This window comes from Gavia stellata, chromosome Z (genome assembly GCF_030936135.1).
Source record: "Gavia stellata isolate bGavSte3 chromosome Z, bGavSte3.hap2, whole genome shotgun sequence".
Classification (NCBI taxonomy): domain Eukaryota; kingdom Metazoa; phylum Chordata; class Aves; order Gaviiformes; family Gaviidae; genus Gavia; species Gavia stellata.
In genome coordinates, this window is record NC_082637.1 from 34,004,202 (window position 1) to 34,076,290 (window position 72,089).

Here is a 72,089-nt window from a genome sequence, read left to right on the forward strand (position 1 = left end):
GGAGAAGTGGCAATGGGTTTAAACTAAAAGAGGGTAGGTTTAGACTGGACATAAGGAAGACATTTTTTATGATAAGGGTGGTGAGACACCGGAACAGGTTGCCCAGCAAAGTTGTGGATGCCCCATCTCTGGAAGTGTTCAAGGTCAGGTTGGCTGGGGCTTTGGGCAACCTAATCTAGTGAAAGATGTCCCTGCCCATGACAGGAGGATTGTCTGATCTTTAAAGGTCCCTTCCAACCCAAACCATTCTAAGATTCTAAATAACCATCAATTTCATATGGTCTTGTCCATCCCAGATCTAGATCTTTCTGCTGTTTTAGAATGCAATCAGCCTGTGTGGAAAACCAGCTTAAGTGACTTCTGTGACTCAGGAAGATTCAACTATATTGCTGTTAGCTAATAGCTAATACTTACTGCTATTTGACTACAGCATTTAAATAGAATTTCACATCTGTCATTTCCTTTGTTTACGCATACCTATATTCAGATCTTCCTTCTATGTTGGTTAAAAAACATAATGAATACTTTGAGAAAGATCAATAAACTACAGAATTTCCAGAAACAATTAATTTTAAATGTGGTACTCATGTGGGCCTTCAATCTTTCTGAAAATTTTAATCTGAATCTCTTATCACTTGTTTTATAGATGCCATCTTCTTTTTTCCTCAAGTTCTATCAATCTATAACCTGTTTCTGTACAAAGGGTTTTAAGTGTAATTAATGTCAATGTCTGTCTTAAACGAATTAATTCCAGCTACCTTTCTCTCCTCTCTGTTTTCCCTCTTATTCCCATCCCAGGTGATTTTGTCACACAGTTTTAGTCTTGCCCATATTTATTTTATTTTTCTTCACTCTTTATGTACATCAAGTGCCCAGAAAAGTGGACATTGTACAAATTATTGTGTAGTGGCACAGTTATTTTAGTTCTTCTCTTACAACACGAGAAAGATTTTTAGGTGTTGATGTACCACTTTCATCTAGATTATATATTGCAGAATGTGTATGTTGTGTTCTCAGAATTAGGTAAATGAGGCTGTATGAAATGTTAAGTCAGGAAATATCCATTTGGAGGCTCAGATGAGGTCTACAGCAAAATTGGCTTGTCCTTCTTTGCAACGCTGGATATTTTTTTCTGTCATAGATCAGTTTTAGTGAAAATAAGTACACCACAAATCTGAAGTGCAAGTTGATCCAACCATGAACATGGAGTTTGAAATGCAGAAATAGTACTTGCTGGCATAATTCCATCATTTCCAGTAAAAACTTATAAAAAGTCACAAGAAATTTCCATGCCAGGAATTTCCTATAACCTGAACAACAATTAGCATATAACAAAAAAAAAAAAACCCAAACAAAAACCAAACAGAAAATGTCAGAATCTTTTCTTTTATTTAACCCATTTTAACAGAAAATACATGCTGTATTTGTCTCCATTGAGAGTTAGGTATTTTGGATCATAGGGCACCTAAGCCTTGTCCAAAGCACCTAAGCCAGTCCTAGAGCACCACATAATCTTGAAATTCTGATTCTTTAGTTGTCCAGATCAGGAGATCCTCTAGAAGACACCATGGCTTCCCTGAACATGTGGGTGGGTTTTCTAACAAAACAACAAAAAAGAGCACCCAGAGGGATGAAATTCATATCCACAGAAGAAAATTAAGAAGCGTGGCAGGAACTTATTCTTTCTCACAGTATAGATGTCACAATTGCTCACATATATCTTAGATGAATTTTAATATTTGGACATAAAACATCTGCTTTTTTATTAGTCCTATTTTGCAAATACAGAAAAAAATAATATGGAATCAGAACAAACAATTCTTATTAACACAGTGAACTCTCTCACAATAACGTTGGCACTTTGAAGCAAAAATTTATTCAACAAAAGAAAAAAATATCCTGAAGTCTAAACTTAAAAATGGTAATTCATGCACTGATTTTGAACAGGACAGACAGACAATATTTTCCTGTATTTTAAAGCTGAAATTCAAGTTTCAAAGAAGACATCCTCACTTTGGTAAGGATGAAATCTCAGCCTGAAGAAAATTACAGTACCAAATCTTAACTTTTAATTCCAATAGCATTTCAGGTTTTTTTTTCTTTCTTTTTGTATCAGTATAGCTACACTGTGGGAAACCTTATGCTCAGTTTAAAGGAAAAAGTCAAGGAATTTAACTGTTTCAAAGTGGAAAAACTTTGACATTTACATAGCAAAGATGAAGATTTTAGAAGATACATTGAACTTTCTGCTTAGTGTCAAAAATATGCCTACTTTGTAAGTTTCCTACATATCTATGATACATTTCAGGTATAATAAAATAGTATTTAGATATCAATGGATAAGTATTGACATTTCCATTTTACTAAAAACAGGTTTTAAAAAAAAATAGTTTTAAAAAATATTTGTTTACATATACCTCATATTTATAATTTGTAAAAACCTGCTTGAATCTAATGCAAATGTGTTTATAACAATGTTCATTTAATCCTATCTGTGACTCAAGTTTCCACCCTTTTCTTTTACAGGATCTTTTGAGACTATGTTGGTGCATGTTTTAAGGAAGAGATTTAACATGCGGGTATGTATACTGTGATTCATTTATTTATATGCAGCTGACAATGTTCTTGTTAGAAGTGGTTTCACAATCTATTCAGGCAATGGATATTCACAATTAGTCAGCATGAACTACAAGATAAAACTGCATGTTATACGATTGGTAAATAAAGTTGTTCAAGTCTTTCTAGCTATAGTTCCCACTAGCAAATGCTAAATATGTAGTTAGAAAATAAATTCTGCATCACATGAAATGACTGAACAATTGCACATAGAATGATGACTAGTGATGTCGAAATGGCAGGCCACAAAAAGATAACATTTTTTTGAAAAGGCTCTCATATGGATCATTTGGAAAGAAAAACAAACCAGTAACTCCCATACAGTTCTTAAAAGAAAAACAGTAAAGGAAACAAACTTTTTTTTATGCATGAATGTTCTTCCTTACCAAGCTTGAGTTCAGAGTGAACACATGCTAACTTTCTAAAATAGAAATGCAGTGTCTAAATGTTTCTTAACTAGTGATAATGGTAATCTATTATATCAGGTTTCTGTCTTCAGTATGGAAAATAATGTATAATGTTACAGCTTACCATCATGGGAAATTCAATAAAGTAAAGTAAGCTTGCTATATGATACATCATACAGTGACCAAAGGACATAATCTATGATGTTTACTGAATAGAAGGACTAGTGATAACAAGTGATTTTGCTGCTTGTTTGACTGAATGTTAAGAAATCAAAATGCATACATTGCTGTGAATTGAAGCAAATGTGAACACTATTATTAGGAGAATCAACTACATACTTTTTGATACTGTTAATGAAGCAGGGGCTCATTCTTCCACTATTAAGATTAGATGCAGACAAAGGATTTCTATATTTAAAGTTACTGTATTTCCCTGCCTACCTGAGACAAAAGTGAAGTAGATCCTCTCCGTAGTGTGACGCTTCACAGTTTTGCTTTTGATCCATTTCCACCTGCTGCTAGATATATCTCACAGCTACTGGACAGGAACACTTAATATCACAAACAGCAAATTCGATTTCAAGAACATTGTGGCAGCAACAGTGGTAAGCAGAACAGAAAATGAGAATAGGAAATGCAATTGTTAAGCATTTTCTTTCCTTCAAGAGAAAATTTGCTATTTTCTTTACTGTATTATCCACAGGTCTGCCCCATTACTCATAATATAAATACTATGGCTGATATTTGTAACTTGGGCCTATAAAACCTAGGAAAATTTTAAAGGACATGGTTATAATTAATCTAGTGTCATAAATGAGCCCTAAGTATGAGCCAAAACACTAAGCTGCAGCTTCTGCAACTTACAACCCAGAAAAGAGATCATCTGCATACTAAGGAACACCAGCACACCACAGAAGAGAATGTGGATTCTATAGCTACGATGCTCCAAAGAAGTCAGAGTTTCTTCTAAGAAAACAGGGCTGTGATATGTCTTATTGCTGTCATTAATTGGAAGGGCACAATAAGCACAAGGAAAGATGGTCTACATGATGGAGACAGCAGAAAATTTATGTACAACACCTAACGATGAAAACGCAAAAATGCAGTTAATACTTTTTTAACCATTAGACTGAGCCATGGTACTGTACTTTGATGACTTTTTTAATGTCATTCAGTAGAAGACAAGATCCACAGGGGCATCTGTTCATGGCAGTGAGAGAGAAAAGACTAGTGTAATTTTCTTATTCTAGGTTCATCGTAAGGGTTTGGAGGCAGGACAGGGAAAGAATGCAGACAGCACTCTTTAGTATTGAAGAGAAGAAACAGCTAAGTGTCAAGATTTTGCACTCAGGACAAAAAAAGAATATGGTTCATTTATTAGGAACTCAGAAATAGATTAGGAAAAAAGGCATGAGAAACAATGTTAAGCTGCCAGCTCATAATTTTTAGGAGATAAGGCAGAATGGTGAAAAAAGTTAGAGAGAAATGCAAAACAACTTATCATAAGGCCGATCTTTTATACACTCCCAAGATGAAAGATTGGATGTCCTGGAAGAGACTACAAAGGGCTTCTATAATGGAAGGCAAAGCAGGAAATAAGACATCAGAGGTGGAAATGATCAGCACAGAAATGATCACTCAAGATTCAGGGAAGAGAGACATGAGAGATAAGACCTGAACAGCAAGGAGACACACTACACCATTAAATTGAAAAGAGATGAGAGGGGAAGTAGCATCTCCCAGAAGGAAAAGCTCATTGAGTATGCACTGTTGTAATAGGTAAACACACAAATTGATAACTTTTTGGGACCTAGGACAAGTGCAGAGGAGAAGGAAAGAAGGAAGAGGTAAGAATAAAAAAAAATGCAGACAAAATCAGAGAATCATTGAGATGGGTCAAGACTGAGTCATTTCCAGAGAGATTCAGAGAAGCAGCATAACTTTCAGTGTGTTGAGTAACTTCCTGGAGGACCCTTTCATATCTTCTATTGATGTAAAAGAACATTGAAAAATTAACCTGCTGACTTAAATGTTTGTGCAGGCAACTTAATTACCCCATTTACTAACAACAAAGTGAAAAGTTTGATTGTGGAAGGTAAAAACCAGACCTGTGAAAAACAATTTGCATTTTTATTTATTTGTATTCAATGTGAAACATCAAAGAAACTCTCCCAACAGATGGTTTAGTTTCTTTACTATTAGCATGCTACAGGGGGAGTTAATGTCATATGTAAATTTAAGGATAACAAGGCTACATTAATACCATAATACCATTAATACCTGATACCATAATAGTAGACCCCACAACTGTAAAAGATCCCCCAGGTCACTGAATCTAATTCCCTGCTACTATAAGGTCTTATATTACATGTTAGCTGTTAATTAATTAGTACACGTAATGTACTATGAAATCAAAATTACCAGGTTGTTCACACAGTTTTTATGAATGCATCCCTTATCTTACAGTACTGTAAAATAATTAACAATTTCGGTTGTAAGGATCCATGACAGGACCTACACTTAAGAAATTATTTCTGCTCTAATCTTCTATGTGAGTACATTTTTAGGCAAATTGTCTATATAATTTATTTAATTTTTTAGAGAAATTTTGACAGAAAGTCTGCAAGTCAACCCCTTCACCCAATCAGCCAAGAGGAATAGGGGCAGGAAATAATTTAGAGACATGGTCATTACTTGTTTTGTTGGCGTTAAATCAGTCAGGTGGCTGAGCTGGTGTCTCAAAACATCTTATATTCATAAACTGTAAGTTCTTATGTTCACAAACTGTAAGTATAAATTATTAAGAAGTACTAAATCTTACCATTTAAATAACACAAATACAAATATCATCTTTTTGTAAACTCATCACCAAGTTTAGAACAAGCAGAGAAAGGAATGTCAGATTTTCATACTTGCTGGATGACCTCAACTATAATGAAACTAGCAGAAGGACCTCAACTACAACAAAATTAGTGGAAGTAATAAGAGCAAGGTTTTTAAAGAATGCCTTTTAGTTGTGAAAGTAGATGGATACTTTCTCAACAGTCATTAGCCTAAAAGCTAAAAAGTGCATTTTTATTATTCTAAACTGAACTAAGACAAGAAACTGGAACAACTAAACCATATATTTTGAAAGGTTCTGAAATAGTTTTAAAATAACAGTAGTTGATTTTTATTTGATCTTCTCCATCTTATGAAGCCAAGTGAAATTGCAGTCTCAATTAAGTGAAGCAGTGAACACATGTGTATTCAGAAAACTTCAGTAAATGCACAAAGCACTGTAGTTTAGGTGACATTAAGGCCAAGGAGACTACTCATATATTTGAAGTTTTAAATACACTTACATTTTTTTGCTAGGTTAGGGATAAATATGAAAGAGATTTCAGTAGGCATAAAGATATTTTAACTTTAGTTTATTAAGCAGTGATTAAAATTTGTAGAAGGGCAGGAAATAGGAAATAATCCCTGCATCAAATTTATTAAAATGTGGACAATGAAAAATGAAAAATAGGCAGTAGCTAGTCTTTGATTTCAAAGGAGCACACTTTAAGAAATTAGGGAAGTAACTTAACAAAAATTTGAATGAGGCAGAACCTCAGATTGCTTTAAATCAAAATCCCAAATCCAAATTATATTGGATGTCAGACTTCTGTGTCTGAAAAAGGTGCATCAGATTCATCACCAGTCTGATGAAACCAGATTATGGTTTTTTTTTTTTTCGATAATGCATAAATACTTAGAAAGGCATTTTCACCAATTTTTATTAATCATGAAAAAAACTTTCTGTCATCACCTGCCTATTCTTTGCCCCATGACTTGAGTCTACTTAATGAAAACTTGTTCCCTGTTGAGTCAGGTGAATCCAAATCCTCATTTGTTTTATAGCCATTTTTCACTATCCTATTTTATCTTTCTCCTTAGAGATTTACGTTCTTCCTTATGATCCTATTAGGTCTTAACTTTTGCCATTCACTGAATTTCTCAAACAAAACTGAGCTTTAGCATTTATCAAATCTTGATCCCAGAGATTCAACACCATGTTCATCATAAAAAGTTGTGAGTTTGAATGTTGCATACATTCTCATAAAAGATAAATTTTAATGTCCTCTTAAACAGTCCCATTAAAAGTTAGTATTATTCTGTTGAGCTATCATAATTTAATTATTCTGAAAATTTTTAATAATAGTTACTGAGATGTATGAGTTTTATAAAGCATTATTTATTCTCTGTGGTTTTATAACTACAGAATACAAAGGATTGATCATCAGTGGTGTGTTTTCTTTGGTAACTGCAGTCATTCATTGCTTTTAGGTAGACTTCAACTTTTAGAAGTTAATGTCCTGTTAAGTTCCACTTACCATTGTACTTTACAGTATTAGGTATTAAATACTACTTTCAAATAAATGACATTTTACTCAGAAAAAACTGCTAATTAAATAACATTCTTTTACTGTAAGATGGAGTTTACAGTCTTATAAAACTGTGGTATTTGGAGGCTATAACATTTTCTTATAGAGCTACTTGACATTTGCAAAAAGAGGAAGAAAGGTTAATGGAAAAAATTTTTAAAGGGAAGCCTAATGATAGTGAAATATATTTTGGCCAGGAATTCTTATTATAAAACATTATCACTTTTACAGCTTTGTCTTTACTGAAAAAAAAAAAAAAAATCTCCAAGCAAAACATTAAAGTATCTAACAACTTGTCTTGTAAGAGGTGAATTGCCCCTAGATTAAAGAGCTTTGCAAGTTGAGCAGACAGGCATAATGCCAAGAAGTGAACTGTTAAAATTCAGACTCTCATATGTGAATTTGACTCTCTTTCCCAAACCTTATAACACAGCTACAGAGACTGTCCTCAAAGAAACTTGGCTCTGTTATATAAGAACCCCATTAAATATATCTCTTTCAGTTGTACCACAAGACTATGTGTGTTTTCACCTATGGAGAACTTTTTTCTTTCCTTATCTTTTCAGCATCAAACACTGCGACAATTTTAACTGGTTTGAAGACTCAAGAGTAAGGAAGAAAGTGTTGAATAAACTAAGGAGAAGTATAATTTTGTCAACATCTTTTAAAAAATAAAAAACTATGTATCATAAAGTATTAAATATTTTAAATATTCAGTCTTCTTACTAACTTCTAAAAAAACATTCTGAAAAAGAACATTTAAATTGCATGGTCCTTAAAAATATATTAGTTATATAGAATTGAAGGTTAGGAATGAATGTATTATATTAGATAAAGTTTTCATATTATCTCTTTCCTTTATCAATTTATCTACTAAGTCTTTTCGAAGAAACTTTGAATATACTGACATCCACAACATTAAATCAATGGCTTTGTGACAGAGCTATAAATACTTGTGTAGCGAGAGGGGAAAGGGAGAGACTATTTGCAGAAACCAAGGATTTTAGCACATCTGCAATCACCTGCAACGTCAGCATTCATACAGTAAAATGGATGATGATAGAAAACATACACCTGAGGGGAATACATTATTTGAAACTAGCATAAGCAGCGTAAATGCTTCATTACCATGGAAATGGTGCACAGTACATGACAGCAGAGAAAGTCAGTTGAGACAGGTAATTTTCATTTTTATTGATAATATGGTCACAGGTGTGCTTTAATCATTTCACCACTTCAGGTTTCTCATCAACTGTCACTAATAATTTCATATGACAACCACCGTTCCCTTGTGACATTACAAATACAACCTAGAGTTACAATGCCTGCTGACTGGCAAGCCACTCTCTCTATTGTCAGGGCACAACTCCAGAAAGTCTGTTTATTTAGTAAAATAGAGGTCACTCAACCTCTCCACAACGTCCTCTGGCATTTGTGTTTTATGCAAGGTGTGGCTGATGTAATTAATGTAGGCAAAAGTTTTGACAGTGTTCTCCCAAAGAAACAGTGCCTTCTGGGTGAAGATGAGATGGCAAGGAGGTAGTACAGAATTCAGAAAGACCACGAAGGATATAGGATCAAAAAAGCTCAGATCATTTAGGGACATACCATTAAACTGAAAACCAGGACAGTTCTAATCTATAAAGCTTCCTGGCTCCCAGACTCTGTGTTCTTTAAATTTCAGAAAATCTTGATTAAATCTGTTGTATTGCATACTCCGGTTTAGCCCTAACAACACTGCAGTGTCTGAGGTCTTGTTGGAGCCAAGAATGTATGATTCAGAAAGAAGTATTCAACAATGGTAAATAAATACTGTATTGTGAGAACACAAGCAAAAAATATTGGAACTGCAAAAGCAATGCATACTCAGTTTCATATACTGTTTAGATAAAGAATCATACATATGTACGTATAATGCTTTTATCAGAAACTTCACATCTCCCTTCTTCACCCTGTGTAGTTAAGATGAGTCCTAGAATGAGGACTTCTACAGAATGCAAGTAGTGTGAAAAAGTGTTAAGTATTGTCTTTTTTTTTCCCCGAAATTTGTGCGACCATTAAGATACATATGGATTATTTGAAAACAAATGCTATGGGAAAAGATAAAATATTAATTTTGTCTGAGTCTACTGATAAGATCTCTCAAACAAATTATTCCACCATAACATACATATTAAAATGTGTTAAATTGCTCATTTTAAGGTATGTTTCCTATAGAAAATTTTTGACTTCCACAACTAACTTAATCAGGACTGCACAAACACTAATATTATCATTAGTAATAATATTACAATATTCATCTATAAAATGTTTTTTTGCATTAGTATGAGTATATTTTTTCCACTAAGAATGGAAGGAAATTTTTTTAAAGCAATTTTATAAGAAGAAAGAGAAGGGAAGGGACTAATTTGTGGAATTTATCCAACTTTACGCAGTCTATATTGACTAGTAATTCTTCATTAAATGACCATCCAGAAAACATGATCAAAATTATACTCCCTTCAGCAGTTCTTGCCTTGTTGCAAGTCTTTAGAGGCTAAGAACCTGGCTTAACATAGAGAAAAGTATTTTAGTCTTGCAAGAGATCGTCATACTAAAATTTACTGATGACTTTATAATACTGTTTTAGCATGTGAATTACAAGGAAAATTGCAAAAGAGCTCTTAGAAGCCTCCAATGAATTTCTAATATGAAATGGAGGTCTTCTATGTGAGTGACAATTAGAATAAAATAACTAATATTCTATTATACAGTAACAAATGTAATAACCAGGAATAAAATGTAGCTTCTATTGGTAAAAAGTGCTTTGACATTTATTAATAATACTTGTGCTCGCCTCTGCTTTCCTTCATTCCCTTTATTGTTTTGTTTCATTTGTTTTGCAACTGCTTTTTGTTGTAAATGTATGTCATCTTCATACTAGCATAGTATGAATCTGATAATTAAAGGTAACTGCCATTGTAGTAATTTAAGAAATCCAGAAGGAAAACGACCAGCTTTCCTAGTAGTTACAACTCTTCCTCAGTAATCAGTATAATGACATCATAGATACTATGCTAGTATAATCTTTCCTTTCTTAAAATATTTTCCTTTCAGATGACAGTTATAAAAATGAGACCAGCAGGATTTAAACAGTTCCATTTCAGAATATTCAAATATTTTCAATGTGCTGAAAATTATTTCCCATGAGACAATGATGAACAGAAGGAATCTATTCTCTTCTGCTTCCTATTTGCTTAGCACAGGTGTCAACCAAAGTAAAAACACAGTGAACAGAAGGGATAAAATCTTGGCTTCACTGAAGTAAATGGCAAATCTCCCATTGACTTTAATGGGTCAGGGTTTTTCTAAAACTGTTTTAAAAATCACTGTTGCCAGAGTGTGAGACACTGCTGAAGAGTCTACTTTCTCCTCTAGTGTGAGATGAAGGCAGATTGGATGTACATGGTAGTCAGAGCAGAACATTGAACAGTGCCGCTTCATGGCAAAGTTAATATGCTGTAGAGTGCAGAGCTCTTCCAACCAAAAACAATGCATAATTTGCTTCTTTCATTTGACATTGTCTCATAAATAAAAGATAAGAGGATGATGAATTATAGTTTGTAAACACTAGAGCCAAATAATGATCGTTGATTGCTAATAAACTACAATGAAAACAGATTCATACAAACCAGAAGTTCTACTGCAGCAATAAATATCTAGGAGGGCACTGTAAATTAATAACAATTGTTATGCTGGTTCTTTGAATATTAATTTCTATTTGCATAGCTGTTGGATAGAAACCAATGGAAAAATATTTCTTCAACAGGTTGAAACAAATCAGACTGTCAACAACTCACTTTTCTGCCATATTTCAAGTTCAAAACATTTCCACTTTGCCATAATAAATCACTCTGCTTGATAAAAGCAGAAGACTAAAAGTTAAAATTAAATATACTGTCATAAAAATTTAAAAATAGATCCTTTTATCCATTTAAAATAGGTATTACATCAACACTGAGAAACACTGTCTTTTTCCTTTATATTCATTGCTTTCAGAAAGCTATTTCACCATTTTAGCAAGGTAATTATATTGATACTGGTATTAGAAGTTCCATAGAAAGGTATCATTTCTGGGAGTTATGAAGGGTGGACCCTCTGTAGTGAATCCCATTGTCAAAGGTGTTGAAGCACGCTTTGCACACACATAATTACTACAGCTGATCCAAATGCTACAGTAGTTACAGTATTAGAATAAATGGGAACATGGCAGTGCATCACCTAAGAATTCTCTGTCAGTACAAAGATAAGTACAATTGTTGTGCACAGCTTTGTCTAAACCTTTTAAGACAGTCTTCAAGATTCTGCTATATAAGTAGAAAAAGATCAGCTTTCAGACTCCTTTTTTAATTCCCAACACAATAGTTGCACATTTTGTGACTAACTGAAGTTATGTGATTTTGCCAATATCTTTGAGGCACAAACAGAGCTAAGAAGATAGGACACAATACACATGTAAAAATTTTCCTCTTCCGTACTTGAAGAAAAGAGATCCATCTGATGAAATTCAAAGCTAGAGGGTTGCTACCTTTCTATTAAATTTTTTAAAAATTGCAAATCCCTGATTACCTTCCCTTTCTCAACTCCAGCATTTCATCTTTTCCAGGACCTACCAGTCCAGTGCAGTTTAGAATGGGTGACCAAAAACCCCAGAGGCATATATTCCCTTCTCCTTATATTTGGAATTTTCTGTGTTCCCTGGAGTCTACCCCTGTAGGATGGCCAGGATGAATAAAGTTAAATCACAGACTACCAAGAATACATGTGATTCAGCTTAAATGCTAGTAATTTTCCATTTGTGTAGATTAGCCTAAAAAATTAATAAGACCTGTTACAATCAAGCCTATTAGGACCATATGCTTTTCCAAAATCTTCAATGTTACACAGCAATAAAATAAACAACTCCCCAGTCACTCCCCACCAAGAGGCCCCCAAAGGAATGGAGGTTCATTTAACATTTATAATCAATGCAACCGTCATAGCAAAAAAATACCTTGTATTCCCCAGCTTATTTGCAGACCAACAGAACCTGCAATGTAAGAAAAAAAAAAAGTCTGCACAATTAGTCATTGAATACATATATATACACACATACACACGTATACAAACAGAATTTTCTTTTAGAACTAGTATGTGTACTTTCTGGTAATGTAAACATAGGTATAAAAGCAACTGAGCAGTTAAGTATTTCCCTCTTCATGTCCTAAAAAACATTCACAAAGTATAGCAAGAAACATGTTGACATTAAACATAAATTATCAGATTCAGCTAATTACCCAGTCTTTTTAGGCTGGCAGTGAAGTCTCTCTTTCTGAGAGCTGGTGAGTATTTAGCAGTCAAACTGTTTTCATTTTCATTTTGTAATATGTTTGAAAATATTACTGTATAATACAAATTTCTTGAGTTGCCCCTATGTTAAATGGAAAAAAAAGAATGCCCTTCCTCCAAAAAGAGTAACAACAAAGTGTCATGTTTGTGAAGTCTATATTTTTTCCTGGCCTAGACAAGTCATAATCACAGACGAAAACCTCTCTGCACCAGGTCCTAGGGGAGTACAGAAGGAAAAAAGAGGTGAAGATCTTAAAAAACAAGGAAAGACTACTTTTCCTACCCCAAAGAGCTCATGTTCCATTTGCATCATTCATAAAGTGGGCTAATTTAATATTTTTTTTCAGATCAAACCATGTGTGAGTTCAACTGATGTGTAAGAAATCAAACTTTCCAGATTTCAAGTAAATATGACAATCATAAGATTTCTAAACATAACATTCAAAACTATGCCTTCATATCAGTCCCTTTAAGAGGTCTACAGTATTTGATTTCCACTTTCTAATTTCAACAACGACAGCATTTGTATTAAAAAACCAATAAAAAGAACATTTCTGAACCCGAAATAATAGCACCACAAATAAAAGCCTCTCTTTACTGATGGAATTTGAGTTGCCTACAGCAAGACTCATTATGACCTCAAATTAGTGATCACATATATCCTATACAGCAGACTGATTATCATCATCTAAAACAACAAGATATTCAGTCCCTGATTTATTTCCCATTACACAGCGATACAGAGAATGGCTAAAGGCTTTTCAAGATATCCAGTGAAATATAAAATCCAGCAAAGAACTAAAACTGCTGTAAAAAAATATATGACATTTACTGATAAAAAATATAGGTGCTAAGGTCTCTTTTAGTGAAGTAAATTCAACGTATGTGATCCAACATTTGTACTTCTACCTCCCTGTGCAAGACCAAGGGAAATGTCACCTAAAACATATTGTTGCTGCAGAATATATTACAGATAACACACACACACAAAGGCACATCCGTGAGTTAGATCATAGAAAAGAGAACTATTCTCTAGAACCTTTATTGCAACGTACAGATCAGTAAATTCTTAATACTTAATAAATAACATTACATTGGGGGAAAAAAAATCTAGCCATTGTGCCATTTCAAGGGTATTTTAATTTAACAGTACAGTTAGCATCTTTACCGGACTCGTCAGTTTTAAGCAAGAAAACCAAAGAGCAAAGAGACAATGTAAGGACCTTAATGGTGTCACAGTGACAGGATTCTGGAAAAAGACATGGTCTGCAAATTTAATTATGACTTTCCAATAGACTATGTCTATTGTGTTATTTAAATCTCTTATTCTTCACCTAGGCAATAAAAAGACACTTGGTATATGAGGCAGGTCAAAAGAGTACCAGCAATACAGACAGAAAGAACTGCAAAGGTCTATATTCCTCACAAGTCCTTTGTCCATGGATCACATTGGGTTGTTTTGACTCTCAGTTACAGAATTATTTCCCTCTCCTTTAGAGAGCAGGACAGAAAACAAAGTGTTGACAATACAATAAGAAAGGAAAAACTCCATATAGGTGACCTTTAGAGGTCTACACAGAGGATGCCTGTCTTCAGTGTTGCCTTGTAGCATGATTTTAGGAATACTTGTACCTCAATCCTATAAATTTTTAGCTGATACATACTATTTTCATGTGCACACACATACCCACACACATGGCATCCAAGGCAACTGTGATTTGCTGCTCAGAGTCAGTATCTAAATGCATGTAAAATGTATGCCAGACAGAGCCAGAAAGATTTTCAATGAGCTTAGTAACACAGTACAATACATATCCAATAGGGACACAATGAACCATGAATCTTATAATGTGTACTTTTGTTAGTTATGAAAGTAATTTTCTCATGCAGTCCTGATCGGAAACATACAGGCAAAGAAAATGAAAGCTTCTGGAAAGAAAAAGCCTCATGTAAGTGACGCTTCATTGAACAGTTGGTGGGAAATCACAGTTCCACAACATCTGCTTCAACCCTACAAATATAATTAAGTACATAAATAACTTGCTATGCACATATCAATGTAATCAATAAGCAACAGACCTGAATCACAACTGCCACTAAGATTTGTAATGAAAGATAAGAATAAAGAGATAATTGCAATCAGAAAACATGCTGAGTAGAAATAAATTACAGTGGATTTTAAACACTGTTAAACAAATGTTCAGTGGAAGTTTACTGTAGCATATGAAAAGCCCCCAAAACATGAGGCCAAACTTCATTTTCCTCTCCTTATCCCTTATCACTGCTTTTCTAAAGTGTGAAACTCAATTCCTTTTCCCTTGCTGACCTGGTTTATAGCTTGAAACAAACATAGACTTAAACCTGCCATCAGCTTCAGATAAAGTCTCTGAAAGAGAGAACAAACTCTAAAGACTCATGGGTTTTTTATGCCATGCTACCATATAATCACTTGTAATTCTGTCCTAGAGTATGTGTTTTCTTGCAACTTCTCAAATTTCTTTTTCTTGCATGCAACTTCCCTATTCATTCTTTTGCTCTATTTTTGCTTTTGAAAGAGCTTTCTGCACTCCATAAGTACACCCCTATTGCTTGTTTCTTTTTGTCTTCTTTCCACCCAAAGTCACAAAATCAGTATTGATTCCCTTTAGGTTTTGATACCCCTTCTTCTATCTCTTCTCCCCATACTCCTCTCAGATTTACACTTCTAGCCTCTAGCTGAAAAGGTTAATACATGCTCCTACGCTTCCCCAAAGTCACCTTTCCCTTCCTTTCCTCTTCTACTTCTCTTTCAATTCTGTGATGGAGTGTGGACTCGTGGTATTCTTAAAGGCTATTCTGTAGCAGAAATACATCGTGTGTGAAAAAAGGAAAATGGGCAAGATCCTCAAATTTCAGGACATGCAATACTATTCCTAACTGATTACCAGTTTTTGCTTGTCTTCCTCCTGTTCTCTACTCTGATTTAATCTTTGGTGAGTAAATCAATTGCCACTTTTCCTCCTGTCAGTCTCTCATCTTACTGTTGATTTTCTTCTCTCTGTGGTCTTCTATCTCCTTCTTGCTCTAGACAGTGCTATGTTTCTTCTGTATTAAAGCTAATTTTTCTCTGTTCTGCCAAATTATAATCCACAACTTTAGTTTCCTGTATCTCAGAAATTACAAGGTTGTCACTGGTGTTATTTAATCCACTGTTCTTCTTAATGGTCATGACTATCTTTTCTTGAATTCCTTCTGTACCCTGTCCTTCACTAGGATAGCAATTGAGGGTAACAGAGGAAAGGCAAAGATGGAAATAAACTTTTGCTAGTAGTCATCCTTTATTAACAACTTGGGAAGTGTGCATCCTTCCACTTCCTCCCCAACACAGCCCAAATTCAGGTTTCCTCAGTTTCCTGTTCTTGCGTAACAGCAATACAGGAAGGTTATTTTAAGTATATGGCCTATTTGGAATTGCGTATCTCTCAATACCAAGATGATGATACACACAGGTAGTTCTTTGCCTAGTTAAGTTCCTTTCCCAAACTATAGGGCTCATGGAAATAGTAAACCTTCATTTCAACAAAGTAGTTGTGCTCTTCAGAAGTTACCTCAGATGTCAACGGCATGTTCTGTATGCACCCTAAATTCTTAAAGCAGCTCAGGGAATTCTGATTCCAAGAGAAAAAGGATAGGCTCCTCTAATGATTTATGCTTGAAAAGACAGTGACTTGTGACATAAACAATTGGGGTGAAATTCTTCCCTTGATGACTTACTGCTCAGGGATGCTAATGACTTCAGTATAAAACATGGCTAAACATCCTAGGGTACAATTTGCTTCCTACTGTTTTTGTGTTTACTGAGACTGAAGATTACTCTAGGGAAGATACTGTATGTGCAGCAGAGAAACTAATTATGTCTGAAAAAGATGTTGATGGATCAAGAATAAATAAGCAAAGAATTGCACGCATATTCAAATAAAGAGTTTAAGCTAACGTAAATATATACATACGTAGTTCAACAGTGTAAAAAACTATAGCATGTGTGCTAGAATCAACCCATATGCTATCATCACTAATATGGCATCTGCTAGAAACTTTAATGGTCCCAGCAGCTTGCAACATGTTTGTAGTTCCTGAACACCAAATCTCAGATGTAGGAAAGAGACAAGCTGTGCCACTGAGTGAAGAAACGTGAGGCAGAGGTAATGAAGAGAAGGAAACACTTTTAGCAAATTGAATATGTCACCACAGTCTTGATATGAGGGTATGGCCCCTAAATATCACTTGGTGCAAACTATGTGACATCATGGGCATAAAAATTACAAACATATTTCGATTTTCTTTTTCCTCATAGGAAAAAGTTTGTATTGTAAATTGGTAAAAAAGTCTTCACTTATGAATGAAGTAAATACCCTCACTGATTTCTGTCAACAAAAAATATCAGTTTTTATAAATTGCACCCATATAACTTCTCTAAGCATATGCATAAATGAAAATCTATTACACATATTTAACAGCTATAGATGGATTCTCTGCCAGCTAAAACATTTAGTAATAGGAAAACTCAAACACGCTAGACAGTTCCTCATTAAAAAAACAAAGAAAAATGAAACCAACCCCCACAACCCACCCCACTCTCCAAACAACAAAAAACCCCCCCACAAATTATAATGAAAGGCTTTCTCAGTCCAGTGAGGAGCAACTGTATTCCAAAGCTCATAATCTGTTCTGACTCACCACAACTATATTTATATTAAAAAAACTACAGATGACCTCACTATCAAAAACAAGAGAAGAGAGAGGGAGAGATAGAACAAAATGTAAAATGTGAATGCCACTATTATTTACGTTATTACATCATCTGAGACAAATACAGACTCTTACTCAGTATACTTTATGAAAGTAAATGTGATTTTCTTGAAATTTTGTATTAGTCTAAAAAGTCAACAAGTGTACTGGCAAATTCTTGTTTCTGTGGGTCAAAAATTAAAAAAAAATCCACAAGTTCTGTGTTCAGACTCTGCTGGTTAGCTTTAAATACCTTGAGTTGGCAAATTACGATTTTTAATTTTTTTTAACAATAATGCAAGGTAATATGCATAAATACATTGCACAAATATATATTATACATATATAATATGCACCAAACATATATTATACATACATAATATGCACAAGTATATAACACAATGTCATGTGGGATGTCATGTGGGATTTTAGTTTTCTTCTAGTTTTGTTTTACCTTAGTTAACCTTCAGTGAGTGGGAAATTATAATAAATCACAACTTTTGCTCAAGTAGTCCAGAATTTTCATTCCAACCTCTGCCAAGCATCATCCCTCAAATAAATTGCTAAAGAAATAGTTTGCAATCAGTCAGTCATAAAGTAACAATTTCCAATGTTATATAAGGAAAGACACTTTTTCTCCAGAAGTCCCAAAGCACATTCCAGAGAGATGCAGCATTAGCAACAGCATCAAAGGAGAGATTTTGCTGTGTGGAATTGAGAGATCATACATTAAGGAAGCAGAATGAGAGGCAAATACATAATAACTAACCATGGGGATTCAAAATTGTCATGAGGTAATACATAATTATGAGATAAGTATGAGATATTACACTTAGGCCCCTTTTCTTCAATCAGGACAATCTGGCCTACCAAGGGAACTCTCTTCAGGAACCCTACATAATCTCTTTATGCTAGTGTTATTTTGTGCCATACACATGCCCTAAATGGTAGTTCTTAGCATATATATGGGCCATTATTAGTTTGAGATGAAGAGTCTTTTCAGACAAGGGGGTCAGTGTAACCCTGCTCTACCAGACTGCTGTGCACAATGTATGCCCTTCTGTTTTGGCACTGCGGTACTGTTATAAATATCCTTCTGCTGATGACGTTTCTAGTAATGAAAAGTCAAATCACTGAGGAATCAAGTTCTTTACATCAATTTTCCCACCCCATATATCAGTAAACACAAAACCTTAGTATGTTGTGTTGGATGCAGGTGCCCAGGTACTGGCAGAGATTCCCCTGCAGCCGGCAGAGGGAAGCCCATACAGGACCAGGTTTTCTGGTGTGTGAGGGACAAATCCTGGAGCAGGGGAAAAGTGTGAGGAGGAAGAAGTGGCAGAGAGGAACTGTTATGAACTGACTGCAACATCCATTGCCCATGCCCCTGCGCCACTCAGCAGGGAGTAGGTAGAGGAGTCAGGAATTAAATTGAGCCTGGGAAAGAGTGAGTGAGCAGGAAGGTGTTTTTAGCTTTGTTTCTCACCATCTCACTCTTTTTTTAATTGACTATAAGTTAAATTAACTTTCCCCAAGTTTAGTCTGTGCTGCCCTTGAAGGTAATTGGTAAGTGACCTCCCTGTCCTTGTTCTGACCCATGAGCTTTTCCATCTTAATTCCTCCCCATGCCCTGTTGAGAAGGGGGAGTGAGAGAGCAGCTGGGGGTGGTCTGAGAGTTAGCCAAGGTCAACCCATCACATACATGTTCAACGCACATGCATGTGGGCACATTATGTGGATTTCATCAATACATCTTCCATAAGAAACAACATGTGTCAGGACTGGGAGAGCTTGTAAGTGTGAGCTGCCCACCAAATCTCAACCAGTTTTTTGTAAAATCTCATAGAAGATCACATTTCATGCTTAAAATGGCTCTCTCAGAAAGTGAAAAAAAGATGGCTCCATGTTGCAGCTTTCAATAAGACCATATCTACAGAAAAACAGGCCAATACCATCCTGGCCTGTATCAGAAATAGTGTGGCCAGCAGGACCAGGGAAGTGATCGTGCCCCTGTACTCAGCACTGGTGAGGCCGCACCTCAAATACTGTGTTCAGTTTTGGGCCCCTCACTACAAGAAAGATATTGAGGTGCTGGAGCGTGTCCAGAGAAGGGCGACGAAGCTGGTGAGGGGTCTGGAGCACAAGTCTTATGAGGAGCGGCTGAGGGAGCTGGGGTTGTTCAGTCTGGAGAAGAGGAGGCTGAGGGGAGACCTCATTGCTCTCTACAATTACCTGAAAGGGGGTTGCAGAGAGGTGGGTGTTGGTCTCTTCTCCCAAGTGACGACTGTCAGGACTAGAGGAAATGGCCTCAAGTTGTGCCAGGGGAGGTTTAGACTGGATATTAGGAAAAATTTCTTTACTGAGAGAGTGGTGAGACACTGGAATAGACTGCCCAGGGAAGTGGTTGAGTCACCCTCCCTGGAGGTATTCAAGTAACCTGTGGACGAGGCATTGCGGGACATGGCTTAGTGGGCAAGGTGGTGTTTGTTGGTTGATGGTTGGCCTTGATGATCTTACAGGTCTTTTCCAACCTTAGTGATTCTGTGATTCTGTGATTCTCTGATTAGACAAGAGCATGCAATTCAAACTGTAATGAATAAACCATTACCTACTGAAGAACAGTTATTGAAGAACATCTGTACATACAACTTGCTTTGTGATCCAAAAAAGGAATTGTCTCTTGCTCCCACACTCCCAAATCATACACCTTGAAATATGCATATGTGTGTTGAAGGATACGATGCTGGAGAATTTCTAAGGTGACCACTTTTGCTTAAGTCATGAAATGCTGCATTGAAAAATATGGAAGTGCTTTAAAAACAAACAAAAAAACAAATAAACAAACAAGCAAACCCCAAATCACTGAAAGATAAAAACCAATACAAACCATCTGTTATGGCTATGGAATAAAATTAACAAATAAAACTAAGCCAGAAATACCAGAAAATATTGTAGAACAATAGCAATAATAAAAGCAGACTGAACCCCAAATATTTACTCTGAAAAAAAGGGAAAGCAGTAAGTTCAATATGTGTAAGTACTAGTATAAATACTGCTTACTAAGTTGCTAGGCAATGGCTGTCAAGCTCAGAATCTTCCAATCAAATAATATCACATTCAGAAGAGAAAAGCATATTGAAGAGAAATGAAACCATGAATTCAATGTTGCTTTACAGCCGCACCTCAAATACTGTGTTCAGTTTTGGGCCCATCACTACAAGAAAGACATTGAGGTGCTGGAGCGTGTCCAGAGAAGGGCGACGAAGCTGGTGAGGGGTCTGGAGCACAAGTCTTATGAGGAGCGGCTGAGGGAGCTGGGGTTGTTTAGCCTGGAGAAGAGGAGGCTGAGGGGAGACCTTATCGCTCTCTACAACTACCTGAAAGGAGGTTGCAGAGAGGTGGGTGTTGGTCTCTTCTCCCAAGTGACTAGTGACAGGACTAGAGGAAATGGCCTCAAGTTGCGCCAGGGGAGGTTCAGGCTAGATATTAGGAAAAAGTTCTTTACTGAGAGAGTAGTGAAACATTGGAATAGGCTGCCCAGGGAGGTGGTAGAGTCCCCTCCCTGGAGGTAGTCAAGGAGCGTGTGGATGTGGCATTGTGGGATGTGGCTTGATGGGCATGGTGCTGTGTGGTGTTGGGTGTGTTTGTTTTTGGTGTGATATGGTTTGTTTTTTGTGGTTTGTTTTTTTGTGATTTTTTTTTTTTTTTTTTTTTTTAAGGTTGGACTTGATGATCTTACAGGTCTTTTCCAACCTTAGTGATTCTGTGATTCTGTGATTCTGAGAATGAGCAAAACAAAAGGCTAACTGAAAATGAGTCTTCCTTACTAGTTAAAAATCTTCAGTCATATTCATTTCCCTCTCCCTCAGGCCAACTCTGACTGTCAAATATTATATATTTATTTTTATAAAATCACTGAAGCATCCTGAAATTGTCAGCACCAATACAGCACAGGAGTGTCTGGATTTTCAAAGTGATTAAGGCAATTTGTTGATTTATACAATGGCATTTTTATCTACAGGATCCATGGATACCTGGTGAACTACAGACTAGTTTTCATGTAAGCAACACATTGTACTGGGTGGGGAGCAATGTATATCTCTCTCTCTCTCAAGTTCACCTGCTAGAGAAAGAAAAGGACGCAGTCTCATGCTTAATTCTTTTGAAAGTGTTTTAAAAATATTTCATTGTTAAACAAACAGATGTCTGATTAGGGACAATATGGGTATTTTATTCAGGAAACTTATGAATGGACAAGATTAACTGTTCATCACTTGGCAGCAAGGTACGATTAACTTAGTGAAAACTAAGTGTATTAACCAGAAAGACCTTTGCAATAATTTTAGTATTTCATTTCGCTGTAAACACTTTTGAAATCTTTACTGCCAAAGGACTTCCAAAACTTAAGGTTGGTTGGGGTCTTGTGTAAAGAAGATAGCTTTGGTTTTCTTTTTGCTGGAAAGCTTGAAGAATAATTAAGAACACAACAGACATACAATGTGTTTTTATGTTGCTTTTTTAATAAAAAATAGTAATGATTTTAGTTTTACTATAGACATAGCTACTTTACTTTCTTCACGTTTTCACCATCCTGTTGCTGAAATGAGTGTGAACACCCTGTGTAATTACAATGAATTATTAAGTCCCTAACTGGTTATGGGCTTTCTACTTAGGGAACAGGAAGAAGTACTTACATTAAAAAAAAAATTAAAAAAATTCTATAGAACACAGTACTGTTTACTAATGAAATCTACATTGCAAAACAAAACCATAAAAAAGGAAAACCAAGAAAAAACTAACACTGAATCATCCTTTATTTGTACTTCATTTGTAATAAAATGCCAGCAGTAATATCAAACTTTATAGTGGGAATGTTTTAATCCTCTAACAAAGCTGCTTATACATGCAAGGAGTGTTACAGATTTACTGTACTAGATACAGTTTCAAATACATTTGCTTTTAGGTAATCTATTCAACAAATCAGTATTGGTTTCTGACTACAGCATAGATAACCTTATGCTGTGCTTTCAACATGAAAAATACAGGTTTTACTGGTTGTTTTTCTCCCCTAATGATCCTAATCATTAATTCAAAATAAAATTCTTTGTTGCATGGGTGCTGCAGAAGTATATGGGAAATTTAATGGGAAATTTGAAGTGAAATTTAAAGCAATGCATGTTTTCTAATGTAAATTAATTGGAGGAAATAAGAAAAAAATCCAGTCACACTAAAGCAAAAATCAAAATAAATAAGGAATAATGAATTAGTGCCTACCCTATACCCATATTAGATTACATCCCTATCAATTTACAGTAAAAAGAAAACCTCTACAATTACTCCTCTAGACAATGATTTTGCTAAATATAAAAATGATCAATGCATAATAACATTGCTGAAGGAATTTGGTTGTTCAAGGCACAACTTCAACTGTATTAAATGTTCATTGAAGAGAATCAAGTGCAAATTTTAGGTCTACCTGCCTACAAATTAAAATGAGTGGATTCGGAGGACAGTTTGTTTCAAAGCATAGTGAATTTTAGAACAAAAGCTGGAGTTTTGAAAAACACATAGGTCAATATGGTGATGTACAAATGTTTGAATATATGATTATCATTTTATCAGTGTTATACTTTTTTAGAGTAATTTTACTAAGTATTTTGTAGAACTGCTATACTGCACTTAGAAATATGAAATGATAAATTACTATAGATCTAATTGTATTCTCATAATATAGCTTCTTTTAAAAATGGAAATCTAATGATCAGTTCTCTGTATTGTGAAATCTTACAGCATGAAATTACAATTCATTTGTTGCAGAGAGGGTTGGATGTGCATTCATATTAAAAACAACAGCATAATTAGACAGATTTTACTCAGTTGCTTATTCAGTCTGCGATAACGTAAATTGTGAATCATCATTATGCCTTAGGATTCTGTAGCAAATAGTAGTGCATATATGTCCATAAAATGAGAATTATATTCTAGGACCTGTTTAAGTTACAAACATTTTTTTAAACAGAGTTAAGTTCTGAGACAAATAGCGTAACCTTCAGTGCATGCCAAACATCTACAGTAACACTCATTTGGTTATGATCATGCAAGCCACAGCTGGGCCCCAAAATTTTTAATTGAAGGTATCAATGATTTTAAGTTTACTGTAGACATAGCTGATTATTGTTTTTAAATGTACAAAGCCCTTTGGACTTCCAGAACGTTAAAATCTCTGGAGAGGGGCAGGGCAGGAATATTAAGTCACTAGGGATACTGGTTTGACACTGTTGTTCCTTGCTACTTCCATTAATTGCTTGGTTACTAGCACTGTGAACAGGGAATGTAAAACCCCAGAAACTTATTCCTTATTCCCAACATCCTTTTACTATGTACATCATTCAGAACCAGACAAATACAGAAGTGGAATGGGTAAGTATAAGTTTAAAACAGCGACTTCCATGTGAGAGAAGCAGAAAATTAATTGAGGGAAAACAGGTTCAAAGGAAGCTTATTCACAGAACCTCAGTCACACTTTGGAAGTGTGTTTTCCAGTGCTAGTGATGATATCTCCAGTATAATCCTGGATTCACTAAAGCTCTTTCGGCATTTAATGTGAAAATTTATGTTACAGGTAACACTAAATATTTTTACCATGTTCTGGTTATGCAAATTCTCAGTGTCCTAGTGGACAGCAAGCTGAACATGAATCCACAGTGCACTCTTGCATCCGTGATGGGAAACTGTCATGGATTGCATCAGCAAGATTACAGACAGCATATTGAGGGACGTGATAATGCTGCTTTATTAAGTACTTCACAGAACAGTGGCTGAGGCTGGTTGGCACCTCTGGAGATTGTCTAGTGCAACTCCTTGCTCAGAATAGGGTTAATTAAAACAAGTCGCTCAGGGTGTGTTCCAGGCAGGTTTCAATATCTATAAGGATGGAGACCCCACAGCCTCTCTGGGCAAACTCTGCCAGTTTTTGACCACCTTCACAGGAAAAAGATTTTTCTTATGTTCAGACGGAATTTCAAATCTTTCCGGTTTTGCCCATTGCCTCTTGTCCTTTCCACTGGGAATCACTGTGAAGAGTCTGGCTCTATCTCATTTACACACTCCCACTCAGGTATTTATGCACACGGATAAGATCTCCCCTGAGATTTCTCTTGTCCAGACTGAACAGTCCCAGCTCTCTCAGCCTCTCTTCGTATGACGGATGCTCCCATCCCTTAATGACTTACTACTCCACAGGTGGAATATTCTGCACAGTTTTGGTCCTACAGTTTAAGAAAGACTTTGAAATATCTAAGAGAGTCCAGCAGCTAGTGAGGTGCTTCAGGGATTGCAAAATGTGACATCTGAAGACAGAGGGTTTGTTCAGCCTGGAGAAGAGATGATCTGAATCTGAAAATGTGCTCAAACAAACCAGGCTGAAGGACATTAAAGCCAGCCTGTATGGCAGGGACATGATTTTTCTTGGTCTTGTTTAACTACCTAAATTTGGATACTTTCTGATTTTTGAACAAAAAAGTTCTGCCATAATCAAAATCACTTCAATTTCAGCAAAAAATTGTTTGGCAAGCTTATTCCCCACTTAATCTTATATTTCATTTTTGTTATGCTGTTAAACTGGCCAGATCTATTACAAAAAAGTTTGTTTAACTTTGCTATTGAGAACTTCATCTTGTGACTTGTGTAGTTTTCAAAGTACAGTTATTGCTCTAGTTATTGTATCAGGCATTTTTCCACACAAAACAACGTGAAGATTTGCAACCTCAAGTAGTAGGCTGTTGTTAAGAATAAACTTCAGAAAAGAAAGTAGGAAAAAGATTGGGCACTTTGGTCTGGAACACCAATGAAGTGAGTATATCTATTGGTTTACACAGATTTTCTTTTTTTATTCATTATTGTATGATGGATATAGGATGCAATTAAGTCAGCAAGCAACAGTTGACATCTATTTTACACTTTTCAGTACCATTCAGAAACACTAACTTGGGTCTTGAAATCAGCAAGATGGCATCTAAATATTGTCACACAAATTAGTAAGTCCTTCTTTATTGTCCATCTTTTGTAAAGTTTGCACAGCTGGTGTAGTAAAAGTTGTTCTACACAGCACATTTGGAAAATACGATGATTTTATAGATGGACTTTAAGGCCATTAATTTTTGGAAGGAAGAATGAGTTTTTGAGAAGCTGAATTCTTCAGATGAAGTTCAGGTATCTTTTGTTATGAATGGAATAGAATAGAATAGAATAGAATAGAATAGAATAGAATAGAATAGAATAGAATAGAAAAGAAAGGGACTATTTCCGTTGGAGGGGACCTACAGCAATCATCTAGACCAACTGCCTGACCAATTCAGGGCTGATCAAAAGTTAAAGCATGTTATTAAGGGCATTGTCCAAATGCTTCTTAAACACTGACAGGTATAGGACATACTTGAAGTTTGTAGGAGATAACTTCTTGTCACAAGCACTCAGTGAGCCAACTAGGAAAGATGCCCTCCTAGACTTGCTATTTTTTATGAAGTAAACATATTAATTAATTTACAGTTTTTACAGACAGATTTACACTTTTGAAAGTTTACCCTTCTGAGGAGGTTCAGTAAATCTAATGAAGTGTCAAGATGTGACAAAACTGATATAATTGCAGAAAATTCTCAGATTCCAAACTGGGCAGAGGTTTAAAGGACAATTATCTGTATTTTCATACGCAGGCACCTGCTAAATGGGCGTTCCATTTCTAAAGTTATCATTCATTAGGAAAGAAAATTCATAAGCCAAATCAGGAATTCTAAAAAATAAATTCAGATTTAAATTCAGTTTTTCAGGAATAGGCAGAATAAATAAAATATTTGTAAACAAATCTGCCCTATCTATTTCATTCATCCTGAGTCAATATTTTCTTTTAGTGTCTCTTTCCAGCTTATTGGTTTACAGTGCCTTCCTGGACTGAACGAATACCAGAACATCCATTTTGTGTCTGTAGGAAACTCTGCTTATCATCAGCTCAACAGAATGACTGTTCATTCACTGTTCCTCTCAGAGGACACTGTTATTGCTGTTATGGATTCCTCCTTTACTGGATATTAACACATTTTGTTTGCCCTATGCTATTTTCCAGGACCTTTCTTCCCTCCCTCACACAACATACACAACACTCTATGGAAGGCATAATCTTCTGTAGATGCATGTGGGGCTCCTCAGAAAACTCAGACTAGAAAATGCAACGTACAGGTGGAAGCAGGTACTGGTGACCCAGGAAGAACACAGAGACACTGTCCAAGCATGTAGGGATGCGCTTAGTAAAGCCAAAGCCTGCCTAGAGTGGCATTTGGTAAGGGATGTGAAGGGAAAAATGGTTTCTACAGGTATATCAGAAGCAGAAGGAAGACAAAGCAAAATGCGGGCCCTCTGCTGAACAAGATAAGGGACTTGATGACAAGTGACACTGAAAAGACTGAAACATTCAATGCCTTCCTTGCCTTGATGTCTAAGGGTAAGACTCAGGTACTTGAGACAAGAGGAATAAAGACCTACACTTGGTGGAGAAGCAAGGACAAGGTTAGGGATTATTTAAACAAACTGGACATGCCCAAGTTCATGGGACCTGATGGGTTGCACCCACCAGTGCCGAGGAATTAGTTCATGTCATCACCAGACCACCCTGAATTTATCTTGAGAGTCTGTGTTAACTGGGGGCTGTCTCTGAAGACTGGAAGAATGTGAACATCACTCCTCTGTTCAAGAACAGAAAGGAGAAGGATCTGGGGAACTACAGGCCAGTCAGCATTTCCTTGATCCCTGAGAAGGTGGTAGAGGAGATCTTTCTGGAAACCATTTCCAAACATGAGGGACACAAAGGCATTTAGGAATACTCAGCATGGATATATGAAGGGGAAATCATGCTTGACCAACTTCATAGTCTTCTATGATGAGGTGACTAGAATGGTGAACATGCAGAGAGAAGTAAATGTTGCTTATCCCGAATTTAACAAAGCATTCCTCACTGTCTCCCCTAACATCCTCATAGGCAAACATATAAAGTATGGACTAGATAAATGGACAGTGAGGTAGACTGAAAACTGGTTGAACTACCAGGCTACAAGGACCGCGATCAGTTGCACAAAGCCCACCTGCAGGTCACATACTCCTGCTGTATCCCAGGCTCAATAGTGTGTAACTGGGTCCAACACTGTTGAAAATGTTCATTAATGACCTCGACAATGGACAGAGTGCATCTTCAGCAGGTTTGCAGAGGATACCAAAGTCGAACAATAGGCTGATACACCAGATAAGTGTGCTGCCAATTAGAGGAACCTAGACAGATTGGAGCAATGGCCAACGGAAACGTCTTGATGTTCAACAAAGGGAAATGCCAAACCCTACCCTGGGAGGAATATCTGCATGCAGCAGCAGCCAGCTGGAGGCCAGCTGTCTGGAAGGCAGCTCAACAGAAAAGACCCTGGTCGTCCTGGTGGACAGTAAGTTGACTGTGACCCAGCAATGCACCCTTGCAACATAGAAGCTGAATAGCTTCCTGGGCTGCATTAGGAAGAGAATTTTTGGCAGGTCAAGGGAGGTGATCCTTCCTCTCTGCTCAGTACAAGTGAGACACATCTGGGTGCTGTGTCCTATGCTAGGCTCCCCAGTACAAGAGAGACAGGGGCATACTAGAGCAAGTTCAGTAAAGAGCCACAAAGATGATGAAGGGACTCGAGCACTTGTCATATGAGGAAAGGCTGGGAGATCTGGGATTGTTTAGCCTAGAGAAGGAATGTCCCATGGGGCAACTTACCCATGTGTATAAACACTTGATGGGGGGAGTCAAGAATATGGACCTAGATACTTTTAGTGGTGCCCAGTGACAGAACAAGAGACAACAGGCCCAAACAGAAAGAGAGGAAATTCAGTTAAATATAAGAGAAAACTTTTTTACTGTGATGGTATGTCATGCCCTGGAATATCACATGCCTCTGAACATTAGGAAACACTTTTTTACAGTGAGGGTGACCAAGTATGAGCAACCTATTGTAGCTGACCCCATGTGAGCAGGCGGTTGGACTAGATAATCTTCAGAGGTGCCAACCAGCCTCAGACACTCTTTGGTTCTTATTCTAGGTGTCTTCATACATTCCAGAACAAATAACCAGAACAAGACAAATCTGCAGCCTTCCTCCGTGACACTCACTTGATTCCCTTTTACTAAACTGTGTAATGACCATATATGCTCAGAAATCTGCAGTAAATAAAAAAATATACCCTGAATTACAGGTTATATTTACTAGAAGAAGATGGATAAACCCAGAAATTCTGCAAGGTAGACATTTAATATTTTACATGTTGTTCATGTCAAAGCTGAAAAGTACTTCAACTCTAATTCCACTTTTAAAATGTTGCAAAATTGATTGTATAGAAATGTTAAGCATAGAGAAAAGGCATTTAAAATGTGAAGGAAATAGCAAAAAAACCCCCATCTACCACCAATAAAAACAAGCTATTGCTGTTTGTATGTTTCATCTTCCACCAGCTCCAAGCAAGCAAGGATTCTTTTACAGTCTCCTTTCCAATTATTAAGAATGCAAACAAACAAGGATTCAAACTGCTCTGTTCAGCTGCAGCTATGTATTTCCTGCTACTCTTCCCACAGTGCTCTATTCTGTTTTTCACTGTTGTAGAATTGCAGTATTATCTCCTCCCCTTTGATCTAATAGCTACTTTGAGTGTTCTGAGTGACTGACAATGCATGCAATGACCTTCAGATAGAAAAAATACTTTTTTTAAACAAGATTTAATTCAATGCAATTTGTCACGCTTGACTCAATTTCATTTAGTTTATATACATTTGCTAATCCTTTGCAGTGTTAATGACATTACCTGTCTTAGTGCATTCTTTGACAATAGGAGCTGTTGTATGCTTTGTGAATCCACTTTGAGAGAGTCCACATGGGATGAATGACATCTTTCTCACAGAAAGTGAGAAAAGGAGAAAGAAAATGTATGCGCATATCTTCTAGAGTTTCTGTCTTTGAAAAAAATACTGTCAATTTAGTGGAGACCCTAAATTAAATCATGCCCATACAATGACACTCAGTATTTTCAATCTCTCAGTTTTAACTATCTTAAGCTACTAAAAAGAAATTAAGAAAATTTAAAAAGTCTTATTCCAGTTGTGATGTTCTTTGCCTTAACTACTGTTCTAACCAGAGGTAAAAATGAAACTAGAAACATATTCTTATGTATGCAACTAACTGTAATCATAAGTTTCAATTTCACATGCTTTAACTTGAAGACACTGTAGTTAAAAATTATTTTCATATATCGCACTCTATGGAAATAAAGGCTTTGCAAATGCATATTAAAAAAATCTTGTAATTTCTTCACAAATCCAGCACAGCTGCTGAGTCTGTTTGATATCTTTGCTAAAACAGTTTTCCAATAAATAAGAAACCAAAGCTATTCAGTAAGCAAAAAGAAAAGCATATATATTTAAAGAACAAAGCTATTTACTCATTAGCCAGAAAAATAAAATCTTCTAACAGAATGTGCTTTTCAATAACATAACATCATCAAAGTAAAAGAAAAAATATATGTAAACTTGTATGTGTTAGCTTCACACAGAAACAAAACCTATGCAGTCTAAAACACTGTAAGTCTGTGATTTTATTAACTACAACTGTATCCAACAATCAGTTCACTGTAGTGTAAACTCAAAGGTGAGCTCTCCCAGAGCCCAGGATCTCTTTCTTCTTGAAAGACAGTCAGTCCATACCAGGATTTACTTCCCAACTACTGCTGGTTTTGCATAGCAGACTACCCAACAGCAAAGATTTCATCAAGGAATGAGAAATCAACTGCAATGCCATGTGAAGTAACACATGTGATACAAGAGTTATGATATAAGACTTGTGGTTGTTATGTATTACTAATAATTGCACATATGCTGTCTAGGATAAATTCATTCATATTCCACACCTTTTATCCCAGATTTGCTGGATTACTTGGCTTTTCAATTAATTTTGCAGCAGCAACAGCTTATGAGACAAATTAAATAGCTTAAAATAAAAAAATTAATCACTTAAACCTTATTTTAATTAATGTTTTTGCTTGATTTTAAAGTTGCCTACAAATGCAAAAAAAAAAAAAAGAAAAAAAATCAGGTCCTCTCTGCCTCCTCTATTCCAAATATGCACATATCTGAAGCCCATGAGAAAAGAATGAAAACTTTGTTTTATGCAAAAAGAGGCACCTAGGCAAATACCTAGGGAGAGAGAACCCATGTCTGCCATAAAATTGCTGTGCAGCTATAAAATACTTACTTCCAATATGCCTCAGTTTTGGCTTTCAAGGAAGGTAGAAAATGACAGGTTAAGTGTCTTCCCTCTTTCATGCCGAGTAAAGAACACTGAAATTTTTTGTTGCAAGAATTAAGATAGGTGTCTGAGAAGATTAGACAGAAAAAAGCATCAAATGGATTATATTTAGATTGCCTTGGCATGCCCAAGAAGACACTCATGGTAGGGAACAACAGCAGGAAAAAAGTAATCAAATCCATTTTCTACCATAGCCGCACAGGCTGGAACTATATAAAAAGTGGCTTCAAATATTAAAAGAATTATACTAATTCTTAATCATGGAAGCTGAGAATAACATTCATATACCCCTTTTGAATCTAAAACCTCAATATAAGATATGAACATCCCTCAAATCTTGTAACTTCTGTGCACACAGAACTCTCAACAATGACTAATCCCACAAAGCTTTTTCCTGCCAAAAGGGATGATAAGCAAACATACAAGGAATCATTTATTAATGAGAAATGCTGCTGTAGTCTCTGAATCCCTTTATACTCCTTGAGCTGAACTAGGATGAACGTTTTTGCCATCAGTTCATTTTTTTTTGCTAAATGTCAGGAAACCAGGCCCTGGGAGATGTTCAGACTGTCTGACCAGAGTGGTACGTCAGCACTGCCCATCCACATCTCCCTGTGAGGGAGGATGCAACAAGTGCATGGTGCCTTCATCACCCTGGGAGACTATTTTAGTCTGCCTCTACATTAGGTGGCTGCCTGCACTCAGCGCTGATAACAAAGCACTATCACTTTTCAAAGTGACAGGGTACAGTGACATATCAACACTGGAACTTAAATGAAAAGCCGCTTCTAATTTAACTGCTAATCTGCTGAAGCTGTGTTCAAACCTGGCACTGTTGTTTTCAATTAAAACTTTCTTGTAGCTAGGAAAAAAGTTTGGTGTATGCCTTTGCCTTTTTGGGTAGCACTCAAGTCAGAAAGGAGCTGAAAGCCTAGGAAACAGAGTGGAGGATTTTTCACACTGCTAAGTGTCAGATATTTGTTTGTCAGACAGAAATTGCACAGGATACACCTTCTGGAAGCTGTTTTGGAGGAGACTGATAGAAGGTTTGCTATCAAAGTGGGAATATACAATGATTAACATGCTTATATTGGCAAAAAAACCAGTATTCAGTGTTAATTTAAAGCTTGCGTCTACAGTTATTAACATCAGAATGGAAAAAGATTAGTACAAATCCTAGTGCATTTAGCACTTTGAGCAACAAGATCAACCATTTCAGTAGATTTTTAAGGCCATACTGGCAAGTAATCAGTCTCTGCTTCTAAGTATTTTCTTTTACTTTCACTGATGTCTCAACAAACTAACCTACAGTTAATTTAGGTTTTTAGATTATTATTTGCAAAAGAAGAGCACACTGTACTTCAGAGGGTAAAAAGCTGGTATTGCTGTTTAAGAGAACATTTGAAGCAATATCCACATGAAGCTGTTCAAAATTTTGGAAGTAACATTGCCCTTACGGCAGACAGCAACTTTTCTGGCAATTTGTCTCTTGGACACCTATTAAGTACAAAGAGTGATTATATTTTTCTTTTGTTTTTCAAAGCAGATTCTACTTTCCTTGTTTCCCTTCAACACATTTTTCTTCAGAAAGCTGTTTCAGTGGATTGGCTACATATCAAAACACTGTCTTCTATGTAATCGCATGAGTCAGCCTGCCATTACTTGATTGATCAAGACTTGGACCTATGAAAAATAAAACATATAGCCTATATCCCAACAAGACTATGTGGACAAATATAAACTTAAAATTAACAATGGCTAGGACCAGAAGTTTGGTTTGGGTTTATTTGTTTATTTTAGTTCAGGTGACCATAATGCAGATAAAAATGCAAATATTTTCACATTTATAGTTATGCATTGTTATGTAGCATCAATGTTTCCTAATGAACAAAATAATTTCTACAATGTTTACAAACTAAAGGCAAATGAAAAGAAACTAAAGAAGTATATTTGTGATTAATAGCTAACGTAATGCAAAAAATGTCTTGATCTCTTAAAACAGCTGAATAGCTATAATAGCATACACAGCACACAGTATATTTTTTCCTCTGAAAACATTCTTACTTACGTCTAATTTCAAAATACAGAAGTAAAATTTATGCAGTTAGTAATTCATGAATTATTTAGAGCTCTGTTTCTAATACTCTACGCTAATCCCAATATTATACTTCCCTTAAAATTCTGTTTGAATATGCAAATTCATCAGTCTTAGCAACAAGATACAATAAAGTTTCATTAATTAATTACTTTGCCCCAACTTTTCAGGCAGAAGTTGTATAGAATTGAGTAGAGACTGCTACTTCTTGAATTATATTTTCATTGTGTATCTATGGTCTTGAGGCAAGTTTTATCAGGCAAATATCAAATTCTGTGCTCAGCACAATAAGCTGTTCCAAATTTGTTAAATCAATTTTAATCTGTTCTCTGGAAGGAAATTTATCTTAGCTATTGTCCTATCTACATGACATAATATAATGCTCTTTGCTTAGGATTATGTTAGAGAGGAAACTGTGGACATATGTAAAAATCTTCATAGACACTACTTTATACAGTTCTTGCTCCTGAATTCTGCTAAGTGTTTCTCTTTCCTTTCTTCCCAAGCTGTGATTTAATAGTCCTCTATTTTCTTAGAAAATTAATACAAGTTTATTTAGCAGTGTTTGAAAGTGGCTGAGGTGTTTACTATCTATTTATTAACTATAAATATTAACTTTATGTGTATAAACACATATGCATGCATACACAACTCAGTGTAAATTAAGGAAATTTATTTTAAAACCATTGAATTAACATTATATATTTCAGTTATGTCTCCGTGATAATTTTAGACGGGATGACAAAGGACATAAGGAAATATCCTAAACTGCGCTGCATGTTGGGGGAAGGACAGGATGTACAAATGACATTTTCAATTAGACCAGAATCCCCACATCCTGTATGTTCTCAGAAGAGGAAACCCTTTGCAATATGTAAGAAAAGTCCTTGAATATTCTGACACAAAATTAGTTTATTCAGGTATATAAAGAGCTGATAGTGCAGTGGAAGATGAGCTCATTTGTGGACTCAACACATGTATCCCATCCACAATATTTTTTTAAATCTATGCTGCACAGTGATGAGGACCACAACTGCTGTAAGAGTACCTGTAACAACCCTGTGATAATGGAAAACTGCCCTTAAGCTGTTTTTTCTAGAGCCAGTTAAACTGCCAATGTGGCTAGATTACCCTGAGTTGTAGAACAGGAAGAAGCCACATTGATAAAAGTCTTAGCTCTACATAATCCTTGTCCTTCCTGTGTGATGTTATTCTGAATGTTTTTAGACAGGCAAAGGGCCATCTCACTTGGTCTTAGCCATAAAAGGCCCAGTTTGTGAATTGTATCTCAGAAGCTGCCTAGATTTCTTGATCCGTTATAGCTTCTCTAGCCTAGGAGGGGCAAACTTCAGTTAAAAATCCTAATGACCAACGGGAGGATCAGCTTCCTAAAAGGGAGTCTGATTTTTGCTTTTGGCACTTCAGTGTTAAATGACAATTTGCCAGATGACCTAAAACAGAATCTTTTCTATATATAGTAAGACACAAGTCTGCTTAATGTGTAGTTTGCCTTGGCTAGTAACTGAGTTTTCCATAATCAGTTATAACAGCAAAGTGAAACTGTCTGCATCCACAGTACTCTGCTCTTTGTATTACAACGACTAAACTTACTTCTAAAGAATGAGCTTCAGATATTCACAAATATGTAAAGCATGGAGGTGGTGTCTGAAGGAGAAAGTCAGTAAGCTCTCTGCAAATCAGGTGTTCAGATACTCCATCAGGAGTTACGCCAGCTAGTCCTTTTTCAGTGTACAGTTCTGTTCACATACAAGCACAGACAATTTAACTCACATAATTCAAAATCTCTGTGGTAGGTCAGTAGAAAGCAGGAATAAGAAAATAGATGTGTGAAATGAAAAGCACCTAAACAAAAGAGGCCTAGAAAAGAGCTAAGGCCTTTTGAGCTCTCGTGACGATTACATTACATTCAATTACAATACAGTGTTTTAGAAATAGGATCTCAAATGCATATTTATTGCATAGTTTTAAAAACTATTTCATAAAATTAAACAAAAGTTCCAAAAAAGAGAGGGAAAAAAAACCCACACCCTGCAAAATATTTATTAGTTTAGGAGATGAAAGCATCAGGTGGTTGGTTGATTGTGCAATCTTATACAAATGACAAATGCAGTTTAAAAACATGAAGCCTCCAGCAGGGTGGTACAGTAAAGGTCTAATAATTCATTTGGGAGAATACAGTTCAAGTCTTATTTGTGATCCTATATAAAATGTGGTATACCTCAGCTCCTTCTCAGAATCTTAAGTAACAAAAAAATATGTTACACAGTTTAGAGAGACCACAGAGACCAAATTGTCTATAAAGAGTATCAGGTTAGAACCTTGCACCAGAAGCCATAGTTTGTATGAGACAGAGAGTGAAAGAATATCTAGAAAGTGAATGCTTCAGTTGTTGAATGCATTTTGGCATACATAAATGTATCTCCCTTCCGAAGGTCAGTCTACCAACTGATTCCAAATCCAATACACATAGCCATCCTAATTTGAATGATAATGACCCATGGATTTCTCTTGCTTCCAGAACTACTTGTGGTAAAGTGAAAAATTTTTTGTTTGAAAGCAGTAAGACCTATACTCCTTTCTCAGTTACACACTCTACATGTAGAGTCTCAACAGCCCATAGGTCACCCATGCAATTCTTAGTAGTTTGTGTTGTTCTGCTGAACAACATTCTGAAGATATCCACAGTATTATTTTGAAGCAAAACTTTTTAGTATATGACTTCTTAGACTTAAGGTTATTTCCATGTAGACTTCCTTAAACCTGTTGATTTACGAATTGTGAATTTGGAAATTGACATAAGGTTCAATATGAGACCAAAGCTTTGTTCTGGAAATTTACTGCACTTCCTAATAAAACTGAAAAATAATTTGCTGACAGCAAACTGGTGGCAGGTGTGCTTTAGTGTTGACAGCTGCGTTTCTGACATGGATTGCAGAGAAACTGTAGTGTTCATGCTAGAACATCTGGAACATTTGATCAGATTTCAAGATATAATTCAGATGGGAAAAATGGTATTATGGTGCACTGTCACATTAGCACAAGAACTATTCATTAAAATCATAAAAAAGATTCTGAAAAATCTTGTACATGTCTAAGTAAAAAAAGAAAATGTCAGTAAGAACTATTCAGTGAAGTACCATCAGATAAAGATATTTATTTACACTTGTGTAGTGTCCAGAAGTACTTTGCAAGACTGACATTGAAGAAATGCAGAACAATAAAAGATCTTAAAATAATAGTATGTAGTATATGGTACATAATATAGAATGTGTATCATATAGTAGGTAGTTTTCTGAACTGCAGATTTTTATGCAGACTGGAAGTGCCTCTCATCAGAACAGTCACTAAAGTGTTAGGACCTGAATTTCTTGGGGCACCTGTTGTTTTATTTCAGAAGCAGCAAATTAAATACCAGATTACACTGGAAGAAATAAATATCAAAAGCATAACCAAATGGTAATATTTGTTACATGATATGCCTTTCACCATTCTTTTTTTAATAAAACCAGGCTTCCCCAGGTGCAAAATTACTATCCACATACACATCAGTGAATGTACATATAAGTAGTTTTTGCAAAATACATTAGAATGAAATTGGTCATGTGCCAATGTTACAACAGCCAGTACTTGGGCAAGGATGAAATCCTTGGCTGACTACTTGAACTGACCCAAAAGTATCTATCCAGTCAGGCACTGTCAAGTTTTGAGAGAGTTTTCCTTCTTCACATCAGGAGTCTACAGAAGCTTTCGGTTTTTTTGCTTGTATTTCGCAAATCAATCAGAGGTCCCCACCCCTGCCACACACAGTCCCTATTAGAGTTCAAAACGTAGCAAGAGTTTCGAAGTACCACAGTGTGCCTGCCTTCCTCTCCCTCCTCCTCCAGGCACAATTTCTTTCGAGGTGCTGCCACCTCTTGTTCACTCTACTGCTGTGGAGTTACGATGGCACCACCTTCAATGGTAGCAGCAGTTGCTAGGATTTCGGTACTTTTGCCTTCATTATGCACCTCTCTCCTGTCTTACCCTTGCTCCAGCTCTGCAAAGCAAAGACTAGTGGTGGGGATTTCATCTATCTATGGGAGTTAGTTTCAGATTCCAGCCAGTTTTGGCACTCTTCCATAGCCATCACAGTGGTCTGGATTCCAGAGCACTAGCTTAACTGCTCCAGACCTAACCTGCTCTTCTGCAGTTGAAAAATTGGAGCAATCTTGCACGTAGACTAGCAATCACCTAACTGAGGAGAACAAAGATTAAGAAAAGACACTAAATGAACCTGTAGCCTTAGGTAAACTACTGCAAGAGCATAAATGGCTAGAAAAACAAAACAATACAGTTTTCTTTAGAAAAGTTGTATAAATCATGCCCGCTTAATCTCCATTTATGAAGTACATTCAGTATTTTAAGATGTGTTTTTAAAGTAATTTATATAAAAAACATTAAATCTACAACACTGCATATATATCTGATAATAACAGCGGTCACCAAGTGAAGTATCAATTATCAAATAAAATAGATCCACTGGTTGCTTAGAATATTCTTTGGTCATTTTAACCAGTGGAATGGGGCAGAATCTTTAAATATTTTATATCTGTTTTGTGTTCAACTCATTTTGTTGTAAGTGCTTGCAGTAGATGCAAGTGCAAAGAAAACTAGGTTATGTGTAAACACAGGAGCAAGAAAATCATAAGAAAGATCAGGTGAATGAGATTAAACTGCAAGTAAATAATTTACTCTTACTATATAACTGAATATTGTAACAACAGTGCAAAGGATTAGGGTGCTGTAACCTTGATGTGTCTGTCCATTTTAAAAGCCTTGAAGACCAAATTAAATTTTGGCCTAAACATTTGTTACAATCCTCCCTTAAGATCTCTGCTTCCTAGTTTACTGAATAAAAGTTAGAACATCATTTTTTATTTACTTTATATTGAAGAAAATACGGTGAGCTGCTGCCACATGTTAGTATACAAAGGTTGAGCTGAGCTGCGTAGGTTTCCTACCAACTCTGACTAGAACTGCACGCTCTCCAGATGAAGCAACATAATTAAGAGTGATGGCTTCCTGACTACCATTTATTTATTCTACGAAATTGCTTTGTTTTTGAAGTCGTTCTTCCCAATACCAACTTTTTTCAGGTTGTTCTGTAAAGAAGCTACAAACACAATCTTGTCTGGAAAGAAAGCGCGTCTTGATTAGAGGTCAAATAAGCAGTTTAAAGGGTTAAAACTCTGAGTCTAACCAGAGTTACCACTCTGGCTTATCACCACTATATACCTGCCAGGTACCATATATGAGAAAACAGAGGATCAATCTAAAAATACGGTGCTAAGAAGAAATTATTCATGAAACAATGCCACAGAAAGTGTCACCATATCCACCAATACCTACTGTATCCTGGGCTGCATCAAAAGAAGTGTGACCAGCAGGTCAAGGGAGGTGATTCTCCCCCTCTACTCTGCTCTTGTGAGACCCCCACCTGGAGGACTGTGTCCAGCTCTGGGGCCCCCAACATAAGAAGGACATGGACCTGTTGGAGCTAGTCCAGTGGAGGCTCACGAAGATGATCAGAGGGCTGGAGCACCTCTCCTATAAAGACAGGCTGAGAGAGTTTATATTTTTCAGCCTGCAGAAGAGAAGGCTCCGAGGAGACCTTATAGCAGCCTTCCAGTACCTGAAGGGGGCCTACAAGAAAGGGGGGTTGGAACTAGATGATCTTTAGGGTCCCTTCCAACCCAAACCATTCTATGATTCTATGATCGCTAATGTTTAATAGCACTACAGAGAAGTCAAGAGAAAAGCCACTCAAAAATTTAAGGCAGGAGGGAAGATGAAAGAACAGTGACATAAAAATAATGCTGCCTAACTGCATTGTGAATTTTCTCTTTAATGGAGTACCTTTGAACCAGCCAGGTGTATTGTAGTAGCTATGCGGCACCATGAGTCAGCAAGGCACTGTAGTACTAAATTAATTGTAGGATTGTATATCTAGAAAACAGCAGATTGCTGAATGACCTGGGATTACTGAGAGGGCTATGCAAGGGAAGAACCAGCCTGCTATTTCATGGCAATTTCAGTATTCTCCTCTCTGCAATTTAGTCAGAAATACATAAAATTTTGCAAGCATTCTGAGTTTAGAAAAGAGGAAGACCTCTTCAGTTTATCTCAAAGGTTTTCTAATCATTGTGGCTCAGCACCTTATTTTTCTCTGCATGGTGCATGGCATTCTTTCTACGTCATACTTCATTTCTTGACAGATATTCCTAAAACTTACAAGCAAGAAACTACCAAAGCGCACAAAAGTCAGAAAATGGGAATAGAAGTATCTGTTAGATCAGAGTCTTCCTTCTCTCCTCCACAGAACTAACTTGTGCCCAAATTTAAAATTTAAATGTACAAAAATTATCTGACAATTACTGTACCCAATAGTGTTTCAGAGCTACAGATATAGCTAAGAACTGCCTAAACACTGATTCCTCATTCATGGCTAAATGCTGCTGTTTGGTTCATTTTCAGCTGTTTCCCACAATAACATTCCTTTCCAGTTTGTTATGTCAGTGATGCCAGTATTTTTAAGAAAGAGAGACATTTTACATATGTAAGCAGGAGAGAGTGAAAGAAACATGCTGCATTTACTACAGTTCTGCTGTATATGCTTAAAGAACTGAGGAAAGATAGATGGCTGGAAAAGGATTAATATTCTTCCTTGGAAAGTGGGTGGTAAAAATGACCGTCTGTCTTCATGAAGAAATATGTGAACTCTGATGTACGCATGACAAATATTCTGTGATGGTTCAAGCGTCTCAGCAGAGTCGTCATGGTCTGTAACAAGGAGATTGCCATGCGCCAGCTGTTACTGAGCTGGAGGGGTTGTTTTATTGTCTTTCACCCTGTGCATGGTCAATTCTACCCAACATACTTCGCACAAAAGACACCATGCCAAATCCTGTGCTATCATTCTTCTCCGATCAGTAACTGCAGCCCTGTGGCACTTTGGTTATGACAGAATCAGATACTAATGCTCAAGACCTGTACTTAATAAGACTTAGATTATTGTGTTGCCTTACCACTGAATTGCCTCCCAAATCCACGTTTAATACAGCAACTGGTATTGCCCTATAAAGCTGAAGTGTCACTCCTGCATCCATATATTTTATTTTTGGCATTTATTTTCTGTTCAAATTGGCTTGCTAGGCTGAAACAAAGTAAGGGAGTAGTTTCTACTGCAGCTAGCAAGGTACTTCTTGAGGTCCATCACTACAGCACCAATGTGTCAATCCTTTCATAAGGAGGGAGAGATGCCTGAGAGCAGTAATAATCAATCATAACAGGCTGAACCACTAAAACAAGAATACAACTCAGAGTTATTCATTATCAGTGTCTGTTCTTTTTGCTCTATGAATGAGTAGATTGCTTTGGTTGGAAAGGAACACAGAGATGGCATGACATCACATCATCATGGTTTTATATATATTTTTACACAAAGAATTTTTACACAAGGCATTTCTTGGGCTTTGCTGTTGTTTTGAGAGGATTAGCAAATGGAATACTGGCTCACCTGCCCCAAAGGAGGAGAAAAGAAAATTGCCAAAACAGAAACAAGGGGAAAAGCATATGCTTAGGGTTAGAATGTGGAGGAGAGTGGTCTTCTGTTTAATGATGTGGGAGACATCTGTTCTAGAGAAATACCACGTACCACATTTGTCACAATCTCTATTTACTTTTTTGTTAGTTTTTTCAACACTAATTGGTTTAGAAATAGCTAGGAAAATAAGTCTTATGTCTAATTAAGGAAGGAAGATTCAGGCTGAAATCTCTAATATCCTTTCAGAACAGCTTCTTGTCTGGGTACATGTCATGCCTATGTATGTTTCCTCTGGTTTAAACTCTCTTGTGTTCAGAAAGCAGAAAGGAGGGAAACAGTGACACAATATTTTACTACCTTGTCCAGACTTTCTTTCAATTTTTTTATTCTTTTTCAGGTTACATGTCCTTTCCAGATGACAGAAGTCACTGAGGCTAGCTAAGATCTGCCCTAAATCTGTTTCATGTGCAGTTTAGGGTCCTCTACTCACATTAAAAATTACATGCTTAAATATGCATTCTACATCTAGTAGTATTTGGGCACTTTTTTCCCAATATTTCCCTGCCCACAATAAAAGCTACAAGATAATTCCACAAAACCAGAAACACATATTGTGCTTTTCTGAGTTTTACATATCAAACCATGAAGAAAAAAGAAGAAATTACTTAAAACAGCAATAAGTTTCCTCCCATGATTTCTGTAAATTTACCAGAAAATTTAATTCAACTGGATGAATAACATTATAATTATTCTTTTTAAATGTATATGAAAAAGTGTGTCCAACTCTAGCTGGAGAAGGTGGTGTTTGTATTCCAAAGGAGTACAGAATTCTGTTTGCCATATTAAAGCAACCAGAGGAAAAACAGAAATGTAAAATACAGTGATGTTAGTGCATAGCTCTTTAAGATACTGAAGGTAGATTCCATGTTTAAAGTGTCTAGAAATGGATAAATATAAATAGGGCTGCAGTGTGGCAGCCAAAAAAGAAGAAAGAAAAAGCAAAAAGTTACATATTTTTCAATCAGCTTTTCTCTAGAATCTAGGCATGCTTTCAGATAAATGGGAAAGGAGAATATAAACTCAAGATTGACACCTATGGAAAACTGTGAAGAAATGTAATTTGGAGGAATAACAAAAAGGAAACCTGATAGAAATTCAAAAGGTATAATGAAAATTTCTCTAAAGAACTTAAAAGATTGAATAGTGAATGAGATTGGACATAAGAAAGGAATTTTTTATGATGAGGGTGGTGAGACACTGGAACAGGTTGCCCAGAGAAGTTGTGGATGCCTCGTCCCTGGAGATGTTCAAGATAAGATTGGATGGGGCTTTGAGCAATCTGATCTAGTGAAAGATGTCCCTGCCTATGGCAGGGGAGCTGGACTTGATGATCTTTGAAAGTCCCTTCCAACACAAACCATTCTACGATTCTTTCCAAAAGATTTAAAAAACATCTGTCAGACTTTGACAAAGACTTGTATCCCAGTACCAAATCCAACCTTTTGAACTCAGTCATCAAATTCGATAGGTGTTTCATACAGGTTACTGTAGAGGATGCATGTCACCGTACCTTCCAGTGTTGTGAACGGAGTGTATGCACTTTGGACTCTAATAACGTTTGCAACCCAAAATTACAAGCACATGCTGTGCCCAGCAGTGTAGTGAAGCAACCATTGGGAGTGGGAAAGTGTCACAGTTCTGCCAATTACTCTAGGTCAGTTATGGGTCAGCAGTGGCTGATACTGACAGTGTAAAGACAAGGTATGGGATGGAAATACTGCTGTAGTCCCAAAGGCATCCCAGCAGCCTTCTCCAGTTAGCAGACGCTATGAGACACTCAGTGATGTGAAAGCCTCACATTGCCTTGGAGCTCCTCCTAGTCTCTCTCTTCTAAACTTCTTTTAAAAGGCAGCAATACAAACATCAAACACTCTCCCTAAAGAATGTCTGCCTCCACCCAACTCCTATCAATGACATGAATTTCAGCATTCCCAGATTACTGCAGTCCTAGATCTTCATACATTTAAAAAAGAGGTACAGATGGAGGAATTTACTACAGCATGTCTCCTTACATGGCAGCAGAGTTGATATGAACTGATACCTTAAAAATAAGAGAAAAGCATTTTTCATGCAGAAGTAATGGAAGTGCAAATGATACTCTGAGAATGTTCTAATCTTGCTCTTTTACAGCTTTACCATATCATCCTGAGCCTGAAATTGAAAAAAAGGAAAAAACAAGGCAAAGGATATGTTTATCTGCCTCTATGGTTTTGTCTTAGCTTAAAGTGAATTCATTAATAACATGAATTTATAGGCTGGGTTTCATTTTGGGAGGAAGCTTTTGCTAGCTTTCTCCCAAGATGTAGTTCCTCGCAGAAGTTTCTCTTGAATATGTTAGTCCCCGCATGTTTATCATACTATTTAAAACCCTAAATATTTTGAGATTTGAAGAGACAAGAGATACATCCAACATAAGAAAATCTTCCCAAAGTGCATAAACATAGAACAAACTAGTCCTCAAAAATACAAAATCTTGTTGCTATTATGCAGTAGTTTCACTCCTTACTTCATAAAGAACTATTCTGCACAAAGGGATTACCTGATATTTCACTATACAGAGTATATCACCTATCTTTAAGGTTTACACAAATGTTAGGAGATCTCTTTTACTTTTTTGAATCACTGGGACGGATCTGCAAAGTCGTTAAGTGGTTTTGGAAGCAAGAAAAAAAGACTTGAAGTATGAAACAAAAACTTTCTTATAAAAAATGTGCTTGTGTCTCTCTGTTAGGACAAGGCTGATCTCTACTATCCACTGGAATTTTTTCCATGCCCTTTCACATATTTTCAGGTACAAAAATAGCCCTATCTGCTCCAGTCCTCATTTTCTGCACTACAACCTAACTATAGCTGATTTGTCTGCTACCATTCTGCTGGTGTTCAGAAATATGTTAGTTTTATAAACTGAATGCCATCAACTATATGGCACAACAACCATGTATATTTTCTGTGTAGAAAAGAGAATGGCTTATACTGAAGGAAAGGAAGTGGATCAGAGAGCAAGGATACTTAAGAATAAAATTCTAGTTTCAAATTCAGAAATGGCAGTCACTGCCAATTGGTATCTACTGATGATGGCATTTTATTAATAATCTGTCATGTAAAGCTGACATATGGGTACTGAATTCCACTCAGCTACACAATGAAATCTCATCTATTTTATTACCTCTAGAATAACCTACTTCCTGTTGAAAGACTTTTGCAGATGTAAATATGCTTCAATGTGTTTTCTCAATGTAGGTTACCTCTTTTTTTTCCCCTAATTCCTCATTATTGATAAGACAATCCAATAAAAGCCTAATCTTGATCTCCCAGTATACACATAGTCCAAATAAATCACAAGTTTCAGATCAGATACAAACTTTGATAAAGACTGATAGGGTTATCAGCAGTCAAAAGGACAAGCCATAGTACATAAATTACTTACTCTTGATATGGCAGGGGGAAAAACAGACAAAAAGAAAATTATATCCTCGAATTTGTGTACACTCATTCAGATTGTACATTCAGATGTGTTGCAAGCAAAGTCGTATGCAATTTATCAATACACAAACACGACTGAACTGGGAGGAGATGGAAGGAAGAGATTGTACTTGGAGAAATTGCTAAGAGTATGGGAATCACATAATTTTCATTTCACACATACACAGAAATGTGTTCTAGCACATGAAATGTGGTTTCCTTTCTTCCTCTCTAGTTCAATTTAATTTTTAAATCAGATCAACATTTCTAAGGAATTTAATTCAGAACTGCAACATTATTTTTGAATTTTCTAAAAGATTGGTTGAATGTGACAAATAACAAAACATGATGAACTTTACTCAGCCTATTTAGTAATGAAGTCTAAAACTATAAGAATTTCAAATATTTTCACATTTTTTCTTTATCTTTTCCCACTTTTCAGTGTAACACAGTGAGCTGAGCAGAACCGACAATTTGACTGATGGAAGCTGGAGGCTATTTCAGAAGAAAAATTACCTAAACCTGTACAGCCAACCACCACTGGAAAAATCATGCTGAGTCAGCTGGATCTTTGACCTGACTCACAGTCCCACAGTTTATGTTGTGTTCTTTAATGTGTTTATTAAAACAACTAATTATTTTTAATTGGAGTTCTGGATTAAAATTATTTAACAGGCTTTTGTTTAAGACTAACATTGCATTTAGTTTTAAATTTTTTTACACAGTATATAAGTGATTTTCTCCTAAAAATTCTGAAGTAGTCAGCTGAGATCAGATTTTACTGGACTCATTACCCAGGTGAATGTAGGTGAATGTATTGACTACATCTTCTTTGAAAATGAGGCCCTAAATCCTTTTTCCTACCTCTGCCTATGCAGAAAATCATGTATTTTTGGGACCCACCATCCCGGCTGGACTGGACAAAAGATTGGTTTTCACTATGCAATTTTTCTGTTTCTATTTCTACACAGTTTCTTGCTGAGTACAAAAATTCAGAAAAAATCTTCCACAGAACATACACATACACACACAAAAAAGAACACATTTCCCTGAAAGACAATGGGATCTTTATGCTGATATTGGACCAGAGTTATGAAGTATTGAGAAAAACCTCAGGTTGGTGACATATTTTCACATGACAACTCCTAAAATAACTTTTGGAAGGCAACCATAACTGCATATGAAATGAAAAAAATAGTTTGCTTCTTATGCTATTTCAGCAAACCAATAATAGTCAAAATTGAGCTGGACTCTTTACAGATCCACATGTGTTGACAACTCGTGATACTTTTCAACCAGAATATTCTTTGACGAAGTTTGTTTCCATCAGAAACAGAAGCTGGATGAAGATGGAAAGGCAGGACATTATCCTTTGAAGCATGTCTCCAATAACCTAGTAACAGTGTAAATACCCAGTCTATTTTTTCTTCTGCCTTTTCAATGTGAATTTTAAATGATCAAATGTCTGATAAACTTGTGCTTTAACAGCACTTTCACTCCTGCAGTGAGTAATGTAACTATTTGCTCTGCTTTCATGCTGAATATAAAATAATGAGAAAATAAAAGAAACAACAAAGAGTGATTCATTTCTGGTTTCTAATGTCTTAAGCAATATATCTGATGCTGCATATAGCATTTATAAAGTTCTTTAGAATTTTATTCGGCAAATTCCTTCCTCCCCTCCATTTTTGCAGGGGAGTTGCATAAGGTAATGACTCATTCATTTGTTTTATGTTCTTTACAAGCCCAGTGAAAATAGTTAATTTGAAAGATACAGATATAAATACCTACATACCTAAGAAAGTATAGTATATGGACCTGACTGACAAAGATTTCTGTGTAAGATCAAGCTCACTAGAAGTGTATGAAAAAGGACTTCATTTACAGGTCACTGACATTAATAGCAGTGTGTTTACTAGGGGTTGAGATAGATCCCAGAAGAATAATTCTCAGTTCTTTAAAAACTGAAAAATAGTTCAAATATGTCATTATTTTTCAAATTTTTTTTAAGAAAGGAAAGGAAATAGTTACCTTTAATAAAAAAATTCTCAAATTTACCCCGATGTAATTTTATCAATGACTTCAGTGAGCTTATATGAGTCACTAAATTTCTCTTGCAGCATTACAAAATGGTAGTACAATATCTTTTGGTCTTGGGGAAAAATTCCTTCCTTCAGAGAGTTAACAGACCTCTGCTGAAGCAAATGGAAAAGTTTTTGCTATGTTGCATTTTAAATCATCTCTGTTTCAGATATTCAGTAATAATGTTGGAGGCTGGATGAAAGAAACAATTTTACCTTTAACTTATAATTTACATTTCCAATTCCACATCCTTTGTAAATGGGAGTAGCTTATGTAAGCAGATACTGACATAGCCTTTGAGTATAAGGTAATAGCTTCAAACTATTTTTCCCCCTTTCCTATAGCCTGACAGCAACCAACAGTAATTATGTTTAGTGGGATGGCTGTGAATTGTAAAAGAAGTTCAAAGATAGTCAGAAAATCAGCCTAAGAACAACTGATAATAATCAATGGTAGCCACCAGTGTGTCCATTACTAGTGATTTCTATTACGTCAGGAAAGGCATGTCTGTCACCCATTGAATAGTTCAAATAATGCAACTGGAGAAATTGATTCCAAAATTAATGCCTATTTAGGAGTATTACACCATCATTTCTTCCTTGATTGACTGAATTTAGTTTCTAACAAATCCTTGACAGAAGGTTAGGTAAGTTCCTGGTGTCAGTTTTTCAATGAAAGATTTATTTTCATCCATTGGTTCTATATCAGTTTGTGGGTTTTTTTCTGATAAAACCTTCATAAGAATGATCAAGTTACTCTTAAGTGAAGGACAAAATTGAAAGCACTACATTATTAAATAATATTTTTCAAATACATACATAATTTAATGTCATTTTTTTAAAAAACATAGTAAGATGCATAAAATCAGTACTACGATTTTAAAAGTGCTGATACTACTTAGATTTGTCTGTGCCCCCTTTTTTAAAGTATTTATTACAAATAACTAAATCAGCCATACCACAAGCCTTTGTTTAAACTTCTGTCTCAACAAAACACTGTTTAAAGTACAGGATCAGATCTCATCCCTGACTCAAATTTTGCAAGGATTCTTGATACTTCAGTAGCTGCCTGTATCATTCTAAGCTCTACTTCAGTCATCTGCATCGCTTTTATGTAAACAAATTTCAGGCCAATAAAACAATGTAAGAAAGTTCTCTGACAAATCAGCTATACCTGCAGTTCACAAACACCACCGGGGAGAATCCCATATCTAATTTATATAATTTGAACTTTGCAAATTTATGCAAGGAATTATATCTTTCTACTTTGAATAGATTGGAAAGATTATGCTATTGGAAATGACCCCCCTTCAATAGTAAAGCCCTACCAGCTGTATCTTTTAATTGTTCGAAGTATGTTAAACTTAAGTGATCCAATTTAAAGAAGTGGTTAGAGCTTCTTTTTTTTTCTGGATTTTCACATAAAAGTCATTGATTTCTGTTGTGTATCATTTGATCTGGTTTTTGTGGTTTTTTTTTTAACTCACAGAAAAATTTACTTTGCCATAATTTCATTATATTTATCAATTATTTAATGCAGGTATCTCTGTTGCCTCCTATATTCATAAGCATAAAAAGTGCTTTAACATGTTGAAACCCTGGTTCCTCAAACCATGAGATATCACTGGTTTTGTACACTTCTTTCTTCAAAAATAAAACTTTATTGTACACGATACACACACACACATATATAGGCTTGTGTGCATTTTATATAGCATCAGTTGTTCAAAACACAAGAAAAAATTCATCACTAGGAATTTTATATTAAGTGATATACCAGTATCATAATGAGAATTCTCTGCCACTTCAGTGTATTGTTACTAAACACTTTTAGTGTTTCCTCAACCACCAGATGTTAACAAACTTAACAAGGCAGATATCTATACAGTTAAGAGGTTTGACAATGTTAGATTGCTTACTACTACAGAATTTCTATGAGTACAGGACCTTTACAGGAGTTTGAATAAGCCCTGTGTTCCTGTACACACTCTGATATCTAGAAAAAACTAGATTTGAGGAATTTGGAATTTAAAAGCATTTTATAGACTTACAATAGACACCTCTAAATCACCTGCTGCAGGGAAGATTCTACAACTGTGCTCTGCAGCATGTGGGATAGCATTAATCAACTCCACTCCTTAAGGACTACGAGCAAAAGAGCAAGAAAAATCTCATGGAAAACCAAAAGAAACAGGATGGAAACAAAGCCTGCCAGACCTGTCCAAATATTAAGAAAACATATTTTATGTGAATCTTTTAAATTGAGACAACAAAATTCTAAATGTCAGGCTTTCACAAGAAATTTCTGAAACAGAAATATGCTTAAAAACTTGAAGGTTGTAACCCATTACAAAAAAAGTGTCATGGTAAAATATATCATCGTTTCTGCCATGGTGCTTTTTGAACTACTGCCTTCACAGAATGAGTGGAATCATAAAACAATGCTGTCAGATCTGTTCTCTTGGGCTTAGGTTTCCACTGTCTAGGAGTGTTATTTGCTGCCCACATATGCAGAGTACAACAGCTATTTGTGTTATACAAATGAGATTTCCGGATGAGTTTGATCTCAGTCACATGCTATATTGTCCCTTGCTATAAAACAAGCACTTGACTTTATTACATTTAATATTATGAAAGAAGCTTAAAACATGAGATAATACTTTGATACCTGTTTAAGCTTGTTTGTCTCAACAGTTTTATTGCATTACTTATTAAATTATTTCAGCAACATGCTGAAACATACTTTGTTCAAATGACTTCACATTAAACATAATGTTTCCCAAAACACTCAGTATATGGATAAAAGAAAAAATTAAACTAGAGCAACCACAAGTTTCCCATAATTTTAGTTTTCATTATAACAGCTAACTGTCTTGTATATCACTCCCCGAAATGGTCACATTAAACTTCTGTTAGTAGGAAACCATTTTGATAAAATCTATAACATGATAGTTTTACTGTTTACTGCTACTTGGCCCTTATTCATTCCTAAAAGATGGTTTCTCACAAGGGATTTGATGTCCAAAAATGCAGTTTATGTCTGGAGAACCTCTGTCTTTTTTACAGATCACTGCCTCTTTGGTTCATGTTATCTCTCTCACTTTGAAATTTTGTCAGCTCTTGTGTTTGATGACTATATTAACATTAGCCCCAAAATGCAACATGATCAAGTTACACAGGTGGCATTGAAGTACAGTTATGTCACGGTCTCTTCAGTCAAACTATGCTAAAACAACCAACCAACCAACCATAAATGAATTCATTTTCTGGTTACGCAGTAAGGAAAAAACCCCTTTTTCCTCACAATCTCTTGAAACAAAAAGAGATTAATTAATCGCTTATATTACCAGCTGACATTATCACAGACTGGGTAGGATTTTTTTTTCATGCTCCAGGAAACATAGTCATATGCTGGAATACAGTTATTTACAGAACCATCCAAATTCAAGCTAAAGAAATAACAAAAATAATTACTCACCCTGGGCTTGCAAGTTTGGAACTCAATCAAAAGTTCTCTATCCTGAGATCTGAGAAACACAAAACAAAAGCTTTCCATCACCACTGACAATAAATAGACATTAAATATGCAGCAAAACAAGTAAGTGATAGTTCAACACTGCAAATAATTAACATACATGTATATTATAGGAAAATCAATTGGCTTAAACCTTGAATAGTATGTTTTGAAAGAAGCACATTTTATGTCAGAAAAGAAGCCCAATGAAAGCCTAAGCTTTCAAGTGTGTTCAGTCTTGCTCTCCCTATCCCTCAACAGTGTTCTGAGGAAAAATTAATTTTAAGCTCTCTCTTGGAACTGAGAATTTGTGAATTTCCATGGAGACCAATAAACTCCAAGGATATCTGGATAGAAGAGGTTCAGGCTGTACACTAGAGCAGTTCAAACTATGACTTGAGACATTTGTTTGAACATAAATTGCTCCTTTAGAAGACAAATTACTTTAATGCTTAGAAGATATTAAAAAGAAATCATACTACATTCTAAGATTTTGGTTCTAAGAGCGGGAAATCAAAATAATAATAGAGAATATACATTTCATGTTTGAAAGGGATCAGAATGCTCTGTGACAGCTGATGAAAGTGCATCAGAGTAAAAGCAATAGAGAATCTGATTGGGGGTGGGTGATCGTAAACCTGGGGATGCAAAAATGTAGTTTCTTCTATAAAAGCAGAGGAAGAAAACAGTTTAGTACAGCAAATCTCCTTTATGACCATCAAATACAAATGATTCATCATTGAATTAACATTCATTTCATGGACCTGGATGCATTTCTTTATAATTGCTAAGATTTGTTGAATTTATCAATACTATAACCTTTGTTATTTCATTAATAAGGCTTGAGGTTACGCATTAGCTTAATAACAACAATCTAAAATTGATTTTCCTGCAGCAAATTAGTTTCCAACTTTTTGTCTAGAGGCATTTTTCTCTTTCTGGTACAACATTAATGAAGATTAATGCTCAAAATCTAAAATCTGGCAAATAAATATTAGAAAACGCACAAAGTAAAAATGTGTCTACTTGAATAATAGAAAAGAAGGATGCACAGAAAAAATTATGCATAAACATAATATTAAATTTATTTTAGTTTTATGCTAATGGTAATTAATATATAAAAGAAAAATATTAAATACTCTAGTGGTAATCTGCATGCTTTGGAGAAAGTATGTACGTCTCTGTAATCTTAAGATTATTCAAAACATCCCATTAACAGATTATCCATTCAGTGCTTGCAGTGTTGCCAAGTTCTAACAATTTTCCATGGTGTTTGTGTTAGTTAAATTAGTTTTGTGTTTTGTTTTTTATGGGTTTTTGTTTGTTTGTTTTGGGTTTCTTTATTGTTGTGGGTTTTTTTTACCATGGCTCAAGGAATAGCAGATTTTTTTTCCAAAGTATTTTAGACATGTTCAAAAAAGAACCTGAGGATAAAAATTTATGTATTTGGCCTTTCCTTACCAGGTTATTTTTATTTTTAAAGTTTCTAACAAAGTTTTGAGCTAGACATTTGAAAGTGAAAATCACATGGGTCCAGCAGAACCTTGTCAATGTTTCCTAGTTAAAGACCTCAGAATTTCCACCACAACAATGTGCTTGTTCTTAGGTCTTTTAAATTGCTGAACAGTCTGTTCTGTCACTGCAGAAGTCATCACGCAATATTGCCATTATATTTCTGGGAAGGGGGGGGGGAGAAAAGAAAAAAAAAACAAACCCAGCAAAGCTCCTATCTTAAGAGTTTAACTACTTTTATCTTTCTAAGTAAATTTTCCAAGGACTTTTTTTCATATTTTATAATTTTCTTCGCTTCCCTTCCATTTTTTTTCCTTATGAAAGCAGCAGTGTATGACCACTAACAGGAGTATAATAGCACAAGTGAAAAAATGCCTCTTAAGCCAAATATACTTTGCAAACAGTTGGTCTAAAAGAGTTTAAATTAATCTGTGGTTCACAACACATTTTTCTTATTTTATTATTTTGAATCTGTGTGGGGACAATTATGCTAAGATATTTTGCTATAGTTTGAACTCATTGAAAAATAGAGTTACATAGGATTAAAATTCAGTGCAGAAACTTAAATCTTATTATGTTCCCTTCAAAGGGCCAGTCCGTTATAGCACCATGGTAATCCTTGCATAGAAAACCTCCAAGGGCCTGAAACCAGGAAATTGTTGGTTAATAATCCTCAAGCATAATCCTAGTTCTTTTGTGAACTAAAATATTCATCTAGAAAAGTCAGAAATTCTTTCTGTCCACAAACTTTCCTGCTCCACAAAATCATCTTCAGAGTTTCAATTAAACTTTCTCATGTGCTTTGAAAGGTTTAGATGAAAAGTGCTATTTTTTTGTACTAAGGATTATTTCTATGTTTATAAAAATAAAGTATCAAGAAGATAGTTAATTATATTGTATTGCCAGCAAGTTAATCATACTTTGGAGAGAATAGGAACTCTACCTCCTGAAAGTAATTTGGTTTTATTTCAAGTAAAAAGTAATTTATTCTCCAAGTTTACAAACTCACAAAACTCAGGGCATTATTCAGCAAAATTTAAATGCTTAACCAGTTCCCACTTTTGTAGGACATTTCTTCAAAAATTGTCAATTTTTTAAAGGCTTCTTTTTTCTGAATTTCTTTACATTTCACAGGACCTCTGTTGTTTGGAATCATCACAATTGTAGAAAATAATCAGGAGGCTACTATCCTGTAAAAATGCTTTATTCTATTGACATTATCACTTAATTAAAAATCACTGATAAGAATGATCATTAAGTAGACTACTGCATTTTCAAGCTCTTTTTATAACATCTCTTACTTAACGGCACCATGGGAACTACCAGGCAGTAACAGCTACTATATGATGACTCAGTACTGGACAATGGCACTGTACATTTCTTTCAACAGGTCAGAAAAATGTTGCATCAATTATCAACAAACAAGTGCTTGTTTACTCACTGATACTTAAATTCAGTTCCAGGAAAGACGTCGTCCAAAATCGTATTTCAGTACAAATAGATAGTATCCTGAAATATCCTCACCAAAATGAGGATATAATTCAAAATTATGAGTTTTCTAAGTAGGCTATGAAAGAGTTAAGAATTTTTAACACTTCATTCAAGTGTAATTTATTTTTGGCAGCAATTTCTAGTTAATTTTTTTGTATGTCTAAAATGTTTTGCCACTTTTGGAGAATACAGGATCCTTCTCTCCCTATTTCTCCTTAAGAAACTTCTTGGATTTTTAGAGAAAGAACATAACATAAAAGAGACAAGTGATAGCTTCATGGATTATTCTGTTATCTAGTTCTTCCACAAATGGAAACAGGTTCAAGTACAGCCTACAGTAGGAGCAGTAGTACTGCATTTTGTTTAGGACTGCTCATTGTTTTACCTGGTAACTGTGTCCCCTTCGCTTAAAAACACCTGAACAGTCCCTACTTATTCCCAAATGTATGCTTGATCCATGGGCTTTAAGTATCGCACTAGTTTTCCAACAATAGCCTTTTCACAATCTTTTTCTATTCTTGCTGAATTAAAATCTTTGTCAATCTGATAAAATTTCTTGAAAAGACACAAAAATACCAGCTGAAGAAATCAAAGTTGCATTAAATTTTATAATCCCATTTCCATAATCTCTTGAGGGAATATTCTGGTTTATGGCAAAACATAGTCTTATGTATTTCAAAGCCTAAAAATTCTAAAAGGTATCCAATTAAATTATTTTATGGCAATTACCTTTATAATAACCTACAGACACTTCTTGGCAGGTAATCTATAATTGCATAAAATACGTCTCTTTCCCTTTCTTTTCAGTACCAATCTTAACAGAAAATCCAGGTTTCTTGGCAAAACATTACAGTTTGGGCTTCCTTAACACAACATAGAGCCCATATTTTACATGGCAATACTATCGGATGTTTTCTGTAATTCCTTTTGTTTATATGAACTGGAAGGGCTACATATGGACTTGATCAGATGCTCTCTACCTTCACTCCAGTAGTCATGATGCCCAGATACACACCCTAGAGTATGTTCTTTATTATTTGCCAGGGTAAAACCTCACCATGCACTTTCCTCTTACATAATTGCCATTAGAAGGAATCTCAGGTGTATAAAGCAGGCAAGGAAAGAACTATGGTATGCTTAAGTAGGTCCTGAAATTTGGATGGTTCAAGAAGCAGTAATGAGGGATCCATTAAAGAATTTGTCCATGCTGTACTGGAACTTGCAGTATTAGGCTGTGTTAAATTTTTGTGTTTCTGCACTCTATCCCATTATTTCTGTTTTGTTTCTGTGTATTTTGTGGCGGTATCCTTGCATTTTTGTTGCATACTGTTGATTTTGGAAAAGCTCTCTAACTTGCCAAGATCTTTGTAAATTCTAATCCTATCCTCTGGGGCATTTACAGTCCTGACCAGCTGTCTGTCAGCCACAGATTTTTAAACCTTATGGTTTCTTCCATCATTCAAATCTTTTTTTTTTAAACACTGAAAAATAACATGGCCAAAACAGACCCCTGCAGGACGCCCCAGCTGAAATGAGTAACAATGATTCCTTGTTAACTGAAAGCAATTTTTCAAAGAGTTGGTGGTTACATCTGATTAATATTTTGCTGGTCTGCTTAAAAGAATGTAATAGCACACACACACTTCATGCACCTTAATAAAAATGTAATTATATCATATTAGGTTTTTTCCCCTCATGGAAAAAATCAGGCTTTAGCAATTCATAAATAAATTCGCCTTACGGAGACAAAGGCATGAAAACATTTCAGAAAAAGTAATTATTCTTTCATAATTAGCACAATTTATAAACAGTTTGAATCTTCCTCAAGCTGCACTGACATTAACTTTTGCTTTCAGCACAATATTGGTAATCTTAAAGTCAAAGTTGCAGGTGGCTTGCCACTTTAGTTATACGCCCCTTCATGAATGGTTATCCATAAAACCTCTACCATGGTTTAAGAATGTATATACTGGCATCAGAGTACACATTATATTGTAAATATACACTCCTTAATAATGATAGCTTCTTTATATGTCTATGGTCATGGAATTGATTTTAAATAGAGCACAAATGTAAGCAAACATAATATAAACCCTTCTGGAGATATTCTATTTCATTGTCAAAGTAAGAATGGTTTACGTTAGTTTAGTCTAACAACTTTCACGTTTGACTCAGTTCTTACTAACAATTTGATATCACAGGAGCCAGACAGGTTTTCGCATGAGATGCCTGAAGTCCAACAATATTTACATGAAAATCTGAGGTTTTTTTCTTGCATGCTGTTGTGTGGGTCTTCAGTCTTGCAAGTGTTCATGGGAACTGCTGGATACCCAGTTATGTTATCATCTTTGTAACATGGACATAAAATTGTGATTATTAATCTATTAAAAAATGTGTAACATGCTAATTACCTTTACAGGGACTGCACATGAATTTTGATTAGCTCATTCATAAACATTAAATGAAACTGCTTAGGGGAGTTGTTTTCTCTGTTTAAAAACTTTTAGATATAATTTTATTTGTTAACAAACTACTCACAAATTTAAAACTTTAGTTGAGAAAGAACTGCTGACACCTCCTGAAAGGAAGAACTGAACACAACTGTATTATGAACTGGAAGGGAGCTAAGTTTTGGTACTAAGAGGTGCGTGTCACATACTATCATCAACAGTTATTAGAGGTTATTATCATGCTATCATCTAACACTTATTAGAGAAAAAGCATCTCTGAAGCCACAGAAATGTCTAATTTCAGATAAAAGATTCAATTGTTACTGACAACATTAAGTCATGTAACATAAGTTATTTATGAATCAGGATGTCTCTATCCACTGAGTCCTAAAATCAATTAAATGCTTGAAAATAAAAATATGCAATTTGAATATTTGATCTAAGCCTTCAGTGTACATGTTAATCAGATTTTGAAGCTGTTCTTTAGAATTTCTACCACCCAATTACAATAATTTTTTAGAGTTAAGCATGTGGCAGAATTTCCATTACATAAAAAATGTTAGCTGTCAGAACTTTAATGTATTTAACGTTTTTAAAGTGAATTTAAAAGTTCATTGACTTTGGGACTGTTTCCCCCTTTCTTTTAATATTTGAATTACATTTTTGATTTGGTACTTTTACAACTGTTGGTCTGTTTTCTATTGAATCAATTTGTACACAAAGCAGAAACAAGAAGTAACATCAGCATAATCCAGTGAATCTAGTAATTGACCATATAAGAAGGCCATTTGCACATCCTTGACTCTTCAAATCTTGGGCTTTTCTTGTGAGTAGAGTCATATCACAGAAATTTGCATTCATGGCTACTCTGTCTCACAAGTTGTTGCAACCACTAAGAAGTCAATGTCTGTAAAGAATGTAAAAATCAAAAAATATTCTCCTTAAAACAAACCACCAAGGCCCCTAGAAAAATGACTTATAGCGTGGGAAAAAGCAGTATCTGCAAAAACATTTAATCATGTCGTTGTCTTGACAAAAGCATCCCACAATAGACACAAGGAGCTAGGCTTCATGTTATGTTCATCTGCCAAAGTGACTGATGTCTGCAACTTTATGTGCACTCTGATGTTCAGAGTTCCTATGGTATGCACAATTTTAGAACTGCAAAAAATCAAAGGCTCAGACAAACATCACCTTCAAAACATCCTCTGCAAATCGTTATCTTTTTTTTTTTAAAAAAGTATGTTTTTGTCAGAAGACACACCACAAAGACTTGGGAAGATCAACAAAAGAATCAGAGTCTGACTTTGATATCCAAGGCAGAAACCAGTGCTGAATAAGTACTATAAACTTATTGATGGAAATTGTGAAGAACTGATATAAAATCCAACTATTTCCACAATTTACAGAACTCAGTAATACATCATAATCCTATTTCATACTAATAGAATTAAGACTTCATTCTTCTAAAACAAAGAAAAAGAAAGAAAATCAAGTCTATACACAAAAAACTACAATCTAAAAATCTTCAGGAAAATATCTTATCTGCGTTTCACAGGAGAATGAAGTCATATGATGGGATGAAGGAGGTGTAAGATGCTTAGCCTTTTAAATGTATTAGTTCCCTTCATAATTGTGCTGGTTTTGGCTGGGATAGTGTTAATTTTCTTCATAGTAGCTAGTATGGGGCCACGTTTTGGATTTGTGCTGAAAACAGTGTTGATACACAGGGATGTTTTAGTTACTGCTGAGTAGTGCTTACACAGAGTCAAGGCCTTTTCTGCTTCTCACACCACCCCACCAGTGAGTAGGCTGGGGGTGCACAAGAAGTTGGGAGGGGACACAGCTGGGACAGCTGACCCCAACTGACCAAAGGGATATTCCATACCATATGATGACATGCTCAGGATATAAACTAGGGGGAAAGCTGGTCGGGGGACCGCTGCTTGGGTTGGGCATCGGTGGGAGGGTGGTGAGCAATTGTTTTCATTTGCATCACTTGTCTTTCTTGTTTGTTGTTGTTGTTATTTTCCTTTTCATTACTATTGTTATTGTTGTTGTTGTTGTTGTTGTTGTTGTTGTTGTTGTTGTTATAATATTTCATTTCATTTCACTTATTAATCTGTTCTTATCTCAACCCATGAACTTTCTCGCTTTTACTTTTCCGATTCTCTCCCCCATTCCACTGGGGCAGGAGGGGAGTGAGCGAGTAGCTGTTTGGTGCTTAGTTGCCAGCTGGGCTTAAACCACAACAATAATGTCCATTTATATAAGTAGTTATATTAATATTGCTTATATTAATAACCCAGCTTCGGTGTTTCACAATTACTTTAAGAATAGAACTGAGAATATTGAGGAGTCTCCATTACTTCCTCCGGGGCCTAGTCCAATATGGCACTATAATTTTAGTTGGTCCAGTTTGTAACAATGCAATTACTTGTTTTAGTTGCTTTCAGTGAATACTTGTTCTACGTAACAAGAAACAGAAAGAGAGAGAGAAAAACACCACAAAAAAATATTGGAAAATCACATGGTGAAAAGGAGAGCATTCTTTTTAAAAGAGTTTAAATTAAAGTAACTCAAATCTAACCTTGTAAAACTATGATTTATGCTAAAGATGTGTTCTTACACAATACATAACCTTTCAAAGGACACTTTAACTGTCTTATGTTTTGTTATCATTTGGGATAAGAAAAAGACAAACCTGTAATAACACAGTGCAAATTCTAAGGGTGTGAGAAAAGTCAGAATTAATTGCAGGTGTACACAGCAAAAGCAAACACTCTTGGGACTGCAGAATTGACAAAATACATCTATTTTATGATCCCTTTTATTGTACTCTAGGTTATATCAAGAAACATTTCGTCCATCAGTTTGGTTTCTGGAGGTATGCTACTGAGTATGAAAAAATATATTTGTAAAAATCTTTCTACTGTGAAGTCTGGAAAGACAACTTGAACAGCTGGAAATTATATTAGAGTCAACACTATTTTAAGTTTTCAGATACACTAGAATTATTAAAAAACATCACACCTGGGTAACCGAATGTTGACAGGTGGCATGCAGCACTCTTAAAGCAACCATTGAAAATATCAAGCATTGCTGCAGGACAGATTTCCTCTTTATTTAACTTTCTAAAATGTTGTTGGTTTGTTTTTGTTTTAATGAATGAGACAATTTATGAAATCACATAATAAAATATGGTAGTTAAAAGGAAAAGTAAAACGGTTCAGAGCCATGGAGTATAATGGTAACTGCTGCCCATTATTCACAGCTGCCAACTTTTTTTTTTTGTGGTGCAGCTTCCAGTTAAACCAATGCTTCAGAGCTCCCACTGGAAAACAAAAATGTACTTCTAGTACGAAGAGTTTAATGATTTGTCTTCTACAATATTACTTTACAGAATGTATATGTCAAAGGCTAAGTTTCTTGTTCACTTCAAGCATGCAAGTGTGTGAGAAAGCAATTTTGAAGAACTCAACATTTGTAAACAAGCAGGTCTGTGCTCATCTCACAGCTTTCTTTGTTGTAATTAACAGAGAAAAGTCTCAAGTTAAAAATACATTAGTTGTAACTATGTCTCAGCCTGTCATTTTTACTGAAGAATTACAAATGCTGAAAAAAATAAAGTTTCTTTAAGAAATATTTGGGCTGTATACCTGAAGCTTTATTGTGGATGTATTTCTCCTTGTGAACACAGAATCACAGAATGATAGGGGTTGGAAGGGACCTCTGGAGATCAGCTAGTCCAACCTCCCCAGCCAGAGCAGGTTCACCTAGAGCAGGTTGCACAGGAATGCATCCAGGCGAGTTTTTAACATCTCCAGAGAAGGAGGCTCCACAGTCTCTCTGGGCAGCTTGTTCCAGTGCTCTGCCACCCTCAAAGGAAAGGAGTTCCTCCTCATGTTTACATGGAACTTCCTATGACCAAGTTTGTGCCCATTACCTCTTGACCTGTCACTGGGCACCACTGAAAAAAGACTGGCCCCATCCTCCTGGCACCCACCCCTTAACTATTTAGAAGCATTGATAAGACCCCCTCAGTCTTCTCTTCTCCAGACTAAAAAGACCCAAGTCCCTCAGCCTTTCCTCATAAGAAAGATGTTCCAGTCCCCTAATCATCTTGGTAGCCCTTTGCTGTACCTTCTCCAGCAGTTCCCTGTCCTTCTTGAACCGGGGAGCCCCGAACTGGACACTGTACTCCAGATGCGGCCTCACCAGTGCAGAGTAGAGGAAGAGGATAACCTCCCTCGACCTGCTTGCCACACTCTTCTTGATTCACCCCAGGACGCCATTGGCCTTCTTGGCCGCAAGGGCACGTTGCTGGCTCATGGTCACCCTGTTGGCCACCAGGACTCCCAGGTCCCTTTCCACAGAGCTGCTCTCCAGCAGGTCAGCCCCTAACCTGTATTGATGCCTGGGGTTATTCTGCCTCAGGTGCTGTACCCTACGCTTGCCTTTGTTGAATTTCATAAGGTTCCTCTTTGCCCAACTCTCCAGCCTGTCCAGGTCACGCTGAATGGTAGCTCAGTCTTCCGGTGTGTCTGCCACTCCTCCCAGTTTTGTGTCACCAGCAAACTTGCTGAGGGCACACTCTATCCTTTCATCCAGGTCATTGATGAATATATTGAACAGGACTGGACCCAGTACTGACCCCTGGGGAACGCCACTTGTTACAGATGACGAGCTACATGATTTGAATAACAACAAAATATTACATCTGGCAAATCACACTTGGAGAAAAGAAAATACTCTCTTATAGTAAAAGCATTTTTTAATACTATGTACTATTCTGTGTACTCTTCCATTGTGATCACCTCAAGTGTTATTGAGTGCTGAGGAGCTGGTCTACAGGACTGATGGCTCACAACATTAGAACAACTTCTTAGCATTCTCTTGTCTCAAATCATGGAGGAACATATATAATGTACCATAAAATGGGGACATGTCCTCTAAGTGTGACTAACAAGAATGACATATTGGGCATTGCTATAGATGATGTAATGTGTAACATATCACTTTGTTCATTTATGATGATTACAGAATGGTCTAAAAGATTGAAACTATTTTATCACATGTTCATTAGGAGAGCTAGTAACTAAAAATGGTATTTTATGGAGTTGCTGTCAACAGGGACTTGGAGATTTCTCTGTCTGAGAGCAAGTGATCTGCAGTTTGTAGGTTAGAAAAATGACTTGGTGTTGTCTAAGTTGTAACATTTCAAAATCTGTTTTCATTCAGGAATGGAGAAACTTACCTTTTAGTGGGGTGATTAGTTTGTGGGAAAAGCATGCAAGAAGCAAGTTCATGACATTATTGTAGTTAACAAAGAAGTGAATGGGTCTTTTGCATTTGTTTTTCAAACAGATACAGAATGACAGGCTCACATCTCTGTCATATCCAGTTCATGGCTACTTGCTGTGAAATGTAACTCTAAATCCCACTGGGAAGGACTAGAATTTGGATGTCCCTCATCCCTGACCTCTCCCTGTGCCTTTTGATGAGCAAATAAATCTTTCACACTCTCTCTGAACAAACATACACTTCAACACCCCACAAACTGTTGTGCAGCAGAATTCTTGTCTCATGGATGTCTCTTTCATTTATAATTCATTATTTTTCACAGTGGAAAATTAAACATACCACTATTTGTATCAATTATATATTTCAAATACCTTATGACAAGAAAGTATTTTTGTCCTTTTATCAGGGTCAAAGCTCTAGGTGTTTGTCATCATGTGATGAAACCTACTTGAAGACACTGTTTAGATGAAGGAAAGATTGACTATATCTACCTGGCGCTAACTGATTAGGTAAATAACATTTGAGCTGGAAAACAAAGAAGCAACAGACAAACTTTTTCACATAATCACTGTGAGTTTCACACTTCTTTAAGACATCTGGGGCAGGAGACCAGTAGGTGACAGAAACCCTGGTGACAGCTGCTAACCGGCCTTAGATAGAGAGTCATAGAGACTGGCCCAGGCCACATGATAAGTGTATGCTGACTACCTAACATACAAAGTAATAGATAGCAAAACCAATAGCTCTTTGGTGAAGGACACAGATCCACAGGTGTCCAATGCTGTGTCAAGGTGGAGCCATAGAGCAGGATGTACCAGCCATTCGCCTGAGTGTCCTGTTCCTGGGACCCTAGTGCTAGGCCTGGCTGGGCCACAACCACTGGGCCCTGGCTAGTGTAAATGTGGAGTGTGTGAACTGGCTGTGGAATAGAAATGTTAGAGAAGACACTGCAGTCCACCAGATGTATACATCCCACTTAGGGAATCCACCTCTGATCATGTCTCTGAGCAGTGCTGTTCTGCTCCCGCAGCTGTAAACCACCAACAGTCTCCATGACAGTATTAGAGAGAGAGAAAGCAAATAGTCTATTTTTCAGATATGCTCAGTCAGGGTTTTAATATCTCCAAGGAGGGAGGTTCCACAGCCTCTCTAGGCTACTTGTGCTGGAGTTCAATCACACTGATGATGAAAATTTTTTTCTAATATCTAGCTGATATTTCTTGTGTTACACTTCTTTTTAATACTACTACAGTGCAATATTGGGCAGAGCCTGGCGCTGTCTCCTCTGTGTCCTCCCACCAGGTATCCGTACACACCAATAAGGCCCCCCCAAGGCTGTTCCTTACCAGGATGAACAGACTAAGCCCTGCAGCCTCTTATCAGACTCCCCATGCTCTAGCCCCCAACCACTTTAATGGTCTCCCTGGGAGTGTCTCCAATAGGTCAGAGTCTGTCCTGTGTGTAGGAGCCTCAGGCTTGGGGACTGCACACAGTTCCCGGACAGCAGAGCAGGATCCTTACTCAAATCTGCAGGCTGCACCCTTGTTTGTGCAGCCTGGGATGTGGTGGTGGCTTCTTTGATGCCTGATAGCCGATCTGGCATCCGTGGGGTCCCAAGGCCTTTTCTGCTACTCCCAGCAAGTTGTCCCTGACCTGTTCTGCTGCAGGGTTTTGTCCATCTCAGGGGCTGGGCTTTACATTTGCTTTTGTTGAATACTTCGTTAATACTTTGAGAAATTAAACAATCAGTACTTACTTTACATAGGAGACTGCACATAAAGAATTGTGAATCATAGAATTATTTAGGTTGGAAAAGACCTTTAAGATCATTGAGTCCAACCATTAACCTAATACTGCCAAGTCCACCACTAAAGCATGTCCGTAAGTGCCACATCTACATGTCTTTTAAAAACCTCCAGGGATGGTGACTCAACCACCTCCCTGGACAGCCCGTTCCAATGCTTGACAACCCTGTCAGTGAAGAAATTCTTCCTAATATCCAATGTAAACCGCCCCTGGCACAACTTGAGGCTGTTTCCTCTTGTCCTATCACTTGTCACTCGGGAGAAGAGACCAACACCCACCTCACCACAACCGCCTTTTAGGTAATTGTAGAGAGCGATGAGGTCTCCCCTCAGCCTCCTCTTCTCCAGACTAAACAACCCCCGCTCTCTCAACTGCTCTTCATAAGACTTGTGCTCCAGACCCTTCACCAGCTTTGTTGCCCTTCTCTGGACACGCTCCAGCACCTCAATGTCTTTCTTGTAGTGATGGGCCCAAAACTGAACACAGTATTCAGGGTGCGGCCTCACCAGTGCCGAGCAGAGGGGGACAATCACTTCCGTAGTCTTGCTGGCCACACTGTTTCTGGTACAAGCCAGGATGCTATTGGCCTCCTTGGCCATCTGGGCACACTGCTGGCTCATATTCAGCCAGCTGTCTACCAACAAATACCCCTAGGTCCTTTTCCACTGTGAGGCATTCCAACCATGCAGCTTTCCAGACACTCTTCCCCAGCCACCCTGCCCCAAGCCTGTAGCATTGCATGGGGTTGTTATGACCCAAATGCAGGACTTGGCACTTGGCCTGGTTGAATCTTTTACAGTTGGCCTCTGCCCACTGATCCAGCCTGTCCAGATCCCTCTGCAGAGCCTTCCTACCCTCAAGCAGATCAACACTCCCACCCAACTTGGTGTCATCCGCAAACTTACTGAGGGTGCACTTGATCCCTTCATCCAGATCATTGGTAAAGATACTAAACAGAACTGGCCCCAATATCGAGCCCTGGGGAACACCATTTGTGACCGGCCACCAACTGGATTTAACTCCATTCGCCACAACTCTTTGGACCTGGCCATCCAGCCAGTTTTTTACCCAGTGAAGAGTATAACCGTCATTATATTCTTTTTAATAATACTGTAACTACTCTCTTCCTCAGGTGTATTTGCATATCTTATATCTGATGACAAGCCTTATCATATAATTAACCTACATTACACCACATAACAATGAGTACTTTATGTATTGTTAGCTTTTCATTAAAATTTACCAACCATATAACAATAAGTGATGCCTCCTGGTTTTATGTCATTCACGTAATTTACTAACTTGCCACTTTACAAAGCCTTGTTTAACAATTTCAATATTTTCTTTTATTGTTTTTATACAGGAATAGATGTTAAATTTTTGGCAACAGGTAAAGAAAAACAATTGCTTTTCTACATAAAATTATTATGCAGGACTTCAACCCCTCTGTGGCTCCTGAGAATAGACAGTCTGATTTTAATATCTGTAGAAATTTTACCAGCCTGGATCCTAAAATTTCCAATTTACATGCAAGCTTTTTCCCAGATAATATGTTCCAAGAGAATGTAAACCTGAAAGCAAATAGTAATTGTCACAGAATACATTCTGCAGGATTATGCCATAAGTCTAAATTAACAAATCATGGAAAATAGATTTAATTTAAAAAGTATCATATATGTACTTTTTTGAGATTTATTTAATACAGATAGCAATTCACAGAACATGTGGCAAATGCTGTGCTTTTGTTTTTTAATGACAAAACACACATAGAAACTAATGAAATAAATGTCTTTTTCATCTACGTACATGATTTAATAATACGTTAATAATAATGCTTACATGATTTAATAATACCTTGCCTTCCACTAGAAACCAACAATACATGTCTGAAAAGTATTTTCCACTATCAATCCACAAGTTCTATTGTACCTATCAAGGAAGTAGATGGTAAGAAAGCTTTTATGTGGGTGTGAGGTGGGGCAAGGGCAAGAAAGAGAAAGGGAGAGAGTGAGCCATTACAATACAATATTATATAATCGTTCACTGGAAACTGAGAAAGCAAATTTTCCATGAGAACCCTACAACTAAGAAATGTTAGCTCATTCCCGTGTCACAAAACCAAGAAAGAAGGGTTCCTGGGTGCAACAGGAAGAGCAAGCTACTTTGCAGTTCTTTCTGTAAATTGTATATATCCTTTTTGCTTCCCAGAATACTTCAAACACTGTTAAAATGCATTTAGGAAAAATACCTGGAAAGACAGTTCATGGTGTTTTAACCACAGCCCTCTTACACACATTCTGTGCCAACTTTGTAGCTATTTTCTGTAGAGATCCCATTGAAGAAAGAAAGCTGCTAGTGTGAATCACACTGCTCTAAATCTAATTCTGATTCACTGTGTGATCTGACCAGATTACTTAAAACTTGTATGTATCCTACAACAAGCCCATGAGGGGTTTGCTTTCACTGGGACAAAGGGGTTTTTTCATTAACACCTCCTATGAAGTCAAGTAATTAAATATCAATGAGGGATGATGATGCTAAAATCTGACCATGCCTGGAATTAGCAGTATGTTCTGTTTTGAAATGAATACACTTATTTTTATTTTTAAAAAATACTTTTATTTCTTTGCTGAAGAACAAAGATCCAATTCATTTACTAAGTGCTATTGTGATTAGATAGGCCATATGGTCCCATGATTACAGTACAGGAGAGCTGGATTCCTTACTTTGCCACTGATTTATTGTTCAGTATTAGACAAATAATATTTTTTTCTTTGAGTCTCTTCATCATTAAACTAGGAATAACACCTGTTCAATGACTTCAGAGATCAATAGCTGTGAAATGCTTTCCATTTATAAACATACAAGAGCCTCTAGCTATTACAATTATATTTTGTCAAAGCAGAGAGAAATTTTTCCTTCCAAGTTCTCTTCATTAGCAGAAAAATCTCAAAAACCAGACACAGTTTAAAGAATACTTTAAAATATTTCTTTTGCCGTGGGGTTTGCAGAGAAAGCACTTAAAGAATAGACAATGATCCCTATGGAAGACTCAGTAGCATTTCTACATGGGCAAAGGAGACCATACGGTCTGACATAGATTACGAATTTGAGATGAGAGTTAGCACATCCCTAAGAAACAAGGGGTAACCTTCTGTATTGGGTTTGCGTGGCAGCGCTTTGGTAGCAGGGGGGGCCACAGGCGTGGCTTCTGTGAGAAGTTGCTAGAAGCTTCTCCTATGTCTGATAGAGCCAATGCCAGCTGACTCCAAGACGGATCTGCCACTGGCTAAGGCTGAGCTAATCAGCAACAGTGGTAGCGCCTCTGTGATAACATATTTAAGAAGGGGGGAAAAACCGGGAAGCAGCAGCCAGAGAAGAGAGGATTGACAATATGTGAGAGAAAGAACTCTGCAGACACCAAGGTCAGTGAAGAAGGAGGGGGAGGAGGTGCTCCAGGCTCTGAAGCAGAGATTCCCCTGCAGCCCGTGGTGAAGACCATGGTGAGGCAGGTTGTCCCCCTGCAGCCCATGGAGGTCCACGGTGGAGCAGATATCCACCTGCAGCCCGTGGAGGACCCCACGCTGGAGCAGGTGGATGCCCAAAGGAGGCTGTGATCCTGTGGGAAGCCCATGCTGGAGCAGGCTCCTGGCAGGACCTGTGGAGCTGTGGAGAGAGGAGCCCATGCTGGAGCAGGTTTGCTGGCAGGACTTGCGATCCCGCGGGGGACCCACGCTGGAGCAGTCTGTTCCTGAAGGACTGCACCCATGGAAAGGACCCATGCTGGAGCAGTTCGTGAAGAACTGCAGCCCATGGGAAGAACCCACGTCGGAGAAGTTTGTGGAGAACTGTCTCCCGTGGGAGTGACCCCACGCTGGAGCAGGGGAAGAGTGTGAGGAGGAAGGAGCGGCAGAAACAACATGTGATGAACTGACCGCAACCCCCATTCCCTGTCCCCCTGCGCCGCTCAGGGGGACACTCAGTTGAGCCCGGGAAGAAGGGAGGGGTGGGGGGAAGGTGTTGGTTTTTTTTAAGATTTGGTTTTACTTCTCATTATCCTACTCTGATTTTGATTGGTAATAAATTAAACTAATTTCCCCAAGTCAAGTCTATTTTGCCCATGATGGTAATTGGTGAGTGATCTCCCTATGTCCTTATCTCGACCTACGAGCCTTTTCCTCATATTTTCTCTCTCCTGTCCAGCTGAGGAAGGGGAGTGAGTGAGCAGCTGTGTGGTGATTAGTCCGGCTGGGCTTAAACCACAACACCTTCTTACAGGTAACCATAAAAAGAGTGTGTAGAGGATGACTGCTTTTTTGTGCAGTTGCTTAGTATTCCACTGTAGTATTTTTGTGTTACTGAAGGAAAACAAACTCAAATCACACAGGTTTAGGACACTTTCTGTCTTCTTAATTAGAGACAGGCCAGTAAGAATAATGTAAAATGATTGAATAATGTGTAGACTATTGCACAGAGATGACTCAGCCTTATCTCAAGCCACAAACATTTATAAAAATAGTTAAGAGCTTAAGTGATCCAAGTACAGTAAAAAAAAAAAGATAAAAAATGCAAACATTGCTACCATACCAGGTCAGCAAGTTTCTACAATACATGTGTGCAAACATGCATGTTTGTCTTCACATAAATAGTACTTGTGCAAATGAAAATTAAAGTAGTTTTCTTCTATTTTCATCTACTTGAGTTTAAAAAGCCACTACCTTGAAATTTCTTGTCATAAGCATTCCTAATTTTTACAACAATCAGGTGTTTCTCCTGAGTTCACTCTTCAACAATTCCTTCATGCAACATGTTTTTGGGCTTTTTAGTTATATACCCACAGGCTAGCCTATGTTGATTTTAAATGTCAAATTAATAGATCTGATCTTCAGCACAACAGTTCTTTCATCATGTTTTGCACCACTGATGGGGGTTTCATGGAGTCATTCTGATTTATTAGTTCTACTATAATTTCCTCAGGAATTGCCACAATGTGCAATGTCACAGCCAGCCACCTCCTTTCAAATTCTCTATCAAAGATTCTCTTACCATGGAAGATTTCAGCTGTCCCTTTCTCAAAATCTTAAATTAATCAGGTTGGCAATTACCAGTTTGGCAATTACCAGTTCCAAAGGTAACCTTGATTTAAGGCACTCATTAAATGAGGGGGTTTTGATGACATAATTTTTGGGTACTATCATTTACATACATAGTTTGCATATCTAATGGTTAGATTTCTTGCATGGTCTTTCACATGCTTTTTGTATGTTTTTTACTATTTTCTTCTGCTTATTGTAAAGCTCTTGTAGTGAGCCCTCATTTGAGCTTGTACAACCTGATTCTATCTCTATCTGTCATTTTACAAGTTTCCAGAGTAACTTGTTTGGGTTTTCAATTTGATTTTTTTTTTTTTTTACAAAGGCCCTTCATTTCTAAAGTAATTCTGAAAATGGATATAGGCTAACTGATACAAGGTGTCTAAAAAGAGAAGCTGAAATACTACATTTTCATTTTTTTTCAGGTCTTCTGTATTCCCCTCCCCAATGATGTCTCAACCAAGACTTCATTTTCTCTCCCATTTTACATGTTGTGAACCAGTCTTTCTTGAGTATTTGAGAAAAACTGCTGGAAGGTTAGTGTTAAGACCTAATAACTCTGAAGTGAACCTCTGAAAGGAAATTACTAGCAGTGAATTTAAACCTGTCTAGTATTAGAATCACATAAATACAAATCAGCAATTATAACTCAGCAATTAAAACTGTTGGTGTATGTAGAATCAGTATGAGGCATGAAAGAGATTGTATCCAAGCACTTCTATTAGGAACATGAAGATTTAGCTGCTTTGTAGTGTTATACACATACCCTGTGCTTTATTTTAAATCATTTTAGGCACTAGGTACATGGAACTATAATATTTTTCAAATAAAAATTACATGTAGGTAGGAGCTCACCCAAAAAGTATCATACTCCCTCCTTCTCCTCCCCCCCTTAGTCTGGCTTAGGAAGTAGAGCCTAAGATGTAAGATTTCAATGTTTTCCTCATAGAATGGTTTGGGTTGGAAAAGACCTTTAAGATCATCAAGGCCGACTATAAACCTAACACTGCTAAGTCCACCACGAACCCATGATCCTAATCACCTCATCCACACGTCTTTTAAAAACCTCCAGGGATGGTGACTCAACCACATCCCTGGACAGCCCGTTCCAATGCTTGACAACCCTGTCAGTGAAGAAATTCTTCCTAATATCCAATGTAAACCGCCCCTGGCACAACTTGAGGCTGTTTCCTCTTGTCCTATCACTTGTCACTCGGGAGAAGAGACCAACACCCACCTCACCACAACCGCCTTTTAGGTAATTGTAGAGAGCGATGAGGTCTCCCCTCAGCCTCCTCTTCTCCAGACTAAACAACCCCCGCTCTCTCAACTGCTCCTCATAAAGCTTGTGCTCCAGACCCTTCACCAGCTTTGTTGCCCTTCTCTGGACACGCTCCAGCACCTCAATGTCTTTCTTGCAGTGAGGGGCCCAAAACTGAACACAGTATTTGAGGTGTGGCCTCACCAGTGCCAAGTACAAGGGGACAATCACTTCCCTAGTCCTGCTGGCCACACTGTTTCTGATACAAGCCAGGATGCCGTTGGCCTTCTTCACCACCTGGGCACACTACTCGCCATATTCAGCAGGCTCTCAATCAACACTTCCAGGTCCTTTTCTGACGGGCAGCTTTCCAGCCACTCTTCCCCAAGCCTGTAGCATTGCATGGGGTTGTTGTGACCCAAGTTTAGGATTCGGCACTTGGCCTTGTTGAACTTCATACGGTTAGCCTTGGCCCATTGATCCAGCCTGTCCAGATGCCTCTGAAAAGCCTTCCTACCCTCAAGCAGATCAACACTCCCGCCCAACTTGGTGTCGTCTGCAAACTTACTGAGTGTGCACTTGATCCCCTCATCCAGATCATTGGTAAACAAAACTGGCCTGTTCACTGTGATCTCTTTCACAATGTGAAAGAGTTTTGCTTAGAGTTTAACCAGTTGCTCCCATTGTTCCCTGTCATCCAGTGCTTTAATCACATTAAACAAATAAAACCATAAATAGACAAACAATCAAACATAATTATGAAAACACCCTGAGGCAGAGGAACTAAGAGCCATGGGTGTGGCTCTAGCCTGTATTTTCAATAGTAAAAAATATTTTAACTACGAAATTATTATTAGAATTTCATTTTGCTATGAAATCATACATTTATGGTTCATAATTACTCTGCCTACTTCTGTCTTCCATCCAGTATTCTATAAAAATAGTACTCATTTTTAATGCATCGCTTCAGAGATTCCTCATATTTCTTCAAATGCCTGCTATACATTCTGTTTAGATAAAAAGAGGTACATTATAAAAAAGTGATTTTTTTCTGCTGAAGCATGTCAAAGGTTATAGTTAATACACAGGAATGGTTGCTCTTCTCACCCCATCACAGTCATCTCATATATCACTAGTGACTTTTGGCACGTTTTTCTCGCATGGGAAAAATGCATGGTGTATGATTGATTTCCAGTTCTTTCAGATGATACAGTGACAAATAAGAAGCCGGAGCAATTCAGTCTGAGGTGTCTGTTAAATATCATAGGATCTATCTTGTTAGAGAACTAGCCTATTTCCACCCATCTAATAGCTAAATTTATCTTCACACAGTGTTTGCATGAACAGCAAACAACATGACATAAACGTGTATTAGCAATTAACAAATGAAGGTTCTTTGTATTTTTAGTATCACAGCAAACTAATATGGTGCTGTAATTTCAATGTTCGTTATTATTAATGTATGAGTATTCTTTAAATTTGATAAAGCAGAATATGGTCAAAATTTCCAAGAAGACCTTGCTGGGAAGATTATCATACAATAAAAGAATTATTCATTATTTTCAATGTTTTCTAATGTCTTCTCCTTTCTTAAGACACTATGACTAATAGCATTTCAATTAATAAGTATTTCACTTCTTATAAGTAAGCTTAAAACACTTTCTATACAATAAAACATATGCAAGGTCTTCCTCCAAGGAGACGTAATGCTTCTTCACACTATGAAAAGATATGAATTGTACTGTCTTTCAGATGTAAAGTGCAAGTCAGACTCTAAAATTTGTAATGCAGATACATCAAAAACTGCTTCCACATATTGGCAGAAGCTTCATGTTCCTTTCCATAAGCAAAACCAATTTCTGAAATTTCCTAGTTCAATTAATATACAAGTCTTAAGTATTCCTAATGAAGTTTCATGGGGAAAAAAATTAAGGTGTTGACAAAAGGAAGAAGCTACCACCAGCTATATCAGATGAGAATTCAAACCCATCCACAAAAGGACACTTTTGCACATGCGCTAATGATAAACACTGCCCATCTGTTTCAGACATTCACAATAGTGAATTTTTGAGTACAAACTGAAAAAAGTCTTCACTAAAGTGTTCGCAAGGCAAAAATACAATTCATAAGAGGCAGCATCTCAGACATCTGGAGCATAAATTCCATTGTCGTTATTTGGAAAATTTAACAAATACTTTATTGGATCCATATGTACCAATAAATTTTTTTTGCTGAGCTGGCCACAAACAGACACTTGATTCCAGTTTAATAAGTGTGAGTGCAGATGGGTGAATTTGAGTATATTTCTGTGGAGAGGAAGTGGACCTAAGAACTAAGGACAGATGGCTCTTTCCTGTTAATTCCCTACTCCTTTTGTTTCTGAAGGTGGAATAAAGGAGGACTCATCCAAACAAAACACTGAAGGGCTGAACAGAGGTCATTTAGGTCATCCACTTTTTAATAAATGTGGGTAATGTATACACATTTTCTGTCTGCCTGCAGACCAACAGCTAACACCCGTGAGATCAAAGTGAGATAGGGGACAATGTTCAGCTGTGGACATTACACTTTTCTTTAATCTAATCGTTATTAGATTAGCCGGATCTAGGCAGGTGTTCCCCTTTTCTTACACCATTGCGTGGATTAAGCAACCAGTTCAGCCACATGTTTTGTGAAGATCCAATTGTGTGATTAACAAATTTCAAAGTGAACCAATGCAAGACTCCAGGAAGCTGGAGGAAAACCTTCCTCTAAGCTTCTCTTAACATTAAGTTTTTCTAAGAGATTGATGTCATACATAGAAAAGGAGTGCACATATACAAATATATCCTACATAAAACCAAGATTAGAACTCCACATTTGTTTTGAGAAAACCTCTCTTCAACAATCAAAATATTTTAAAAAATTGTATGTCTGAAATTCTTCCAAATTCATCCACCATAACGTCCAGGAATTAAATCTGGGAATATTCTGAATGCATATATAATAGCTTCAATTTTGCTTTCTTTATTATTTTTTTCCTGTATAATTTATTTCACATATTTAAGCACATTTTGCATTTCATAAAGGTAAACTTACATAACACAAACTATGGTTAAGGTCCACATTCAAGCCTCAGAAACTGCAGTCACTACCTTTTTTGTTCACTGAGCTTCAAGTGCAGAGAGTTAAAGAACTCGCACACAGAACTCACACTTATATACTTACAGCAGGCTTTCTCTGGAAGCAGATACTGTGCCTGTGATAACTTTCCCATTTTGCCAGTTCTCCCATTTTAACATTTTTGATAAGTGAAGGCAAAATCTAGTCTTAAGGATTAAGTGCTCACAAGTCATTTCTTAAGAACATCACATATATAAGAGGAAAAAACATGACAAATGTCTCAAACTATCCTTTTTCTTTTTCCCTTATATGAAACTACTAG